Genomic DNA, 72,089 nt, shown 5'->3' on the forward strand with positions numbered 1-72,089 from the left:
GGGAAGATAGGACATTATGTCCAAGATTGTCCAAAGAGTGTGGCATGGGAAGGAACGAACACAACACCACAAGGACAGCAACAGCAATGACCATAGCAGCCCCAACAGTAGTCCCAGGCACAGGGATAGAAAAAGGTGATAGGCTGAGTTTACGCGACTTCTGTAGAATAGTTGCAAGAGGACATCGATGTCATAATGGACTCAAATCTGAATCATCTTATGTGAGACCCATTTTGGGTCTCGTTTGGATCTTGGCTCCAAACACAAGTGTCCATTATATATATATATATATAGGTTTTTGCATGCTTGAGAATCGATCCAATTCTGGATTTGTATGGTTTATCAATACAGATCTCATTTGGATCCAAATTTTGATTTGAAATTAGATTAATCTAATGGATCCAGTCTTATGTTTTAAAGGTTTTGAGCAGCACTGGTGTCTTTAGAGATCTAGCTTTGAGTTATTCTGAACCCGGACCAGATCCACTAAAAATGAATTTGAGTCCTTTTAATTAGGTTACATAGATTTGGATCATCTGCTGGATTCAAATATGCTTAAATAAGGAGATTCAATGGAGCCTTCATAAATCAAACGTATGACTGGAACTGTGTTTCAGGAGGGTCGAACCTTGTGGATTCTCTTTTGTGATCCAGATCCAAAAAAAGGTGTTTGTATAAGCTAACTACCTTTATAACATTCAAAAGTTCATTGATTATCCACGGTTGATACATCTTTCATAAAAATACCAAGAATAATCCCTTATTATTTTTTAAAATTCAAAAAAAATCATGAACTTTACATCTGGGGCCATTCATATTATATGATAGCCAAACCTGAGATCCAATTTTGAAAAATAGTGCACCCCATGCAACTCATCAATCACAAGGATAAGGCAGTTATCATTAACTATGATTTGATTAAGGGCCCTGCAATCGATGCAAAATCACCAAGATATGTCTTTCACCAATAGAACCGAAGAAGAGTACAAACTCTTGTTGGCTTAGATGATTTCATCATTGAGCACCTCCCTCCCCAAACGCTCGATCTCCAACTTCCAAACATGTGTGTTCGAAAAGAGAATCCACAAGGATCGTTAGTAGTAGTGGAATGACCTCCTTCACGTAGTGACAAATATTGCAAAAAAAATGTGAGATATTATCTTACTATTTTAAACTTTAAAATCTTACAAAAAAATTTGACAAAACTTAAATATCACATTTTTATCACGATATTTACTTTTTATTGCAAGATTTAAAAAAAAAAAGAGACCCTTACTTGCTTTATAATGCATTAAACAATATTATTTTTAAGTGAATAAATTCTCACTAAACTATCTTTTAATTCATCTCTCTCTCTCTCTCTCTCATAATAAAACTCCCTCATCCACCACAAACATAAAACAAATTTCTCTACAAGGCAGCTTTGGAAAGTGTTGACAATAGAAAATGGTCTCCTAAAATCTATCTTGAAAATTAAATGCTTTAAATGCATTGAGAATAAAAAAGGTTTCATAAAGTCCAATGTGTAAATTAAACACATATTTTTTGAAGTTTTAATCCCCTCAAAAAAAATTATTTTGAAGTTTTAATCCCCTCAAAAATATTTTGTCAGTTTAGCTCTCGGCGCGACGAAAATAGTATGATCATCAGACCATGTGGAGGAAGACCTTTCGGCTTCCCAAACATAGCCCGAACTCCTAGAGCAGGGATTCTACGTCCACTCAGGTTTTCTCAAGTGTTATGGATGTCCCAACCACTGTCATCATCACATACATCTGGGACACACGGAAAGCACGTACATGCCTACATTCAAGACAATTCCCTGGATCTCGATCTGGATTCCAGGGCAGCAGGCAGTGCACTTCAGTTGGTTGATCCTCCCAAGCACTTGCATCGTCTATGGTACTTCGATGCCTGCTAGGGAATGATACAAAATCTCCAGAACCTCCTCTAGAACATCCTCACCTGTGTTCACCAACTCGGCATCGCTGTCCTCATTGTCTTTGGGCTCATTGTCGTACAGATACAAGTTGAGGGTCTTGCACTTGTGGCCCTTCACCCATACGTCATCACAGTTGTAGCAGAGGCCCTTCCGACGACGTTCCTCCATCTACTCACATGTGTGCCACTTCACCTGCATTGTGGGGGGCGCTCTTCTAACTTATGCCCCGATAGAGGGTTTCAGTTCTTGGCATATTCTGCAGGCCACTCACGATGGGTCTCCCGCACAGGCCCCTACTAGGGTCTGATTTCCTTGGAACGTGTATCTCTGACTGGACGTCCACCTATCCTTGGCCCAATGCGAGCTCATCCAAGATAGCTTCTCCTCGACCACTCGTTCCAACTTTAAACCTTGAGTCAAGGAGGTGGGCCTCACGGCTTGAGTATCAATCTGAAGGTTCGGCTTGAGCCCTACTATGAACATACCAATCAATTATTCCTGGGACCACCTTATCACTAGGTTGCTTAGCCGCTCAAACACACCTTGGTACTCCATGATGTTGTCCTGTTAGTGAATCTTGGACAACGTAACATGGTGGTCGACGTAGGTAGAGGGGTCAAATTGTATCACCAAAGCTCAAGATAAGGACTCACAAGGAAGCATACCCATCAGGGTCTCTAGCCAATAGTAACAGTGGATGGCCTCATTCTCCAAGTGGATCGAGGCAAAGGCGACCAGATCTTACTTAGGCATTTTGGTAATTTTGAAGTATTGTTCAGCGCGAAATACTCAGTTAGTGGAGTCATCACCGGTGAACTTTGGGAAGTCCAATCAGGGCTTGCAGATATAGTAGGGTTCATGGGTGGATGTTGTCTATGAACCGCTTGCACCTGATCCCCGAGGACGTTCTGAGGGGCTACCCTGGGCTCCTCAGTTTTGCATGGAGTCATGGTTCGTAAGGACCTAATGGAATCGCTCATCCAGCTCCTCGTTCAATACGTATATGTGTTTGTTCATGACCTTAAGGTTCTGCGTCACTCTATTGATCCTTTATTCAAAGTGGTTGTCGCAAGCTTGAATCTCTGTGTAACTCGCCTATATGATCTTGAGCCCGTGTCATCCTTGGGGTATCCATGGGAGATATAAATTCAATAATGGGTATTGGGGACTAGGAACTAAACAAGAACTCCTAACGCATACATCCCACTAGGCGCAGGGCTTGTACACTCGAGATTGGATTATCAAGGATGCAAGTTGAGTTCAGCTACATGTTTGGATTGGTCAAACCCTCCCAAAAGCACTGACTAATCCACTGGTGATCTCAAGAATCTGGTCTTCGTACGGGTTACAAAAAATCAACCTCACGCCTAGTACGCTACCAAAAAAAGATTGACTAGTAGCAAAATAAAAATCCCAGGTGACACCTAAGGATTGGACAAAGCAAAAATCACAAGAAGAGGGTAGATTGCACCTGATTAAAGGAAGTGAACCCTTGCTGACATGAAAAAGAATCTGATCTACTTCTAGGAACACAGATATGGTCATTCTTGATACTGTAAAAAGCCTTGTTTTGATGCCAATTGTTAGAACCCGACCTCAGGGAGGTACAATTTCTGCAAATTTGGCTTCAGAAAGGTTCTAGAGCAGGGGAAGAAAACCGAGAAAGAGAGAAATTTGTTGTCGATCCGGTTAGACTTTATGTCAGATAGAATAAGCAGTAGGGCAAAGGGAGAATATTGATCCCTCTAAGCGGGCTGCTACTGAGAAAAAAATGTGAAAGAGGAGAGGGAGAAGTGTGTTCTCTTAGGGTTGAAAATCATGAAAAAGAATGAAGAATAGGGATTCACTCAATAAACTTCATTCATAATTCACCAAGAATAAAATATCACATTTAAAGAGTCTAACCAAGAATTCTAAAGAAAATAAGAGTCCCAAGTGACCAAGAAAGCAAGAACCCCAAATAGGAAGGGGTGTCCCCCAAGTCCTTCTCAAGCTGGGACACTTGGGTGATTTCTCAAGTAGGGACTCTTGGGCGAATCCAGATCTGGGTGGTAGAAATCAGGTGCTTTTTGAATGAATCAGGAGTGATCTATAACAATAGGTATGGTCAAATTGGTCAACTAAAGCTCACATCAATGACATTAAGCTAGATATGCCATGCTATGGAGCATAGCCAATATTTATATATATATATATATATATCAAATTGGTCAGCTAAAGCTCACATCAATGACATTAAACTGAGATGCCATGGAGCGTACCCAATATTTCTTACACACATGTTTTACATTATCGCCCAAAATTTAGGTGTGTTTGAAAATTTTTGCAAGGTAAGAAGCTCATTTCATTGTTGGTTTCCAAAACTCTTGAAGTAAAAATACCAAGAGGGTATCCGAGTAATAAAGTTGTGACAAATTGAACTTGATCTTTAATAAAAATAAGGTTCTCAACTGACAATTACATGTGATAACTTTTGGAAAATTACAAAACCATGCCTAATGTTTGATGTAATTAAAAAATCAACTTATCTTTTTATGAACAAAAAGCTGCCTGAGTTAGTAAAACAATTTTCAAGACAGCCTAGATTTACCGTAGTCAGTTACGTCCTGATGACCATATTAGCCTCTCTGTTTTTACCATTTAACCAAAAGTAAAAATGATGGTTTATTCAGTCAAAAAAACAAAGGCTTTTTTTTTTAAGAATGAGAAAAAAGTAGAAAGTAAAGAACGGAGCCATAGCCATAGAAATCACCACGCCTATTGCAGCGCCTGAAGCGCAGAGAGAGAGAGAGAGAGAGAACCAGTTGGACAACTGCAGCAACCAACAGGCGGAGAAGTGGGGTGAGGACGACCTCCGGCAATTTGCTCCGGCAGAACGAAATATGTCAAGAACCCTCAAAAGCCCTCATTTTCACTTTTGGTTAAACGGTAGAAAGAGAGAGGAGGGAAATATGGTTTGACCATGATAACCCCACATTAGTTGAAGAAGGAGGTGTGTGTTTGAGAATTATTTTGTAACCTAGGCGTGTTTTTTAACCTTTCAAAAGGTAGGCTGTTTTTTAAAATACAGTGTTTTTGTAAATTTTTCTAACTTTTAATTTCCCCATAGCGAACTTGAAAGAATTGTAATCAGCTGATCTGGTCTTTCTCTTGGGCGGTCATTAAACATTGGAAACAATGAGTTTTTTTTTTTTTTGGGCGGGGGGGGGGGACCTGGGATCATGGTGGAAACAGTAAGTTAGCAAGAATGCATATGGCTGCTCTGGAGAAAATTTGTATATTTACATATTTGGAGAATAGTCTCTGATCTCTCATATTTGTATCTCTTTAATCTGATATCAAAAACTTACGTTTTTATGATCGCTCTAACGCTAAGCTATAAGCTTATAAATTTCTTGTTTTAAGTTAAAACCGAAAACCCATTTAGGGTTTTTGTTTCTGAGTTCTGAAACAAAAACATGTTCTATATACTGAAACAACTAAACAGTCTAATCTTTAAAAGACATTTCTCCTCAACCACTCATACGATCTTGGTGATCTTGGTGGCATTGAAAAGCTAGTGCCCAATCTGTCTTTGACCATTTTATTATTTTCTAGATTTTTAACACAGGTGATTGAAAATAATATAGAATAATCGAGATTAGTGCAGTTGTGCCTATTCATCTCTTTTTATAGGAACGTTGTTAGGGTTGTATTACAATGTTCTTCGTCATTTTTCAATAAATCAGGTATTGTTGAAAAGATATTTTTGTCTAATTTTTAATTTTTTTATATTTTTTGGGTCAAAAATCAATGACAAAATCTATCAGTGATACAATAATATAGCATATATTTTGGAGGAATTTTGCATATATATATATATAAAGAGAATTTGTTCTTATGAAGGTTAAAATAAGTATTTTAACGCCAAACATTTATGATTTTAAACATCAGGCAAATTTTCAAAAATTATAAGATTTTTAAAAACATATTATTTTTGCCATACAGTAGTCATTTAGATGTGTGTGGCATGCTGAATTTGCTAAGAATCAACCATTGGATCATGTATTTTTATTGAAAAATATGGTTTTTAATGCTTGAATATTTATGAAGAATATAAGCCATTGATTTTAAAGCCTTAAAAAAATCTCATTTATGCATCAAAATCGGATGATTCAAGAGCGTGTTCTTACGAAACCAAGCATGTACATCACATCCATACCATTAGATTCAAGAGAAAAGAATAAAAAAATCATAAAAATTATGGTTTACACATTAGTTCTCATATTTTCAGTTTTCATATTTTAGTGACTATACACACACACGCGTGCGGTGGTACCATAACTTAGGGCATGGTACACTCCTAATTTACATAGATCTAAGCTCCGCGGAATCTAACCTTTGGATAATGATTAGCATGTCCTGTTTAATATTTTCATGTGTTTAAGTGACTTAAACAAGACTTCTTATACCATTTCTAAACCATCCTTATGTTCATGAATTGTGAGCCATTGAAATTCCACCATCTCAAAAATGAATCCGATGGTATATTAAACATGATAAAACCTTCTAAAGTATTAAATATACCATTTTAAATACATTTATACAGTTAGATTTACCGTTTGGTGGCTAGATCATACAAACAAGAGTGTGTACCACCACAAGGTATCGTGATACCAAACCACCATATATATCAACAACAACAACAACTACGCCTTCATCCCAAAACAATTGGGGTCAGCGATATGAACCAAAAAAGAAATTCATTTTGGGTCTTCCACATGAATCCTTTTCCTCCAAAACAACAACCACCATATATATATTCAACATTTTTTAAAACACAACTAAACTTTTTCATGCTTGATAAAAAAAACTGAGGGTTTACTTCCATCAAAGTTGATGTTAAATGTCCACTGTAGTTACCAAAAGTTGGTTTGTTTTTTATTTCTGCCAAAACTGTAGGTCTATTTTTGATAAATTCCTTAAACAAAAAGTTGTTGAAGGTAAATCATTAACTTCATCGTATTAACTCAACTTGGGCTAATAAAACCGAAGTTAAATTGATGGGTCTGTTTTTTCATAAATGGAACAAAAACTTGGGTGTGTCTTTAACAATATGAAAAACTTAGGTCTGTCTTTTATTATTGTCAAAACTTTAGGTGTGCTTTTGAAAATTTGCCTACAAATAGAACTCAACCAGTACCTGAGATTCAGTTGTGCATGGATAATATATACGCAAAGCTACCAGGTTGCAAACAACCCATGTGCAAACTGACCTTGCACAATCAAGAATATACAAACTGAACAAATGCAGCAAATTTTGAAAATAACAAAGAGCAAAATATGAAATTTTTTCTAACTTATGTAGACACAAACTAATATCAAACTTTATATTATAAAGAATGTTGGAACATACAGTAGATGAGATCTGATACAAAAAAGTGTGAAAAGGAAAACCTTACCGTACACACACGAGTCCGGATCAGGTGCAATCACATAGCACAAAAATCATGCATTAAGCAACTAATTGCCCTCCATCAGGCTTTGGACCCCACAACTGATAGGCCCTGTCCCCAAGATGGAGGGTGATCAGGTGCTTAATGCACAAATATTTGTGCAATCATATTGCACCTGACCTTTTCACCAGAGAGAGAGAGAGAGAGATGTCTCAACAAATGTTAGAGCTTATAAGCATTATTGCCTACTCCACTGGGTCTGGATTGAACTTGAGAGACTCCCTCCAAATTAGTTCCTTTATGTCTTCCTCAGTGAAGGATGGCTTTTCAAAATCAAAGTTGAAAGGTACAAGGCATGTAGGTTCATCATTGATATCATGAATCTTTGATATGTAAGGATGACACAACGCCTCATCAACTGTATTAAGTTAAACAAGCATGAAACTTCATGATAAGAATAGAATTCAGAAAAGATGGGACAAATGCTGGCTAACATTGGAAAAACTAAATTTACCCGTAATCCGCTTGCTTGGGTCGAATACAAGCATCTTTCCAAGCAAATCAACAGCTCCAGGTGCTATATTTGGGAATTTCTCAGAGAACTTTTGCTTTGGGTACTGTGGAAGCTGCCTAATGAACCTTCGAGCATTGTCATTGCGTAGAAACCCAAGACTTGAGTCATCAGGCGACCCTATCAGCTTTTGTTGGAAAGGAGGAAAAAAAAGAAAGAGCATAACTCATTAAACTAGTATTCTTGTCTGCTTATAACAATTTAAGACGAGTTGCTCTTAATCATTTATCTAATAAATGAAGCTAGAGCATTCTGCAAAGTTTTCATATATCGATGAGAAACAACCTCATCAGGATTGTTATTGAAGAAAAAAAGCATGTCAAAACAGTCCCTAATCCATACCTCAGTAATGAGTCTGAGCTGATGAACATAATCTTTGCCCGGGAAAAGAGGTGCCCTATTAGCAATCTCACCAAGTATGCAACCCACAGACCAGATATCAATTGCAGCAGTGTACTCTGAGCAGTTAAGCAGAAGTTCGGGTGCCCTATACCAACGTGTGACAACGTACTCTGTCATGAAATCAGCTTCAGATGTAGTCCGTGCCAGCCCAAAATCTCCAATCTTCAAGTCACAATTTGAATTAAGAAGCAAATTACTGGGTTTTAGATCACGATGGAGGACATTTGCTGAGTGCACATACTTCAATCCTCGTAACAATTGATATATAAAATACTGCAAACAGCATGTGACTCAGTTTCATGAACAGTTTCCAGTTAAAGAACAAATAGCAACAGAGAAAAAGAAAAGAAAAAAGTTTTAAGTGATGTCAACTTGCTTCTCTAAATACAAATAATTTCAGTCTAAATTATGTCAAGGGCAATAGAAATATTTCTGATAGCTTGAATTTTCTAGCAATTTAAAGGAAACGATGTTAAGACAGACCTCTTCTTAAAAAATTAAATCCAATTGTGATTCTTACTACATAAGTACACCCATCTGTATTCTATTATTGTCCCATCACTTTCTCATTTGAAAGTAAAACCAAATGATGTATGTCCGTGTAAACACCTCAATTTGGACAAGGTTATTATAAAGTTATGCTAGTTTAAACTTTGGGACTTCAAAACAGCATCCTCTAAACTTTTATTCAAAATATCAATTAAACTAGAGGATCTTAGCTTTCCAACAAGCTAAAAATCAAGTCAATACAATATAAAAATAGGAAGTTATGACGAAAACAATGTAACTTGTTCAATGACAATCATGTTTTCAAGTAGGACCCACTTTGAGTGCATTTTTTACCACCAAACGATTGAATTTGGTTTTGCACTTAAAAATAAATTAAATTTGATGATGTTAGCTTTCCAACGCATCAAACGGTGCCTCAATCTAACTATAATGAAATGAGGGATCACAAGTGATAACTCTAAATACACAATAACAAGCCACTAATAGGCAAGATACATAAAGTCACAAGGCCACTAATGGGCAAAATATATAGTCACAAGATGTCTAGGCACAATAGCACAAGAGAACAATAAATAATGTATTTTGGAGACCAAGAGACATTTATTAGTTTGCGAATACATATTAAAAGATCTCCATATAAATTTATCTACAACAAACAACAACAACAACTACGCCTTCATCCCAAAACAATTGGGGTCAGCGATATGAACCAAAAAATAAATTCATTTTGGGTCTTCCACATGAATCATTTTCCTCCAATCATTTTTATCCAATGCCATGTCCTCGGTGAGGTTCAAAGCATTCATATCCTTTCCTATCATCTCCATCCAAGTCTTCCTAGGCCTACCCCGACCTCTTTTAACTAATATATTTTCTCATTTCTCCAACCTTCTAACTGGAGCATCATTAGGCCTTCGCCGAATATGTCCAAACCACCGTAAACGATTCTCTCGCATCTTATTTTCAATGAGTGCAACACCTACCTTCTTACGTATCTCCTCGTTCCGAATCTTATCTTTTATTGTATTTCCACACATCCATCTAAGCATCCGCATCTCAGTTACACTCATTTTTTGAATATGATGTCTCTTGGCAGCCCAACATTCTGTACCATATAGTAAAGCGGGTCTAATAGTCGTCCTATAAAACTTTCCCTTCAATGGCATTCTACGATCGCACAGCACTCCAGTTGCACTTTTCCATTTCATCCACCCAACCTTTATCCTATGATTTACATCTCCATCAATTTCTCCATACTTTTGAATGATGGATCCCAAATATTTGAAATAATCATTCACCGGTATTTCTTGCTTACCAAGCTTCACTACACTCCCATCACTACTTCGTTGCTTACTAAACCGACATTCCATATATTCAGTCTTACTCTTACTCAACTTAAAACCTCTAGCTTCCAATGTCTGTCTCCATAATTCTAACTTAGCATTAACCCCAACTCTAGACTCATCAATCAAAACAATATCATCAGCAAACAACATACACCACGGTACATTTTCTTGAATTGATCTCGTAAGCTCATCCATCACTATCGCAAATAGGAAAGGGCTTAAAGCAGATCCTTGATGTAACCCAACCGTTATCGGAAAATTGGTTGTCACCCCTCCACAAGTGCGGACATTGGTTACTACTCCTTCATACATATCTTTAATTATACTAATGTACTTGAGAGAAACACCTTTCTTCATCATTGTCCACCATAGAACGTCCCTAGGTACTCTATCGTATGCCTTTTCTAAATCAATAAAAACCATATGCAAATCTTTGTTCCTCTCTATATATCTTTCAATAAGTTGTCTAAGAAGATGTATAGCTTCCATAGTTGATCTTCCAGACATAAAACCAAACTGATTCTCCGATATCATGACAACCTTCCTCAACCTAGACTCAATCACCCTCTCCCAAAGTTTCATAGTATGACTCATGAGTTTTATACCACGATAGTTTGTGCAATCTTGTATATCACCCTTATTCTTATATAAAGGCACCAAAGATTTATCTACGTGGTAAAAACATATGTAAAAAATCTAGACGATATTCTTATTAAGATTTCCTAGGAGAAAAAACTATGAATTTGTTAGTCCATAACTATGAATTTGTTATTCCATCAGAGATGGAGGTGCGCATATGTGTTGTGTGCATGCATGCAAGAGGGTGGTACAATCTAGTGAGAAATCACAGATGTGAACATGATTTGTTCAATCTAATGCCACAAGACATGTTGGAATGCATTGTTCTTAGCAACAAGGACACTTTGGATCTCTCACACATTATTCTTTCATGAAATGTGTGATTGCTTGCAATGTAGATTACACTTTTGTTGTCACAACACATCTTCGAGGATTTGAAGATGGAAACTCCTATGTCTTAAAGAAGAGACCTAAGCCAAACAAGCTCCATTGTTATCGTTGTCATTGCATGATATTCTGCCTCAGTTAAAGATAATGAGACCTTCTGTTGTTTCTTATACCTCTAAGAGATCAACGAATCTCCTAAAAAAAATACAAAAACCAGTAGTTGAGATTTTATAATTTGAGTTACCACCTTAATCAGCATCAGTATAAGCAGTTAGATCTAAAGATGATGAAGAGGATAAGAAATGTATCGCACAATCCTCATAATTGTTGTCATGTGCACTGTGGTAGGGGCATGTTGAAACTGACTTACTGCATGAACAACATGAGCGATATCAGGTCGGGTGATGGAGAGGTAAGTAAGAGATTCAATCAATTGACGATATGGAGTAGGATCTTCAAGCAATACACCATCTTCGAGTCTTAATTTTGCATTTATGACTTCTGGGGTCTCCACCTTCTTTTCAACTGAAACTCCCGACCTAATACATATGTCAGCAGTCAATTTCATTTGAGATAAAATATATCCTCCGGGAGAGTAGACAATCTCAATTCCTAAAAAGTATCTCAAAAAAACCAAGTCAGACATATCAAAACAACAACAACAACAACAACAACAACTACGCCTTCATCCCAAAACAATTGGGGTCAGCGATATGAACCAAAAAAGAAATTCATTTTGGGTCTTCCACATGAATCCTTTTCCTCCAATCATTTCTATCCAACGCCATGTCCTCGGTGAGGTTCAAAGCATTCATATCCTTTCCTATCATCTCCATCCAAGTCTTCCTAGGCCTACCCCGACCTCTTTTAACTAATATATTTTCCCATTTCTCCAACCTTCTAACTGGAGCATCATTAGGCCTTCGCCGAATATGTCCAAACCACCGTAAACGATTCTCTCGCATCTTATTTTCAATTGGTGCAACACCTACCTTCTTACGTATCTCTTCGTTCCGAATCTTATCTTTTATTGTATTTCCACACATCCATCTAAGCATCCGCATCTCAGCTACACTCATTTTTTGAATATGATGTCTCTTGGCAGCCCAACATTCCGTACCATATAGTAAAGCGGGTCTAATAGTCGTCCTATAAAACTTTCCCTTCAACCGCAATGGCATTCTACGATCGCACAGCACTCCAGTAGCACTTTTCCATTTCATCCACCCAACCTTTATCCTATGATTTACATCTCCATCAATTTCTCCATACTTTTGAATGATGGATCCCAAATATTTGAAATAATCATTCACCGGTATATCTTGCTCACCAAGCTTCACTACACTCCCATCACTACTTCGTTGCTTACTAAACCGACATTCCATATATTCAGTCTTACTCTTACTCAACTTAAAACCTCTAGCTTCCAATGTCTGTCTCCATAATTCTAACTTAGCATTAACCCCAGTTCTAGACTCATCAATCAAAACAATATCATCAGCAAACAACATACACCACGGTACATTTTCTTGGATTGATCTCGTAAGCTCATCCATCACTATCGCAAATAGGAAAGGGCTTAAAGCAGATCCTTGATGTAACCCAACCGTTATCGGAAAATTGGTTGTCACCCCTCCACAAGTGCGGACATTGGTTACTACTCCTTCATACATATCTTTAATTATACTAATGTACTTGAGAGAAACACCTTTCTTCATCATTGTCCACCAGAGAACGTCCCTAGGTACTCTATCGTATGCCTTCTCTAAATCAATAAAAACCATATGCAAATCTTTGTTCCTCTTTCTATATCTTTCAATAAGTTGTCTAAGAAGATGTATAGCTTCCATAGTTGATCTTCCAGGCATAAAACCAAATTGATTCTCCGATATCATGACAACCTTCCTCAACCTAGACTCAATCACCCTCTCCCAAAGTTTCATAGTATGACTCATGAGTTTTATACCACGATAGTTTGTGCAATCTTGTATATCACCCTTATTCTTATATAAAGGCACCAAAGTACTCTTCCTCCACTCATTAGGCATCTTATTTGTTCGCCAAATCAAGTTAAAAAGATTTGTCAACCATTCTAAACCTTTCTCTCCCAAGCATTTCCAAGCCTCGATAGGTATACCATCTGGGCCAACTGCCCTTCTTGATTTCATTTTCTTCAAAGCCTCTGCAATTTCTTTCTTTTGAATCTTGCGCATGAAGTCACGATTTATCTCATGAAAAGGAATGGAGAAGTCTCCAAGATCTTGAGCATGACTATCATTAAATAGCTTATCAAAATAATCTTTCCATCTTTCCTTAATCTCCTCATCTTTGACTAAAACCCTTTGCGTTTCATCTTTGATACATCTAACCATACCCAAATCCTTCGATTTCCTATCTCTCATCTTTGCAAGCCTATAAATATCCTTCTCGCCTTCTTTGGTATCCAACTTGTCATAAACCTCCTTATATACCTTAGCCCTCGCGTTTCGAACAACTTTTTTAGCTTCCTTCTTTGCTATCATATACTTCTCCAAATTCTCATTATCACGACTCTTACTTAGATTTCTATAACACTCTCTTTTAACCTTAATAGCTAATTTGACATCCTCGTTCCACCATGATGTATCCTTACCTAGTGGTGCACCGCCTTTAGACTCACCCAATACCTCCTTAGCTACTTTTCTCATACCACCCGCTATCTTATTCCACATTGATTCTGAATCCTCCTCGAGACACCAATCAACTTCCTTAACTACCTGCTCTACAAACATTCCTTGTTTAGCTCCTTTCAGTGCCCACCACTTAATTCTAGGATCTATCCTATGTCTATCCCTTTTGCGGCATTGTCTAATTCTAAGATCTAAAATTAAGACTCTATGTTGTGTAGCTACACTTTCTCCTGGTATAACCTTACAATCGATGCAACAACCCCTATCTCTCTTTCTAAGTAGGAAAAAATCTATTTGACTCGTATCAGACATATCAAAAGTTTTCTTTAAATTGATTTAATTTTAATAACACCTTCTTTGTCATTTCATGCGATGATCATATCATCAACATATAGAAGAATCACAATTATAGTACCTATTTTCTGTATAACAAGAGATAAATCCTAAATTAATCAAAACATTACTAAATTTATCATACCAAGCCTTAAAAGCTTGTTTAAGACCATACAATGCCTTTTTAAGTTTTAAATTTTTTTTATTTAAATTAACCCCTAGAGGGGGTTCCATGTAAACTTCCTCACCGAGTTCTTCATTTAAAAAGGCATTTTGAACATTTAATTGAAAAATTGACCATTTTTTAATAGAGGCAATGGCAATGAGAGTTCGAACACTAATCATTCTTGCGACGGGAGCAAACATTTTCTCATAATCTATTCCATATTCTTGGGCATACACTTTGGCGACTAACCTTACTTTATATTTTTCTAATGATCTGTCACTTTTAGTTTTGACTTTAAACACTCATCTACATCCTATAGGTTTCTTACCTACAAAAGGATCAACTATTTCCCATGTGTTGCTTTTCTAAAAGCATTAAGTTATATTTTCATTGCTTAATTCTAATGAGAGTATTGTTTGGCATCATTATAATGAGATGGTTCGTAATAAGAGTGGAGAGTTATTAAACATGCACTAAACCTTGTAGAAAGTGAGTCATATGATACAAATCTACTTTTAACACTAGAGATTTGATTTGATCTCCTAAGTTGGGATTCTTCTAAGGGTATGTTTTGAGAGAACTTGTCAAGGGCACATGGGTGATTACCTTCCCTCTGTCTAACATACACATGCATATCAATTGATACATTTTCATTCAAACTTTCATGTCGATAACTAACTTCGAATGATCAATACTAAAGTTATTGTCAAAAGAATCAAACACCTTAATAGAGTTTGACTCGTCACGTCTTAGCAATAGATCAAATAGAAATGAGTAATCAATTTCTTCTTTAGGTCCTTTGCTATCGAACTCATTTTCATTTTCAAAAAAGGTGACATCTTTTAAAACATATAGCTTGTTATTTATTGGATCAAAACATCGGTACCCTTTTTTATTTTCACCATAACCCAAGAAAACACATTCAATGGCTTTTGGAGATAGTTTATCATTTTTACGAGTAAGCACATAAGACTTACAACCAAAGATTCTTAGTCTTTTAAAATCGGGTCATTTTAAAAAGTTTTTTCAAATGGAGAAACATTTTATAACGAAGACGAAGGAGTTCTATTTATTTAGACATTAAAACAACTTCGACCCAATTTTTTTTTGGAATGTCCCTTGAAATTAAGAATTTCATTTTTTTTAGGCTTACGCTTTACGCCTAGCCTCAGATTTTGGTGGAGCGCCTCGCTACGCCTCAACGCTTTTCACAACACAGGTGAAAATGAAATTCTTTGAAAAAGGGAAGCTGTTTTGAAATTTCCAAAAATTAGTTTTTGAGCCTCTTCAAATGGGACGTGTTCTCCATGGAAGGGCTTTTGTCCATGGCTGCTGGAAAAATTCTCCATTTTGTTCTTGCACATAATCTTCTTCTTTGTCGGAATCCGGCTACCTTCTCCCTTCTATCTTTCCATCTTTCTCTATCCTATCATTTTTATTCTCTCTATATTTCTTGTTTCATTTTTCTTCATAGATTGCTGATGTGTTTTTGCAGAGATTTAACAGGATAACAGCGTGATTCGTGCTTGAGTAATCAAGCACTATCGAAGATCCAGTCAGCCTTCTTGCATCTAACGGCCGGATTTTCTTCTTACGGGTATTTTGGCCCATCTTTCCTCTACCCAGCCACCGTGAACCCTGCTGAATTTTTGCAGACTTGGGAGCAGCCATTGAAGGACGTCTTTGGGAGGTTCCAAAGGCCATGGTCCGCTCTTCTTGCACCTTCACTCGTCGGGCTTCCGAAAGGTAAGCCTTCTTGCATCTCTTTCGTAATTTAGGATCGAAAATTGCAAAAATTGTGTAATGTGCTCTTTACTTATTTTTTTGTTTGTCGAAACCTGTCAATTCGTTACAGATCTGAGTACAATATGCCATGGAAGATATTTCAATGTTTAAAATCTGATTTATGTTAAGTGGCTACAAAATATTGGACTTGATTGAAATTCGCACGATTTTCTGAAGAAATCGATAAAACTAGTTTTTGAAATTCCGGCATGCACTATGGAGATTCTAGCACGAGACATGAATTCTGGTCCGTTCAATCTAATTTAAATAGTGGCCAAATGTGTAAAAGTGTTTTTAGGCATTGACCTTTTGACCATGGGCATTTTTGTCAATTGCATTTAGTATGTCATTTTTAGAAAATGTTGACTAAGTGTTGAATTTCAAAATACATTTTTTTTTGGTATAGTTAGCCTTCAAGGAGGTCGACCACCTTGAAGAGTGCTGACTAGGGTTAGCTTTAGGTTATTTTAGTCAAAGTTTGAAAAAGAAAACAAAAATTTTGTTTTGTCCATATCTAGTAAGGGCGTGAGTAGATGCCAAATTTTTAGTGGATTTGAAAGTCAATTACGTGAGTTTTTTTTGTCTTTAAGTAAGGATGTGTATTGGCCCTAACTGTTAGGTAGGTAATTAAATTAGAATGGCATTAGTAAATTAGATTGACCTAGCATTAATATAGAAAGCAAAATAGTGAATTGATTTCCTTATTTTTAGGGATTGTTGGAATTCAAAATCCTTAATTGTAGGTTCATGTTTTATTGACTTTACTTTGTAACTGTCATCTAGGTAACTAATCTAGATTTACCTTAGGCAGCATATCTTAAGTTTAGGCTGAATTAAAAAGGTTGGAATTAGTGAGTCAAGGGTTACCTAATTCATAGAACGTCAAGATTTGGTATTTCAAAAGGTAAATTTGAATTAGTTATTGCTTTTCCTAATGGTAGCTAACCACTTACGTGAGGTATGTTTTATTTGAATTAATTAGGTTGACATAGATTGTAAAAACGTGTGGGCCCCATATTGGGTGTCGACCCTCTCTCCTTCTCTATCTTATCTCTTCCACAAGCCACAACTCTTTGCTTTATACCCAGTCGTTTCTCTCTTTTAGGTGTCATTTGGTTAGCCCCCACTTTAGTTAATTAGGTAATATGTCATTAACTCTAGGATAAATGTTGATTATTAGACTTAATTAGATTAGGTAATTAAAGTTGATTTTACTCTTTCTTGTTAACTTTGTTATTGATTCAATTACTGTCTTAATTTTAATCATAGTAATAATTGTGGACCCTACTAGAGGCGTGCTCCAGTTTATAAGTTTGACTTAGGCAGTCAAATTCTATGCATTTTGCTCTCATTGACTATCATTTTAATTAATTCAATTTAGGGATAGGTAGTAGTTTGCATTTAACGATTTGTCTTAAGTTCTTTATTTTTCTGTGATTTTCTGATATGCACGTGATTAACATGGGTGTGTCATAGTTTAGCAGCAGCTTAGGTTAACTTAAAAATCAGATTTAGATTTTTCATGAATGCATAGTATATAGCATAGTTCGTTTAATTCTTTGATAGTCATTTTCAATAGTTAATTGTTGTCTTGTTTATGTTATTTGATTAAGGTTCAGATATTTGTGTTTTTTTTTTTGGTGTGGCTGCAGGGTCCCACAATCTTCAAATCAAAGTTTAGTATATAGATGTGCAGGCATAGCCCTTAGAAGATCACTTAATATTGCCAAATGTTCCTGTAGTGTAATGTTCAATCACAGTATGTTTGATTATTAATAAAGTGTGATTGTATTACGGGTATTGAAGTATTCCCGTTCCCTGTGGATCGGCCCGACTCACTACAACAGTGAAAGTCGGTTTTTATATTTTGATGGACGATTTTCACTCGCTTTGATAAAAAATATTTTTATAAAATTCCAAACAATCAAAGTACCATCAGTCATCAGTCAAAGGACTGTTGGGGCAGTCCAACTAGCTGTTAGACTACTCCCAACGGTCATAAATATGACCGTTGAAGGGAGTCCAACAGGACCGCCTCCCATGACTCTTCTTTTATATCGCTTCCTCTCTTTTGTGCTTATAAATAGAGGATTTTCTTTTTGTAAAAGGAATGCTCTTCTAAAGCATTCTAACTCACTTTGTGAGTATATTATTAATAAAATGTTAGTTGTTTTATTCTTGCTTTTGTGCTTTAATGCAAGGTATTGCCCTTAGTGGCTGTTTGTATTACTTATGTTGGCACCTTGTATCATCCCATGGTGGACTTGTGCATGTACAGGTGTTTGTGCTATTGTAAGCCCTATGTGGCTCTTGCTTTTGTTTTTCTGCATATTTCATGACAAAGTTAAGAGCACAACCACATGACCTCAAAGGCCTAGAAACAAGTATAAAAAATATAAATATATTTGAACTTGAAATGCTTGACATAAGCATATTTTTACAAGAGTGAGAGGCCATTTATAAAGGTATATGGGCTCGAAGAGTTGTTGGGAGCACCCCAACGGTTACAAAAAGAGTTGTTGGGGAGCTTGTTAAGATTGCGCACACACACACACACACACACACACACACACATATATATATATTTCCAGTTATATAGGTATATAACCTATAGGGGCATTTTAGTCATTTCACTGATGTAATAAACTGTTTTATTAAAATAGTTAGTTTTGTTATTTCCTTTTTATAATATTGAGGGAACCCTAGGGGCTCTATGGTCAAAATGACCATAGAGCCCCCAACGGTCATAACTTCCTCATTTTTGTGTATAAATATAGGGGTTGTTCCTCTTTGTATTCTATGTTTTTTTGAAGCACTTTATCAATGAGATTGTCTACATTTTTTACTTCTTGTGTATCTTTTATATCTTATTGATCTTTGTATTATCCCATAGTAGACTTGTGCGTGTGCACTTGTATATTTGTAATCTTGTAAAGCCTTTAAGTGGTTAGGGTTTTCGTGCTTCCGCATATTTCCTTACATGGTATCAAAGCCATAGTGTTTTTGGACAAAAGAGATTGTGTTTGTGACAACACTCTTTCTTTTTCATTTCTTTCATCTTTTGTTCATGAGATGAAAACCAAGATTGGTCTCTCATTCAAGCTCAATGGTAAAAATTACATGATGTGGGCACCCGCAATGAAAAACAATCTCAAAGGGAAAAGCTTTAGGGTTATGTGATGAGTATGGGTACTATTCCCGAACCCCAACTCAAGCTCACAAAGATAGAAGGAGGTCAAGAGAAAACCCTAGAGAGAGATGCTCGCACCAAGGCTATCGAAGATCATCATAAACAAGTGAAAGATTTTGAGTGTAACCATGCAAAAATTCTTGCATGGTTCATAAACAACGTGGAACTCAAGGTATGTGCTAACATTGCAAAATTTCGCAAAGCCAATGAGGCTTGGTTTTTTATGAAGGGTATGTATACCCAAAAAGATCTTGCAAGAGCATATTTCTTGTAAGAAAATGTGAGGACCACCAAACAAGGAGAAATGACTATCCAAGATTATTATAGTGCTTTGAATTTCCTATGGGATGAATTAGCACTCCTAAAGCCTAAAGGGGTTGCCATTGAAGACGTGAAACTTAGGCAAAAACAAATGGAACAAGAAAGATTTTTTCAATTTCTATTTGGGCTTCGTCCCGAATTTGAGCAAGTTAGGTCTTTTCTCCTACATAGATCTACTCCTCTTCCTTTAGAAGATGCTATTGCCGAAATTATCTAAGAAGAAACTCGTCTTGGTATGAGTAAGAGTTTTGACGAAGTCTTGGCCGTATCTAAACCTGGCAACCATGTCAAAACATATAAGCCTCCACACTTTGGGAGGCAAAGTAACTATAGTAATAATAATAACTATAGTGAAGGAAGAAAATTGATTATTTGTCATCATTGTAATGAGTCGGGTCACATTAAACTTGCTTACACAAAGTTAAATGAAACTTTCAAGCATAAGGTTGCTTCCATTGTAGAATTACCTCCCAAGAAAGAAGAGGGAAAGAGCGAAGATCTTAAAGACATACTTGGACAAATTTCCATGGCACTTCAACAAATTCTCAAGGCAACTTCTTCTACATCGGGTGCCGCCATTGCCTAGGCATCTTCACTCAGTACGTATTCTTGGATTCTAGATTCAGAAGTATCTTTCCATATGACTCTCCATGAAAATGTCTTAACCGATGTATGCATCAATTCAAATGTATTTGTGTTTCTATGGCCGATGAAACTTTTTAAAAATTAAGAGTATAGGAACATTGGATTCTAAAAATTCTCAAAAAAAAATTGTTCCAAAAGTTAGTCATTCCCAAACTAAATTTAAACATTTTTTTTTGTTTCTTAAATTACCGACCATGGATGTGAAATATTTTTCTCATCTAATGATTGCTTTGTGCAGGATCTCCGATCTGGGAAGCGAATTGGGCAAGGCCATAAGAAGAGGGATTTTTACTTTATAAATTATTTGTCTCTTCCTTTAAACTCTTTTTGTCCTTATGTAAAACTTGGCATAAAAAACTTGGACATCCAAGCTACTCTAAAATGTATTTTTTTCCTTTTGAGAATAAATTTTGTAATAAAAAGATATGACTTGCAAAGATTGTATTATTGGGAAAATGAAATCTATTCCATTTTCAAATAGAACCTTTGTCTCAACAAGACCTTTTGAATTGGTGCACTTTGATGTATGAGGTCTATCTCCAGTTATGTCTAAGGGTGGTTACTCATATTATATGACTTTTATTGATGATTTTACTAGGTATGTATGAATCTACTTTCTTAATCTTAAGTCGGAAGTTTTATCTTTCTTTAAAGATTTTATATGAAAGTTAAAAATCAATTTCAAAGCAATATATCTATTCTTAGATTGGATTCGGGTGGAGAATATATATCTAATGATTTTCAAAAGTATCTAAAGCTAAATGGAATTTGCCATCAAAGGTCTTTCCGTAAGACACCACAACAAAATGAGTTAGTGGAAAGAAAACATAAGCATATAGTAGAAACTGCTAGAACATTACTTATTTATAAAAATATTCCCAAAATTTTGTGGACAGAAGTCGTTTTAACCTCTAATTATTTAATAAATCAAATGCCATCATCCACCTTGAAAAATATCTCTTCTTATAAAAAACTTCTGAAAATAACACCCGACTTCAATCATTTGCGAATTTTTTGTTATAAATGCTTTGTGCTTTTACACAAAATCGATAAGTTATCTTCAAAAGCAATTGAATGTGTTTTCATTGGATATGGTGAAAATAAAAAAGGATATAGATGCTTTGATTTTAAAAATAACAAACTTTATGTCTCCAAAGATGTGACATTCTTAGAAAATGAAAATGGTTTTGAAGAATATGATAAGGAGGAAATCGACTATATGTTTTTGTATGATCTCTTCCCAAGAGAAGATATTCATTCTAATGATGATTCTTTGAATCATTATGAAGTTATACATGATATACATCATGAATATTCTAATATTGGAACATCGCCAAGTAGTGATAACATCATTGATAATTCTTCTAAAAATATTCAAGTTTATACCCAGCATGAGCAAAATAATCCTATTAGTACCTTAGAAAAAAAAATTAATACAATGAATCTATAGAAGAAACTCCTCTTAAAAGATCTAGTAGAGAATTTATTCCACCAAATAGGTTTGTGTCTTATGAAACATTATCTCCTAATTATAGGACTTGCTTAATAACTTTATATTCATACCATGAGCCTTCACACTATAACGAAGCTAAAAATGTTCCTCATTGGATTGAAGCCATGAACATAGAACTAGATGCTCTTAGGAAAGCAAAAATGTGAGAGGTAGTTAAGAAACCTCTCAACAAGAGATGCTGATGGGTTTTTAAAGTTAAAACCAAGAGTGATGGAACTTTAGAAAGATATAAAGCAAGGTTAGTAGCTAAAGGATACTCACAAGAATATGGAATTGACTATGAAGAGACCTTGCACCCGTAGCTAGAATGACTATTGTTAGGACCCTAATAGTTGTTGCGTCAACTAAAAAATGACTTATATATCAATTAGATATTAAAAATGATTTTCTTAATGGAAAACTAAATGAAGAAGTTTACATGGATCCTCCGTCGGGATTTGAGGTTGAAAAAGAAAAATCTCTTACACTTTTAAAAGCTTTGCATGGTCTTAAACAGGTTCCCAAGGCCTGGTATGATAGGTTCAGTAATATCATGACTAATTTGGGTTTTCTCATGGTATACTGACACTGTTCTCTTTGTGAAAAATACAGGTACTAGCATTGTTATTCTTCTACTTTACGTAGATGATATGATTATAATAGAGAATGACAAAAATGGAATTAGTAATGTTAAAAATGTATTAAAAGATAATTTTGATATGTCTGATTTAGGATTCTTAAGATATTTTTTAGGAATCGAAGTTGCATACTCTCCCAGAGGGTACATACTTTCTCAAATGAAACTTGTTGCAGATATATGTGTTAAATCTGGCATTTCAGATGATAAGAAAGTAGAAACTCCTAAAGTGGTGAATGCTAAATTAAAACTTGAAGATGAGACTCTTCTCAAATATCCCACACCTTACAAAAAACTAATTGGGTCTCACTTATCTATCAATTACCAGACCAGATATCGCTTATGCCATTCACTTTGCTAGTCAGTTTCAACATGCTCCTACAACTGTACACATGGGTGTTATATTAAGAATCGTCAAATATATCAAGAATACCATAACTACAGGGCTCTTTTTATCCCCATCCTCATCTTTAAATTTATTTGCTTATACTGATGTTGATTGGGGAGGAAATCCCAATGATAAAATCTCAATCACTGGTTTCTGTGTTTTTTTAGGAGATTCTCTGATTGCATGGCGATGCAAGAAGTAGCAGAAGGTCTTGTTATCTTCCACTGAAGCATAATACAAAGCAATGTTGTGAAAAGCATTGAGGTGTAGCGAGGCGCTCCACCAAAAACTGAGGTGAGGCGTAAGCCTCGAGGCGTAAAGCGTAAGCCTCAATTTTTTTTTTTAAACTTTAAAAAAATTATAAAATATATATATATATAAATACAAATAAATAAAGAAATACTTTATTGATGAAATAACAATCAATAAGAAATAGAAAATCTCAAATAAGTACTAAAAATATGAGATTAACATATAAAAGTAACTAAAAAACTGATTACATAACTGAAAAATATACGAAATTAACCAAAAAAAGTTAAAATATACTAAGGAACTGATTACATAACAGAAATAACTGGAAAATATATGAGATTAACCTACAAAAGTTAAAATATATGAGATTATTCTAAAAAATATGAGATTAACATATAAAAGTAACTAAAAAAATGATTACATAACTGGAAAATATACGAGATTAACCAACAAAAGATAGAATATACTAAGAAACCGATTACATAACTGGAAAATATATGAGATTAACCTACAAAAGTTAAAATATATGAGATTATTCTAAAAAATATGAGATTAACATATAAAAGTAACTAAAAAACTGATTACATAACTGAAAAATATATGAGATTAACCCCAAAAAGTTAAAATATACTAAGAAACTGATTACATAACTGAAATAACTGAAAAATATATGAGATTAACCTACAAAAGTTAAAATATATGAGATTATTCTAAAAAATGTGAGATTAACATATAAAAGTAACTAAAAACTGATTACATAACTGGAAAATATATGAGATTAACCAACAAAAGTTAAAATATACTAAGAAACTGTTTACATAACTGGAAAATATATGAGATTAACCTACAAAAGTTAAAATATATGAGATTATTCTAAAAAATATGAGATTAACATATAAAAGTAACTAAAAAACCGATTACATAGCTGAAAAATATATGAGATTAACCAACAAAAGTTAAAATATATTAAGAAACTAATTACATGACTGAAATAACTGAAAAATATACGAGATTAACCAACAAAAGTTAAAATATAGTAATATATTAAGAAATTTATTACATAACTGAAATAACTGGAAAATATATGAGATTAACCTACAAAAACTTTGCTGATTATGTCTCAGAAATCTTGTTGGAAAGTAAAAAATATATATTTGCGCCTCAGGCTTGCACCTTGAGGCACAGAGGGTCGCGCCTCAAGGCGAGGCGTGCCTTTTGCGCCTCAAGGCACGTTTTTGATAACTATGATACAGAGTTATGACAACTACAACTATGAAACTTGTATGGTTAAGAAATCTTCTCAGGGATATGAGTGTTGACATCTTCGAAAGATGTATTGCGATAATAAAAGCGCAATTTACATTGCCAGCAACTACACATTTCATGAGCGCACCAAGCATATCGAGATGAACTGGCATTAAGTTCGTGATGAATTCTTGAGAGGAACTATTGAGTTGCCTTTTGTCACTTCAGAATTTCAACTTGTGGACATCTTCACTAAGCCTCTTGTTGCCGCACGTTTCTTTTTTCTTCTCAACAAACTTTCGGTGTTTTACACTGTAAGCTTGAGGGGGGTGTTAAGATTGTATATACACATATTATATATATATATGTGTGTGTGTGTGTGTTTATTTCTAGTTATATAGGCATATGCCCTATAGGGGCATTTTAGTCATTTTACTCATGTAATAAACTGTTTTATTAAAATAGTTATTTTTGTTATTTCCTTTTTTTATTTTTTATTTTTGTAATATTGAGGGACCCCTAGGGGCTCTATGGTCAAAATGGCCATAGAGTCGTTGGCGGCTCCCAACGGTCGGAGCTCCCAAGGGTCCCCTACTTCCCCCTTTTTGTGTATAAATATAGGGGTTGTTTCCCCTTATATTCTATGCTTCTTTGAAGCACTTTATCAATAAAGATTGTCTACATTTAGTCATTTCACTCATGTAATAAACTGTTTTATTAAAACAGTTATTTTTGTTATTTCCTTTTTTATTTTTTATTTTTCCTTTTTGTAATATTGAGGGACCCCTAGGGGCTCTATAATCAAAATGACCATAGAGTCGTTGGGGGCAGCCCCCAACGGTTATAAATATGACCGTTGGGAGCACCCAAGGGTCCCCTACTTCCCCCTTTTTTGTGTATAAATACTGGAGTCGTTCCCCCTTGTATTTGATGCTTCTTTAAAGCACTTTATCAATAAGATTGTCTACATTTTTTACTTCTTGTGTATCTTTTATATCTTATTGATCTTTGTATTGTCCCATAGTGGACTTGTGCATGTGCACTTGTATGTTTGTAGTGGTTAGTGTTTTCGTGCTTCCGCATATTTCCTTACAGAGCTCACAACTCTATTCCAAAGGACTAAAATCCCTTGGCAATAGGCCAATATTGCAAATAAAAAATACAAAAATGAAGACAGTTGTGCCCCTACTAGGCACATCCTATTACACAGTGTGAAAAGACAGTTGTGCCCCTACTGGGCACAGCACAGTGTAAAAAGATAGAAATACCCCTACTGGGTATTTCCTATTACAAACATATATATACATATAATCTTAACAAATATGTTGTTAGTTATGACAAGACCATTTTATCCATTTATGTAATTTAGGTTTTTATACAAAGCTGATAATCCAAAGTCGCTTCCATAAGCATCAGATGCAAAGTCATTTAAATTGAATATCTAAAGCATTTGGTTATATTTGAAGTACTTCCAGTTCCATGTTATTGAGGTTGAAAGCAGCAACAGCTAAATAGATGCATTATCAAAGTTTTCAGTTCCTCATATCTTTAAACAAGAAATAGTTGAAAGCAGAAGTAGCAAACCTGGCAGTGATCATCGGTTAAAGGTTGGTCAGAATGAATTATCTGATTAAGATCAGTGTCCATCAACTCATATACAATATATACATCGTTGAAGTTTTCTTTCTGTGGTGGACGTACGATATCTTTGATGGCAATTATCTGGCAAGAGGAAAAGTTAAGTTAATGAAGTTAATCGAAAATAAAATTATTTAATAATCAATATAAAGTAGGTCAACAAGCTAAATGGCAGCAGCAAACTCAATGTTGTCAGTATCGGTATCGGCCGTGAATCGTTGGGCCAGCGATTCAGCTGTATCGGCTGATACCAATACTCAACTGAATCGTTCTGTTACTTCTGTATCGGCCCAAAAATAATAATAAATTATAACGTGTCAATCATAATGTGATATGTGTTAGAACCATTAAAATAGATTTAAATAATATTAAAAAGGATTTTTTTGTATTTTTTTACAATTATTAAAAAATAACCGATTCAGGCCTGCAGCATATCGAATTTCTGCCGATACTATGTGTACTGATAACATTGAGCAAACCACAAGTAGTACATTAGATCTTATACATCAATATCTACATTGACCACAATGTGATACCACATTTTTTAGTTTAGGAAACATTTTTCCTTATATAAATGGCAGCACAATTCCTGATTGACTTCCTGAACATTAGCCCAATGAAATATGATTCTGAAAGCATGTTCTAAATGGCAGGAGCAAACTACATATACGTACATTAAATCTTAAACATCAAAATCTATTTCAACCACTGAGAAAGAATGTCATCCCACATTTTATTATGTTAGGAACATTTTCCTTCCACAATAACAACACAACATCCTAAACATTAGCCCAACAAAATATGATTCTGAAACCATATTCAAATCTTGATCCACTATCACATTGATATTATTTTACTTAATATTTATATAAAGGAAGATGCCAGAGAAATTTCCACATGCTTAGACATTGCTAAGATTTTATGTGATGATAGATCAAGTAGAGCATTACACAAAACACAACTGATTGTTTGCATGCAATGCATCTCTAGACTTTAAAAGCTTGGATCATACCAAAACTAGCAAATCAATGGAAGCACTCTAATTTTAATATGAATGTCTGAAATAAAGATAACTCCTAAAAGTTCTGATCTTATCAAAAGAGAAGAACAAGTTATGCTTATCAACATAACACAACTATTCCCAATCATTGCACAAGATGCTGAACTGAATATGGCATAAGAAACCTTTATTGCAGAGCAAATAGTACAAAAATGTCAAGCTGACAAGAAATGCTTAACGAAACTTACATTTTCATGATTCATGTGACAGAGGAGCTTCATTTCTCGAAGAGTCCGTTTAGCATCAATTCTGTTGTCGAAAGCATTGCCAATCTTTTTAATAGCCACCTCCTCCTTCTTCTCTGAATCAACAGCAGCACTGGAGAACCAACGGATCAGTGCATCATAATAGGGTTCACAGTCAGACAGGAAAAAGCAATACAGAATCCTTATCCAGTTAGCAGATGCAAAACTGTACATAAATCTTAACCCACATATTAATTAGATAATACCTGCTTTACCAAATCCGACTAATTGGATTCAGATTCAGTCAGATATCCAACCCAAACCTGATTCATTGACATCCCCAAACATAGGCAGTTTGGGTCGACAATGAAAGACAGTCTGTTCCAAGGTGTTGAACACATGCAGAAACATGATTTACTATGGAATTCTGAAAATAACATTATCATTGGGTATGGCAGGATGTCATGTATAATTTATTTTTTCCCTTTTTTGTTACTATTGAGCAAGTACATAGAAAAATGTACCAGAAAAAAGGAAGAAGGAAGAAGGAAGAAGAATGAAGGAAAGGAAAGGAAAAGAAGAAGAAGAAGAAGCAGTAGCAGAACAAGAGGGAGAAGTGTCAGGTCACATAAAAGCTGATTAACATAGAAAATGATGACATATAGTTAGGCTGGAAAACAAGTGAAAGAAACCGAACATGAGATGTTCAAACTCCCGTGGCAAGTTGAGCCAAGCTTGGTGCAAGATCCACTCAAGCTAAAAGAGCTGAGTTCAAGCTGGCTTATTTACAAATGAAATGCAATGTTTTAAAGTTGGAATTAAAAGGATTTAAACCCTAAACCTACTGGCCAAGCTCAAGCTGACTTGTTTACAGAAAACACACATTTCTTTAATGCTGGAAGTAATAGAAATTGAAGTTGAAACCTACTGTTTGCAAGCCAAACATGTCCCCTATTTATTTTGCACTACATTATATGATATAAAATATATCTAGAAGTTATTACTACTTAAAAATCCTGTGCGAGTTGAGCCGAGACAAACACCTGTTGTTGGTGTTCAGCCTGCCAAGCTTATTTTACAAGTTCAAATGGCTCATCTCGTTTCACAGCCTTACATATAAGCCACAATAGTATTCAAATGATGAAATTATCACAGCAATGCTTGTGCAAAAGGACTATGACATCTCAAATTAAAGGACCATATAGCCTCATACAATAACCCTACATGAAGGACATTAGTTAATTACAAAAACAAAATGCAATATCAACTTAATAAGTGCGTTCACTTCTCCCAAATTTAAGTGAAGTCTTCATCCCAACTTGTGTTAATATATATATATATATATATATATATATATATATTATTTATTTTGCTGTGTACAGTTTTGTAATAGGTAATGCCATCAGGGGCATTTTTGTCTTTTTCTTTCTTGTAATAGGTGTTGTCCTCTAGGGACATCTTTGAAAATTGAAAGCATTCAAACTTTAGATTCTAAAAATTCTTGTCCCAAAAGTTATGGTAGTTCCAAAATTGAATTTAAACATTTTTTCAGTTTCTCAAATTTTTTATCATGGATGTGAAATCTCCTTCTCATCTAAGGTTTGCTCAGTGCAGGATCTCCGGTCCGGCAAGCAGATTGGCCAAGGCCATAGGAAAGGAGATCTCTACTTCATGGATTCTTTAAATCTTTCTTCAAAATCTTTTTGTAATTATGTCCAAGATAAAGACATTGAAACTTGGAATAAAAGACTTGGACATCCAAGCTATTCAAAGATGTATCTCTTCCCTTTTGTGGAAATTTTTTGTAATGAGAACGATATCACTTGCAAAGATTGTATTTTTGGTAAAATGAAATATATTTTGTTTCCAAGTAGAACCTGTATTTCCAAAAAACCTTTTGAGTTAGTACATACGGATGTATGGGGACCTTCTTCGGTCATATCAAAATGGGGTTATTCATAGTATGTTACATTTATTGATGACTTTACTAGATATGTATGAATCTACTTCCTCAAATTTAAATCAGGTGTTTTTTCTTTCTTTAAAAAAAAATCATATGATTTTCAAAAATCAATTTCAAAGCAACATTTATATACTTAAATCTGACTTGGGTAAAGAATATTTGTCTAATGATTTTTAAAATTATTTAAAATAAAATAGAATTTATCATCAAAAGTCATGACTTAGAAGCTCCCAACAAAATGGGTTAGTGAAAAGAAAATATAGGCATATTATGAAAACTGCAAGGACCCTTCTTATTTCTAAAGATATTCCAAAAAGTTTATGGGTCGAGCTCGTTCTAACATCAAAGGCTATAGAAGCTTTGATTTCAAAAATAATAAACTATATGTTTTTAAGGATGTGACTTTCTTAGAAAATGAAAATGGTTTCGATAAAGATAATAAAAAAGATGAAGTAGATTACACTTTTTTATTTGATCTCTTACCAAGAGAAGTTAATTTTAATTGTGATAATTCTTTGAATGATAACGAAGAAGTCTTAGTTGATGATGATCATGAACATTCTAATGATGAGAATGTTGGCTCATCTTTAAGTAATGATGATATAGTTAATAAACATATACAAATGTATTCTCGGTGTGAGCAACCACATCCTCCAAGTGCTTTAGAAAAATACTCACATAACCCTTCTATAGAAGAAACCGCTTTCAAAAGATCCAATCATGTCTCTATTCCACCAAGTAGGTTTGTGTCTTATGATACATTGACACCAAATTATAGAGTCTGTTTAATAGCACCACACTCATAGTATGAGCCAATACATTACAATGGAGCCAAAAACATTTCTTACTAGGTTGAAGCTATGAATATAAAATTAGATGCACTTAAGAAAGTCAAAACCTGGGAAGTAGTTAAATTACCTTTAGGAAAGAAAGCAATAGGTTGTAGATGGTTATTTAAGGTCAAAACCAAGAGTGATGAAATCCTAGAAAGATATAAAGTTAAATTAGTGGCAAAAGGATATTCTCAAGAATACAGAATTGACTATGAGGAAACCTTTGTACCTGTAGCTAGGATGACTAGTGTTAGGACCCTTGTAGCAGTTGTATCTATTCAAAAATGGCTTATATATCAACTGGATGTAACGAATGTGTTTCTTAATGCAGAACTAAATGAGGTACTTTATATGGATCTTCAGTCAGGATTTGATATCGAAAAGGGTAAAACTCTTAGACTAAAGAAAGCTCTATATGGTCTTAAACATGCTCCTAAGGTCGAGTATGATAGATTTAGTGATGTTATGACTCATCTGGGTTTTCATTCTTACTATACTAACAATGCTCTCTTTGTCAAAAGTACAGGTTCTAATATTGTTATTATTCTATTATACGTACATGACATTATAATAACCGAAAATGACAAACAGGGAGTACTGGCATTAAAATGTTTTAAAAAAAAATTGATATAAGTTTTTAAGATATTTCTTAAGTATTAAAGTTGCTTACTCTCCTCGAGGCTATATTCTTTCTCAAATTAAGCTTGTCGCAGATATTTATGTTAAATCTAGCATATCAAATGATAAGAAAGTTGACTCATGAAGTGATCAATGCAATGTTAAGGCTTGAAGATGTGGTTCTTCTTAAAGATTTCACATCTTTCAAACAACTAATTGGGTCACTCACTTGTCTATCACCATATCAAACATTACTCATGTTGTTCACTCTGTCAATTAGTTTCAGCATGCTTCAACTATAGTGCATATAAGTATAGTATTAAGAATTGTCAGATATATAAAGAACTCAATAACCAAAGGGTTTTTCTTATCCCCATCTTCATCCTTGGATTTACTTGCTTATATTGATACAGATTGAAGAGGAAACCCCAATGATAGAGTCTCAACTACTGATTTTTGTGTTTTTTAGAAGATTCACTAATTTATTGGAGATGCAAGAAGCAACAAAAAGTATCATTATCTTTAATTGAAGTTGAATATTGTAAGATGACTACAAAAACAATGGATCTTGTATGGCTAAGGAACCTTCTCATAGACATGAGAGCAGTTGTCTTAAAACCTTCGAAGATGTGTTGCGATAATAAGAGTGTAATCTACATCCATTAGCGAATAAAGCACATTAAGATGGATTGTCATTATATACGTGATGAATATCTGAGAGAAAATTTTGAATTGGCGTATGTCATATCGGAGTACTAGCTTGCAAATTACTTCACTAAAGCTCTTCCTGCACCTCGATTAATTTTTCTTCTTAACAAACTTTTGGTAACTTCACTGTAAGTTTGAGGGGGGGTGTTGAAATATATATATATATATTATTTATTTTGTTGTATAGAGTTTTGTAATAGGTAATGGCCATCAGGGGCATTTTTGTCTTTTTATTTCTTGTAATAGGTGTTGCCCTCTAGGGACAGTTTTGTAATTTTTTTTTTATTCTTTATTCTTTATTCTTTATTCTTTATTCTTTATTCTTTATTCTTTATTCTTTATTCTTTATTCTTTATTCTTTATTCTTTATTCTTTATTCTTTATTCTTTATTTTTTGTTTTTTGTTTTTTATTTTTGTTTTTTGAGTAGGAGCGCTATGATCATTTTGACCATAGAGTCTTTGGAGCCCCAACGATCATATTTATGACCGTTGGAGGGCTTCCAACGACTCTATTAGGAGCCCCTCCTCTCTCTTGTGTTGGCTATTTAAAGGGACCTCTTGTCCCTATTTTTTAATGCTTTTTCTTAAGCATTATTATCAATAAAGATAATATTTTTATGCTCTTGTGTACCTTTTTTGGCTCTTTGAAGTCCTTGTATGCACTTTGTGCTTGTGTAGTGCCTTAGTGCCTTTGTATTGTCCCTTAGTGGACTTGTATTTGTGCTTGTGCACTTTGTATTTGTATTTCCGCGTACTTCATTACAACTTGGTGGTGCTTGCAACCTCCCTGGATCCTTCATGGCCTTAGATGATATCTTCTAATTGATTTTAAGGCTTGAGATAAGATTGGACTATTATAAACTTTTTAAGAAGGAAACTGCACTAAATTTTCTATACATATTGTGCTTCAAGGATATGGAATAATTGATGCAATGGGATATCCTTATTGCAGACCCCAAACAAGTTTGCATGGCTTGCATATGAGAGGCACAAGAAGAGGATGCATACTGCCTGTACTCACCAATGGGGATGCAAATTGGTCAGATTGTGGGAATTACCAAATCTCAATAATAAGATATTCCTTCATCAAAACCAGTTACAGATTGAAGTAGATATGAAATGATTCTAACTGAATTCAGATCCTAACTGCCACCACTAACATGGTTCACCTATAGTTACAGAGCATATAATAGGTGAAAGCATGCTTCTCCAGAAGCTTGCTTCAAAAGTGTGAGATATCTCGCTTCCGAAATGTGAAGGAAATCTCTCTCCCCCCTACACTTCTCTCATGTTACTTATCACGATTTTCATGTTCTCCAAAAGTGGCAACCATGAATTTTAGATTTTGAAAAGAAAACCTTTTACACTAAAAAATCATGATACTCAAGAATGAACGTTTTATTTTAGTTTTTTAAAATAAATATTATAATATGTTAAAAAAGGTAAATAATAAGCTTTAATTAAAAAGAGTTAAAACTATTATTGGAAAATTAGTTTACAGCTTTACATTTTTTTCCCTTCTCTTCTTTGATGATTCAATAGTTTTTTAGTCCATTCTGTAGTATACAAAGCTATGTCACATGGGTGCGGGTGCGGGCGCGGGTGCGGGGATTCGGCACTTCCAAAAAACCCGGGTGCGGGGGTGCGGCAGGGGCAAAAATGTAATATATATATATATATATATAAAGGGGAAAGAGAAAATCCTTTACGCAAAAAAGGATTTGAAAAGCTCCTGCCAGGAGCTGTCAGCTGCTGACAGCTCCTGCCAGGAGCTGTCAGCTGCTGACAGCTCCTGCCAGGACTGACAGGAGCTGCCAGCTGCTGCCAGGACGGACAGGAGCTGCCTTTTCAAATCCGATTTTCTCTGCTGACAGCTCCTGTCAGCAGCTGACAGGAGCTGTCAGCAGATTTTTTTTTTTTAAAAAAAATCGCAGGAGCTGTCAGGAGCTGCCTTTTCAAATCCGATTTTCTCTGCTGACAGCTCCTGTCAGCAGCTGACAGGAGCTGTCAGCAGATTTTTTTTAAAAAAAAATTCGCAGCCCATCAACAGCTGTCAGCTGATTTTTTTTAAAAAAAAATTCGCAGCCCATTTTAGAGGGCAAATTTTAAAAAAAAAAATCCAAAAAAAAGGACCTAAATGATCCTGGGTGCGGTCAACGCACCCAGGATCGGGTTGACCGCACCCGGTGCCGCACCCACACCCGCACCCGCGTCGAGTCGCGTCGACGCGGGTGCGGCACCCTGCTAGCCGAATCCCTGTGACATAGATACAAAGTCAACTTCAATAATGCTGATGGTATACTTAGTATGGTGTAGCAATGCACTTTTCATGAAAAAAAAAAGAAACATAACATCAAGTGGCTTGTTTGTCATTTCTAAGAGCAGGCTCCAACTGAATTGGCTTGCATGGAAATGTAATGTTACAAGCTACTGTCAAAATATGAACAAACAAGTATAAGCAACATGCAGAATGCTATGATGATTTTCATCATTGTCACTGCTTGCCTTTAGAGATCAATGGATTCATCATGATGTCATATAGAATATGGAGACTACTGGAGCTGACTGTTTTATATGTGGAAAATGGTTTTTTTCATTGTGAAGAAGAAGAAGCAGAACTCACGTCGACATGATAGCTCAATACCAAGATTGAATAAAGAGGAATTCAACATGCAGTCATTCAGGTTACTTTCCTAAAAGCAAAATATAATGACACCGGCATAGTTGGTTGATTTCTCCATGAAATATGGATATTATCACTTAGGGCACATTTGGAAGTGGGAAAGTAATAGGAAAAGTTAAGGTAAAAAAGAAAAATTGTAAATTTTTCTATCCGTCACAAACAAGAGAAAATTTTTTAAAGGAAAAAGCTTCTAAAACTCTGGTTTTTTTATAAGAAATTTTTCTTCAACTAGGGGGGTAGAAGAATTTTTCATATCAAAATCTTTATGGGTTAGGGCAAAGCCCGTAATAAAACAAGGAGTCTTCACACACCTCACTCAAGAGGCATAAATCACACCCACAAATTGTTCAAAACACAAAAATCACTAAGGGCTTATGAAGAACGCAATCACAAAATGCACATACACAAGTCCGCTATGGGACAATCCAAAAAGCACTAAGGCTTACACAAGCACATGACTTAAAAATAATGAATTTATTTATCAAGGAGCTTCAAAGAAGCTTACGAATACAAGGGGCCTTAAGCCCTTATTTATAGACAATAAGAGGCCAAGAGGGAGCCTCCAAATAAACGTTGGGAGTACACACAACGACTATAAGAAGGTAGTTTACAAGAATTCCCTTACATAATGAGATAAAACCCAAAAATTAAAAGAATAAAGAAAAGCCTATTTTCTAACGTACAAAATGACCAAAATGCTCTTGGTGGGCAACCTAAATTACATTATTAATTATAGTTATATATATATATATATATATCTTAAATATATATATAACTATCCCTGAAATTATACATATAACTTAACACCCCTGCTCAAACTTACGACGATGTAACCGTAAGTTTGCAAATACAAAAGAACCCATGTCTTTAAAAGTCTTCATAATCTCCATCATGTTTCTTTATTAGTTCCGTCTATTGAAGGATGTATATAGTCTTCAACATTTTTGTTCAATCATTCGCTCAAAAATGACTCTTCAATACTCGAGAACCTCTAAATAGATCAGCAAGCCAAATATCCCAACTATACAAAAGAACATATATATCACAAAAACAAAGAACATTTTAAAATATTATTTGTTCAAAATATATTGATAATATGGAAGGAAGCATGCTCATAAATCATTTATCACTTTAAACATTCATAAAAACATTTATGAAAATATGCACAATACCCCAATACTTAGAATGAAGAAAGTAAAACCTACTAGAAAAACTTTACAGTCATGCATAAGATATGAAAAACTCAAGAAATAGCCAACAAATAAAAAAGTTAACATTAGGATAATCAACACATATATTTATCAAGAAAAAGCACATTAATGCATACAAGACATGAAATAGGATTTGTTGAGTAATATTAATACCATGAATAAATGACTCACAAAAAAGTGTTTAAATCATAAAATCTCATAAAGAAGAGTATTTGACTCATAAATAGATTTTCTTTTGAGAACAAGTCATTTTTACACGACAGAAGATATAAGAAATAGTTCAAATCATTCAATAAAGGTTAAGATAAGACAAATATGACAAACATGGATCAATCAAACATTATGTTTTAGAAGCAGTATTAATCATGCATATATAAATAAATCATGCAATAGTTTAGAGGTAACGAAAGAATCACTTAAGGACCAATAAAAACTTTTCTAAGAGAAAATAACTTATAAGAGATTTAAAATTCCATAAATCTCACGAAATAATATCTTGAAAAATAGTAAAATATATGCAAAACACACAAGGCAGCCTATCATGAAACAAATTTAAAGTGTCCTTAAGCATACAATTAAATCATATTCGATGCAAAATGCATGAAAATATTTCAATAATCATTTTCTATATAAGGATAAATGAGTAGTAAAAATTCAGAAATTTTATGGAGAGATTTAAAAAATCTCATATAACACAATGAATGATGTTTGTAAATCTCAACAATAGTTTGACCATCACAAGCAATCACCTCAATAGACCTTCAATCCTCAAAATCAAGTGTATCAGCGACTAGAACAAGAGCATAATCATAAAGCCACTAAAGGGGCCAAAGACACACAAAGGTGTGCATAAACATATCTGGTCTACATATAATGACACTCAAAACAAGTATATCAGCGACTAGAACAAGAAAAAATCACAATGCCAACAATGGACTACAATCACACAAAAAGGTGTGGATAAACATCTCTTGTCTACATACAATAACACTCAAAAAACAAGTGTATCAGCGACTAGATCAAGAGTATAATCATAATACCAACAATGGGCTAAAAACACACACGAAGGTGTGAAGAAAACGCTGCAACCGTCCTCCACCATCGACCACCACTTTTGTTTTTAGGTCTCTCTCTCTCTCTCTCTCTCTCTCTCTCTCTCTCTCTCTCTCTCTCTCTCTTGGGTCTGGTTGTTCCACCTCTATTTTTTGTTTCTCTCCAAAAGAGAGTGAAAAAAGAGGGAAATCTCTTAATGATTTTGGGTATGCTTGGATTGGGGTACGATCACATCACCCTACTTCATTGAGAATCAACATGGTTTCTCTCTAAAGCTAGCCTTCTTCGTTGACTTTGCATCTCTTGGGGAAGTGTTTGCTTAGCACAAACCATCACCTCCCTATATGTATATGCACCTAAACATGCCTCGCGTCCAGTAATCAAGGAACCAAGCATTTCCCCTCCCAAACACTACTACACACATCCACCACCCCGCTAAACCATCTATACCCACCCCCCACCTAAATATCCTCCACTTACACCACCTTACCACCATGGCTATATATCACCACCATGGGACTTCTCTAGAACATACATAAAATACTACCTAGATGTTCACAGTCTTATATTTATGGTAACAAGCAAGGTTGTCCCGGTACAATATGGTATGATACACATTGTAACTATGAAGGAAAACGATACGATTCGCACTCATATCGCGATACGAGTGTGCATCATACCTATATCGTACGATACAGGCTCGGTGTACATAAAAAGGGCCAAAAAGTAATTTCTCGAGGGCCGACTCTCTCATTTTTATAGAGGTCATTGGAGAGGTATCCACGCACCCTAAGACTCGTGAGAGCGATTTGGGGGTCGATCCATGTGCAAGAGAAAGGGATTTTGTGATTTCATCAACAGTGCATTTCCACCATTTTTTCACTCAATGAAGTGGGTTAAGGTTGAAAAAAAACTTTTTTCCTTTTTATTAAGCTTTTTTGGGGGAAGATGGCATCAAATGATTCAACATGGCAATGGGACACCCGAATAATGAGTGAAAACCTGTTGAAAATTGAGTACATCTATTGTCATATTGTTATTTCGGGTGGTATCTCTCGATTGAAGCATTATTTAGCTGAAACGCATCTCAAATGTTGTGGTCTGCATGTCAAGTAAATTACCAGATACCGTGAAATGGCAATGTCAGCAATTACTTAATGGTTTGAGAGAAAAAAGACAAGAGAAAGATATGAGTGGGGTGGAAATGAGGTATGTGAAGCCCTGAGAGGACGAAGATGAGCTCCCTACTTCTGATCCTACAACCCCACCTTTGCCTTAGCGTAGCATCATAAGTAAGAAGTTCTGCAACGAAAGGAAAAAGTGTGGTTGATGCTAGTAGTAGTGTTGTGGGCACAAAAAAAAGAGAAAGAGGAGTAGGAGGGAGTGCTTCGAGAGGAAGTACAGCTAGAGGCTCTATTATGAGCTTTTTTCATCCTAAGACTACCCCTGGGGCGCAACCCGACATTCATACTGCTATGACTCCTCAGTATTTAGTTGAGCAGGCGAATGTCGCAGTTGGGAGATGGCTTTATGATGTATGCATTCATTTAAATGCGACAAATTCATTTCATTTTCAGGTTATGGCAGATGTCATAACCAGTATCGGGTCTGGATACAAGATACCTTCATATCATGCTTTAAGATAAAAGATTTTAGATGTTAATGTGAATAAAGTGAAGGCTTATTGTGATGAGATGCGGTCATGGAGAGAGACTGGGTGTAGCATCATGGCAGATGGGTGAACAGACAGAAAGACGAGAAGCTTGATAAATTTTATTTTCTATTGCCCCAAAGGAAACATGTTTTTTAAATCAATTGATTTGTCTGATATGCCCAATACAGCAGATGTATTGCTGATGGTTTTTTATCAGGTTATAGAAGAGGTTCAGCCTCAAAACATTATACAGTTTATTCCTGATAATGCAGCAAATTATAGGGCAGGAAATAAAGAATTGGCAGAAAATTTTGTCATTCTTTTGGATCCCATGTGCTGCCCATTGCATAGACCTCATGCTTAAGGACATCGGCAGCATGAATGAGGTACATCAGACAGTTGAATGCGGCCAAAAAATTACTAAATTTATTTACAATCATGCATGGGTTTTAAGCCTAATAAGAAAGCCCAGAGAAATTGTAGATATTGCATTCAGAAGTGAATCATGGGATTTATGCACGAAGTTGTTGAGAATAACTATACATTTGGTGAAGGTGCTTCGATTAGTTGACAGTGAAGACAGACCATATATGGGTTATCTCTATGAGGCCATGGATAAGGCAAAAGAGGTCATTAGAGATAATTTGAAGGGAAAGAAAAAATTCTACATACCTATATGGAACATCATTGATCATAGGTGGACTGGACAACTTCATCAACCCCTTTATGTTACAGCATATTATTTAAATTCTATATTTAGATACTCTCTTACATTTAAAATGGATAGGAAAGTCAACAAGAGACTTTTGGATTGCATCAAAAGGTTAAACACTAATTAAAGCATTCAAGATCAAATTTATAAGGAAATGAAAACTTATAATAATGCATTGTATGATATGGGGAGACCTAGAGCAGTACAAAACTATGTCACGATGCGTCCAGGTAATTTATTGTCGATTTCAATTTTAATATCATATAGTTATTTAGTTATGATGTTTTGTATGATTGTATATTTGTTTGTTATATTGATTTTTCATTTTCTTGATTTTTTTCATAATGTGGTGGGCTAGGTTTGAAAGTAATGTTCCAAATTTAAGAGCTTTTGTCATTCGCATTCTTAGCCAAACATACAGTGTAAGTGGATGAGAGAGAAATGGGAGTGTCTTTGAGCAAATCCATACCAAAAGAAGAAATATATTAAAGCACATAAAGGCTCAATGATCTCATCTACGTTCGCTACAACTTACAACTGAGATAGAGGTATATAAAATTATACAACAACAACAACAACTACGCCTTCATCCCAAAACAATTGGGGTCAGCGATATGAACCAAAAAAGAAATTCATTTTGGGTCTTCCACATGAATCCTTTTCCTCCAATCATTTCTATCCAACGCCATGTCCTCGGTGAGGTTCAAAGCATTCATATCCTTTCCTATCATCTCCATCCAAGTCTTTCTAGGCCTACCGGTATATAAAATTATAAAATTTATTTTTCATTTTCATTCAAAACCAACTAATTTTAATTTTTTCATGTCATCTTTTTAGGCAAATCGAAAAGTTATCGGTAAGGAGGCACAAAAGATAAATTTGATCCTATTAGTTTGAAACATTTTGATGAATTGGATGCATGGGTTGAAGAAGAAGCAAAGACTCTTTTGAATGAGGAGGACATTTTGTGGATTACCATGGAAGGAGCACAATAAGTAGATTATAAAGACTCCACGTATCTTAGAGACGATTTGGATGTCGAAAGAAGACAAGAAGAAGAAGAAGAAGAAGATAATGATGATGATTATGATTATTGAGGTTTTATATAATATATTTTAAAAAAACTTGGTTATTTAACACTTAATTGTTCATAAACTTGGTTATTTTGTTTTTGTTTATGTAATATGAAAGTATGAGTCTTGTATCATGTTTTTAATTGCAAGACATTTAATATTTTGCATTGTTCTTGTGAGGTATGCATGCAATAATATATATGATTGTATATTAGTTGATGTTTGATGATGTCTTATGCAAGGTTGTAAGTATCGTATCGTTACCCGTATCGGTTGGGCCCAAGGTAACATCGTATTGTATCGTAAACATATAAATGTTTAATAAAAAAATTCAAAAAAATAAAAAAAATAAAAAAATAGCAAAAATTCTAAAAAAATCATATCACATGAAACAATGAAGAATTGCACAAAATACAACCATAAAATCACATATGATTTGTGTCTCTAAGAGCCGCATAAGACATCATCAAAGATCAACTAATATAGAATCATAGATAATATTGCATGCATATCTCACAAGAACAATGCAAAATATTAAATATCTTGCAAATAAGAACATGCCACAAAAGTCACACTTTCATACTATATAAACAAAAATATTATAGCAATAGTTGCACTCGATTTTCAATCGGTTTCCACTCATGACTTGAGTGCCCCATTGCCATGTCGGATCATCTTATGCCATCCTTGTTGGAGGAGTGCAGAGTTTGATTTCTACCTTGATATAAATCTTTAATTTATCGCAAAACCCAAAAGTGTCATATTGTATTGTACGATACGATACTTGCAACACTGGTCTAATATGGCTCATAGCGACATAAATGCTGCATATGTGGTTTTATGGTTATATTTTGTGTAATTCATTATTGTTTCATGTGATATGATTTTTTAAAAACTTTTGCTAAATTTTACTGATTTTTCTTGATGTTTTTGTTTTTTTTTAATTATTAAAAATTATGATACGTTTATGATAGGATACGGTGTAACTATGGGCCCGACTGATAGGGTTACGATACGATACAGACAGCCTTGGTAACAAGTGGTTCTTGCTGCTGATTTGATCTGCTTTTTGGCTGTTGGACTGCCTTTGAGTTAGATAATTCAAAATTGGGACGGCACATGATCATTTCTACATAAAATAGTCCTATATTTGGCTAACAAGCTGATATTCTCCAGCTTATTTTTCTTATTACACACAAACAAGCAAAAAAAAATCTCGTACTTTTTCAGCCCGTTTTTCTCATGCTACAATCAAGAGAAAAAAATTATTTTGGAAAACTTATCATATCAAAACTTCTCATAGGCAAAAAAAAATCCTATGAGATTTTTTCTTGCTTCCAAACATACGTGCTCTTAGGACACGTTTGGAAGCGAGAAAATTTCTCATAAGAAAAGAAAAGTTTTGATATGATAAGTTTTCCAAAAGAAAACTTTTCGCTTGCTTGTGTATCATGAGAAAAACAGGCTGGAAACGAAAGAGAAAATTTCTCACTTGTTTGTTTGTGCATGGAAAATTTTTCCTCCTAGATAATCAACGGTAGTTCTCCTTGCTAACCCACTAAACCTGTTTATTGGTCCTGTTTAATGGGCCCAGCTCAACCCACTGAGAATCTGGCCCGATAAGATCTGGGCCTAGCCTGAGCCCAATAACAGTTGGGTCGAGCTTTCTGTGAATTTGAATACAAGAGTACAAATTTCAATCCCAATCAACTTGTCAAAAATATTCCACCATCAGACCCTCCAATCACATACTGAGCAATTCAACAAACAAGTATAAGAAACACAACCAACTGCTCATATTCACCCATCAAATTCACTGCCTAAAGTTTGTTACACAGATCTTGAATTCACTCTGGTTAAGTACCAAACATGTAAGTTGGACCAAGCCTTCAAGTTGAAGTAATTCTTTGCAGCCTTCTACCTAGACTGGCCAAGAATAGAACCAAATTGTAATACTTGAAGGCTTCATCAGTATACCCAGGTTACAGAAAAAAGTCACAAATTACATGCAAAACTCAGGCAACTTAGCCATTAGTCAAATGAATCTCATCTGTTAAAATATTGCAGAAGAACCAGTCGAATCAACCCACATGCCACCCTTCATAATTCTTGAGATAGTCAAACATGGTAGCACATATGATGGAAATGAGTGCATCAGATCACTACCACCCAAAGGTTTTACACATCTTGAGATGGACAATTTATTGACTGCAAGGTTCACTAACTGCTGTAAACAGCAATGCTGCATCTGCAGACCAATGACATGCAATCTACCAATGCAAAAATCAAATAATGAAAGTTACAAAATAAAGAGAACCAAAAGTTTCTTTTATATTAAAAAACCTGAAGAATATTGTTTCTACATCAAGGTTATTATACAGGGTGACGTCAATGGAGATCTCAACAAAGCTTGAACAAAACTCAACAAAAATACCAAAATACCACTCAAAAGTGGAATACACAGCCTTCTAGACCAAAATCAACAAGAATGCATCAAAATGGAGTGCTTAAATACCACCCATAAACTCAAAATAGGTTTTGTGATTCAGAACATTGTTCCCCACCTTTTACATAAAACCAAAAGAACCTGCAGAGAGAGCCAAGATAGGCTTTGCCAATCGGTTTGCCCCTCCGCTTTGGTTACTTGGTTAGCCCTCGAGGAAGAAAACGTCAACCATGGAGGTGTTGACGATGGAATGAAATACCATATAGAGAGAAAGAGAGAGGGTTACCTTAAGCTTCAAGCGAACGAGCACCTAGCAAGCAGGAGAAAGTGGAGGGGGCGTCTCTCCCTGGTACGCAGCAAACGAAAGAGAAGGAGCGAGAAACCTAAGCCCAGAAAGTTTTTGATAGGAATGATTCCTCCACCTTTAGAGGAGTCTTTCCTATAAAAACACTGTACCTTTTTTCATTTTTGCTAGTTTGGAAAGGTACGGTTTTCCGACCTCGGTTCACTTTTTTCGACCCTTTCAAAAATTTCTCTGAAAGTTTTTCTAAAAAAGAGTACACTTTTTTATATGAAACATTACTCAGGGGAAAGGTGGAGGAATGTTTCCTCCCAAAAAAATAGTGACGTCCACTCTCCACCACCCATCTCACCACCACCACCACCCGCAGTCTCACCATCATCACAACCATCCATCTCACTATCACTATCACCACCACCAACCTCAACAGCCTCAATCCTCAACCCAGCCGCCAGCGGGTGTACGCGTTCACGCAGTGCGATCCGATTCTCATCTGATCCCACGACTTCCAGAACCTCAGGTCCCGATCCTCTGCAGAAGCACCGCCCTCAAAACCCTAGAATCGTCGAGGACGACAAGCACGGCCTCCCGCCGGCTGCACCGGAGGGAGAAGTTGGGGAGCTTCACGATGTGCTTGAGCTTCCCCTACGACTTTAGGTCCAGAATTTTCATGTAAGGAATCCGGTCGCAGATGGTCGGGAGGTCCGGAGACCACGACTTCATCTCCTCCGGCGACATCCATGGCAGCTCCGATCTCTTCGCCCATTTCTTCTCGGAGACCTTCGCAACGACGTCGCCTCTGACCAATGGGAAAATTTTCTCTTCCTATGAGATTTTTTCTTGCTTCAAAACGTGCCCTTAGTTTTCAAATGAGAAAAATCATCTTTCCGCTTCCTTCCAGGACTCAGTAATTCAATGAAATTAGCCATGTTCTAACTCATGGCACCTACTAATATATTAGATACTTTGTCAATACACTTAACACTAAATTTCTGTATATTAATAGATGCTGGCATTCTCGATGACCTAAATAATCCTATTCTTATTTTCTTTCACTTTTCTTTAACATTGCATAATGCACTTAGGAAATTATAAGACCCCAAAAGGTCCAAAAATAAACAAAGAATTACATAAATCTTTATATTTCACTATATTTCTACAAAACCCACAATCTAAAAGAAACATAGACCAATTGTTCCAATGCAAAACACTAAAAGATTAGAATCTGAACTAATTCAAGCAACCCAAAGGAACCCAACACAGAGAAAAAAAATAAGAAACAAGAAAGATGATTACCAAACGATGCCATAGGCGCCTCTACCGATAGGCCGCAGTGGAGGGACGTACTTTCTTGACACTTCAAACAGATTCCCGTAGAGATTGTAGCGAATATAGCGCCCACCATGAGTGAGAACTCCCTTGATTTGACCATCACCCGAACTGCCAGCACCACTACCACTTGAATCTCCAGCCATCTACGAGAATGAAGCAAAATCTCCAACAAAGATCGGCAGAGAAGCCCAAATGGACAAGGCGGTCAATGCCCAAAGTAGCAGCTCTCTCTCTCTCTCTCTCTCTCTCTCTCTCTCTCTCTCTCTCTCTCTACCCAGAGCACAATTGATTTCTCTCAAATATATATTAGCATTGAAAACTTTTGTTGGTTTTATCACATGAAATAGGAAACAGTCAAGTTCAAACTTCCGTCCCTCCTTCCACTTTAAGTCTTAACCCTGTCTCTATCTCATATAATCGACATGTCAGCATTTGATTCCGACTCATGGATAGATTTTTATAAGGTTTGAAAAATCAAGGGCTTAAAAAAGTCCTAAATACTATTTTTTTCATCCAAAAATACATGTTCCAAGTATCAATTTTTAGTAAGTCAATCGTGTTGAACTCATTTATGGGTCATATTTTAAAAAAATTTACTGGAAATCCATTGACATGTTTGATTTCAGCACCTTGCCCATTTTATAAGTTTTTATTTTCTTATATATATAAAGAGAGATAAATGGGTAGTGCTAAACCAAATATGCTCAATGAAACGTTCTAAATGGGTTTTTATGCTCTTCTGGTGTTCTTTTTGCATTTCTCACCCCATAAATGTGTTGGGCTTGGTCGTTTTATGAGAAATTCACACCTGATCCATGTATTATCATGAAAAAAAAATGATATTAGGAGCCTTAAAAAATTACAAAGATTTTGGATGGTTAATTTTTTAAACATTATAAAAACCCACCCATGTGTGGGAATTGAACACTTCAAGTGTTGATCTGGATAAAATCAAGTACATATATCACATTTGTGTGGTCAAATTTTAAAAATAAAACTAAAAAAACTATAAAACTCATTTAGCACAATTCATTTTATTATATTTAATTTAGCACCTACCATTACTCATATAAATATGTATATATATAGAGAGAGAGAAATACCTTCCACCTAAATAAAACATGTTAAATGGGTTTTTTTTTGTTCTTTCTATGTTTTTTTGCAGTTTTAACCTCATAAATGTGTTGGGCATGGTTGATTTACTAGAAAGCCATGCTTGGATTATGTGTTTTCGATGAAAAATGATATTTAGAGCCTCAAAAGTTTACAAAGATTTTGGATCGTTGATTTTTTAAACATTATAAAAATCCACCCGTGTTGGAATTGAACTCTTCAAGAGCCTATCCCTCTAAAATCAAGTACATAAATCACATCTGTACGGTCATAATTTAAAAATAAAATGAAAAAAGACTAAACAATTTATTTAGCATATTTCATTTAGCACATACCCATTACTCTATATATATATATATATTGAGAGAGAGAGAGAGAATAAGGTGTAATAGTGGATGACATATATAAGTCGTCCGCTGTTAATGGGCATGTGTTCATCGCTGATCGAGCACACGATCAGCAGGTTGTGCGCATTATACATAAAAACAAACTTTAGCAGCTGTCATTTTTCCCACCTAGGCATTTAGCGATCAAAGACTGCCACTAAATAAAACATAATCCGGCATCCAACGTTAGCTCGACAAAAGGGCTCCCTGTTATGCCTTTTCGTTCGTATATATATACAATTATTCGTGGACTCAAGGATGCGTGATTTGGATTGGACTTGAATTTTGAATTTTAATTTTTTTTTCAAAATTGGACATGAGGATACATCTGTTTTTAATTTTTAATCAATAAATAATATTTCTTAGTACCTTAACATTAGAAATAGACTTTTTATTGAAATAAAATTAAAATACAATAAAATGTTATTTTAAAAATACTAAAATAATGACATATGTGTCAGGGGTGTCCAAGCATGTCCACTAGTGTCACTAGGAGCAGCCAAAATGGCATGTCCTTGTGATATATATATATATATATATATATATATATATATATATATATATATATATATATATATATATATGTGTGTGTGTGTGTGTGATAGAGTGCAATCAATCGAACAAGTGTTTTGTCTAATCAATAGCACACTCTAAAAGTGAGCAAAATGACCCTTTAGCGATAGTCATGACTGTTGCTAAAGGCTGTTTTAGTGAAGGCTCTCAGTGTGTGAAGGGCGTCCATTGTTACACCCTTCTCTCTATATACACACACACACTAAAAAAGAGTCATTAAAATATGAGAACTGAAAATATGAAAAATACCATGTGAACTAGGCCATTTCCGATGCTTTTTTTGTAAATCCAATTATGTAGATGTATTCGGCATAGTGAAATTGCTAGGAATCAACAGTTGGATTATTTATTTTTGATAAAAAAAAATATGATTTTTTGATGCTTTAATATTTATGCAGATTATGAGCAGATCATTTTTAAATCCTTAAAAGATCTTGTTCATGTATCATAATTGGATGATTCAAGAGCTGGTCCTTATAAAATCATGTATATAGTTCACATCCATATGATTAGATTTAAGAGAGAAAAAATCATTAAAAATCATGGTTTACACGTTAGTTTTCATATTCTAGTCACTCAAATAAAAAATATTGGCTACACTAAGGTAGGTTTGGTTGTGTTTTTGAGAAGTGAAAATACAGTTACAAATAGGTTTGTATTTCAAATCTCTCTTATGAGAAAGTGAATCTTCTAAATTTCACTTTTTGATTATGTGCCAACTCACTTTCACTTTTATGAGGCTTACCATGTTTAGCTATTTTTGCGGTATTGTTCAAATGAGATTCACTTTCTCAAGTGTATTAAGAAATAAGTGAATCTCATGGTTCCTATATATTGTGCACCGATAAAATTTGAACTCTTAAAAAATCTGATGGATCAAACGAATATAAAACATGTTTTTAACTAAATAAATTGTATATATACATTTTATTAGGGTTTCATTAAAAAAAACTTTTAATCGTAAATGTGATAGAGCAGGTAGTTTGTACTAGAGGATACAGTACAGTCGAGGGTAGCTAATATTTTCCCTATGTTCATTGAAAACTTGTCGGTTATCTGATGTTTCCCTGAAAAAAATACTTTTGTTGGTTGTATGATTGTCTCACAAGAAACAGGAAACGGTCGAATTCAAACTTGAGCCTCTTCAAATGATTCCCGCTTTAGCCCTTTTGGTTTTAAAGTTCTACGCATGACTACAAAACCCCCAACTCGGTTGTCTTTTGCTTTTGCTTTTATATCTTGCCTTCACCAGCTCATAATGATCATACATTAGTTTTCTTCTTAACAAAGATTTTATTTTGAGTAATTTATGAAAAGCTGCTCAATTAGCAGCCATTTACAAAAAGTTTACCATTTTGATACTTGCGTTTAGCAGCCTGCTTTCATAATTTAAGTTTCATAAACAAGACTAGTGTTAAAATCATTCAGTTGCATTTTTTAGTCAAATAATGTTTAAGTTTGCTGCAATCTGTTGAATTTACAACAGACTTAGCAAAGTCTTTTTTTAATCTAACATTAGAGGTGTGTCTACATGTTTTTTTAGTAAGAACCAGCTTTTGAATCATCAGAATTCAAGTTGTATACAAGTTTTTCTGTTGGTACAAAAATCAATAACTATAACACTTCTTTTCTTACTAAAAAAACATATTTTCCTCACAAAACATGATACAAGAGTCAATTCCTGCTAAATTAACCATGCTGAACGCATCTTCAAGGTTGGATTTAGTCAAAACAACTTGCATCAATTGTTTGTATCAAATATATATCTGTCAAAGTGACTAAACTGCTTGCTTTCATTATTGTTTTGTTTGGCAAAAGACCAAAAAATAACAAAAGATAAGTTGTTCTGTAAAATAAGATAAATGTCATTTTGTACCTTAGGCGCGAGTATTTGAGATACATTCTTGTAAAGTAGAGGGGAATGTAATTACACAAACATTGGTCGGCTTTTTGTAAACAGCTGGTAAGTTTTCTGTAAATTGCTCTTTATTGTTATTTTTTTAAGGGAACAACTTCCCATTTGCGATTAAAAACTATTAAATAAAAATTGGGGGATAACTTTGTTAGGATTCGAGCCACTATCTGCCCATTATAAATTTTTTCATTCATATGAAATTCATTCAAGGATTTTGAAAACCTCCCCAATGGATAACCCTCCCAAACCTACCAAATGGATGTTTTATTGAATATTTGGCATTTTTTTTTTCAAATTTCCGACTTATGCTTGCTTTTATAGGAATCAGTTCTTGGAGCATTTGAATCCAAGGCATGAATACTCTTTTATAAGTTTCAAAAATCAACGGCACAATTTTCATAAATTTTTGAGGCTCAAAACACCATTTTTTTCATCCAAAATTCATGATCCAAGTGTTGATTTCTAGTAAATAAATCGATCACGCTGAACACATCTGTATGATCATAATTTTGGAAAAACACAAAAAAAATCTATTTAGTAGGTGTTTAACCGTTTTCATTGGAGAGGTTTTCATTCACCATTCACTCAATATTTTATTTCATTCTTTCATTCAAAAAAAAAAATAAAAGATAACCGTCCTGCAATTAAAGCCCTACTGAAGACACAAGGTATACATGTTCACTTTGGTCCAACCTCCGAAAGGGGGACTCACGTATTCGCATAAGATCAGCCTAGCTTGAAAATAGCGTTTGGCTGGACCTTATCGTTCCCTTATTATTTCCACTCTTTTAAGGTCTTTTCTAAGTCAAGCACACTAACTAAAGGTAATATAAAGATGGTGATCAAGAAGGACAGATCTAACAAATCAATGTCCAAGCCTTTCACTAATTAAGTCAAACAGTCTCCAAAAGATTCTCGTGACTGAACCAATGGACTTTCTGTTGGAAAATGAAGGTTGGATCTGAGTCCTGACTGTCTTTGCCGACTCCAACATGGCATGATCCACCCCGAACCCTCTCCTGCCTATTGAAAGCCCAAGAACTGTCGCAAAGATACGGGTAAGATCCGGGATGTGACTTGAGTTTGACAGGCGAGTCATAAAAAAAATTGAAGAGTAGGATGTGCCGGTGGTTTTTTAATTTTTAATCATTTTTTTTATATTTTAACATATAAAATATAACGTTATTAAAAACTTGTAAAAATAATACAATAACATTAAAATAATATCTATATGTGTCAGAGTTAAGTTGTCATCGTGTCACTGTGACATAGGCAACTGTTTGACCTGAACGATTGTAACCATTACCTAACCACAGATTGCCTATAAACAAAAACCCAACTGTTTGGTTAGGAATCATAGTTAACAATATTTGAAAATAACAAAAGCTACTCGGTACTGAACACATAATTAAAAAGGAATAGCATCTAAAAGACAAATGAGAAAAAATGGTATAAAGAAAACGAACCACAAGAAAATTGACAAATATTGCGTAATGTAGGCGGTTGAAAATACCGCCTTGTCTACATGTCATAATCTTATAAACAAAGAGTCAATTCCACTAAGCAAAACATCTAAATCACGTCTCAAAGGTTACTTTTATGAAAAATAACAAAAATATAAAAAAACAGAAAAAACTGATTAATATTAATCCATATATATATATATATATATATGGGGTAAGGGCCCCTAGCTGGAACTCATAGGAGGCTGTTTTGACCAAATCTGAAAACATAGATGTGTTTATCATGAACAAAATGGTAGGAATAGACCCTTGGATGGCATTTTTTTATGTGGAAAATGCAAATCTTTTAAGGGTTGAAAAGTTCAGTATGTTACTATCTTATAGGCCATTGACTTTTAAACTCTGACATAAGCATTGGAAAAACATGATCCAAAAGCATGCTTTTATTAAACCAAATATGTGAATCGCATCTAGAGGGTTAGATGTGCAAAAAATTAAATAAAATAAAAAAATAAAAATTTTCATTAGAAGGTTCCTTACCCACAAGGGTAATAAGCAATATATATATATATATATATATATATATATATATATATATATATATATATATATATATATATATATGTGTGTGTGTGTGTTTGTGTTAATATTTGGTGGTATTGGAAGCACACTCTTGAGCTGAAAATCATAGGTTCAAGTTTCATCGACTCAATATGACCATACACATGTGTTCAACATGCTTTTAGCGCATTGTGGGCCATTGATTTTTAAAGGCCTTGAAAAACATGCTTACATGTCACAATCATATGATTCAAAACTTTCTTTCTACTAAACAACCTTTGTATATCACATTTGCAAGGTCAGATCTAAAAAAAAAAAGTCCAAAAAATATAAAACGAAAGTGATTTATACTTAACCGTTTTGTGCCTTTAATAACACCAAATATTAACCTATATATATATATATATATATATATATATATAATAAATTTAACATTAAACCAATTGAATTTGACATTAACAATAATTAATTGATTGAAATGATCAAAATACCTTTATAAATAAAGATATTTTTCAAAATACATTATCACTTTTTAGGGCTAAAAAAACTTCTACTTTTTATACTAAAATTTATAAAGTACACTATTTTTTAAAGAATGACGTTTGACTTTTTGTGTCCATCCAAATTAAAAGATTTACTTTGCAAAAAAATGTGATCATGTATTTAGAAAAATACATTGCTTCTAAGGCAATTTATTGATTCAATTATTTGATTGTTGCTATTGTCAAATAGTACTAGTTTAGTGTTATATATATATATATATATATATATATATATATATATATATATATATATATATATATATATATATATATATATATATATGAGTAATGCATAGGTGCTAAATGAGATATGTTAACTGATACGTGCTAAATGAGTTATTTTTATCTTTTTTTTTTATTTTAAAATTCTGGCCACACAGGTGTGATCTATGTACTTGATTTAAAATGGATCAGCTCTTGAAGTGTTTGATTCCGACACATGGGTGAGGTTTTATATGGTTCGAAAAATCAACGGTCAAAATCTTTGTAAATTTTTGAGGCTCCAAGTATTATTTTTTCATCAGTACACATGATCCAGGTGTGAATTCCTCATAAATTGACCATGCACAACACATTTGTGGGGTAAAAACTGCAAAAAAATATCGAAAGAGCAAAAAAACTCATTTAGCACATATCATTTTAGCATATTTCATTTAGCACCTACCAATCTCTCTCTCTCTCTCTCTCTCTCTCTCTCTCTCTCTCTCTATATATATATATATATATATATATATATATATATATATATATATATATATATATATATATATACAACCGATTTCATGATATTTTCTTGAGTTTTTTGTGGATGAAGCCCTATTGTTATAACCTATAAAAATTAATTGTACTGTACGACAAATATGATGCATTTTTAAAAATGCTTTATAATTTTTGCTATTCTCTCAATGTCAAAAATTGCAAATATCTAGTTTTAAAAAGACCTTTAAACCTTTAAACGTGTGAATTCTTAAATATATGCAATCTTTTTATTAAATATATGACTTTTCTTGCAGAACAATATTTATTCTCAAATTTTATATCTGTCTAATTCGACGTCAAAAGCTTGTATTTTTATAGTTGTTGAAAAGCTGAGACATAGACCTATAACTTTTCTGATTAGAGTTAGAGCCTAAACCCATCTAGAGTTTTTATTTTTGAACTCCAAAACTAAAATAAAAGCATGTTCTGCAGACTGAAACAATTGAATAGTTTATCTTTCAGAGAATGTTTTTCTTCAACTACTAATCATATCAAGGTGATCTTAATGGTGTTGTAAAGCTAACATCCATATCTTTGTCTTATTTTTAATTTTTATTAATTTTTAGCATATGTGATTGAAAAATATCATAGAACAAACAAAAAAGTGCAGCCACGCCTGTTCTAATATGCAAAACATGCTTCTATTCTAGTTTTGAAATGTAGAAACGCGAATTCTAGAGGAGATTTCAGTTTTGATTAAAAAAAAAATTTATAAGCCTATGTCTCAGTTTTTCGACTATAAAAATATAAGTTTTTGACTTTGGATAAAAAAAATACAAATATGAGAATAAAGATTGTTATGCAAAAAACAATCACATATTTGAAAAAAAATCACATATATTTAAGAAATCACACGTGAGAAAGGTAAAAGGTCTTTTTAAAACTAAATATTTGTGATTTTGAACATAAAGAGAATGACGAAAATTATGAGACATTTCAAAAAATGCATCATATTTGCTATCCAGTACGATAATTTTCCATATAGCCTATATGGTTTGTTTGATCAAAAACATGTTTCACATTGTCTCCTCTCATTTTATAAGGAGATTTTTTAAACACTTCAAAATTCACCAGTCCCTAATGTGTAAAAATTTTATGATTGAGAAAATCATGTTTTTATGTCAAAAGTATTCAATCGAAAATGTGTTACCTTGTAAATGGTGAACACATCTTAATTTGAGGTCAAATTGTATGAAATAAAACTTTATAGCGAGATAATACACACAAGCATATATATAAAGAGAGAGAGAGAGAGAGAGAGAGAGAGAGAGAGAGAGAGAGAGAGAGAGAGAGAGAATGGCATAACCTTGAACTGGTAAAGCATCGAACACCATCAGATGCGTGGGTGTGTGCAGTGTCCATTTTGGACCCTTTGGCAGCTAAAGAGTATTTAAACTTTAGCGGTGACTGCTGCTAAAGGTGTTTTTTAGCGCACAAGCTAATATATATATATATATATATATATATATATATATATATATATATATATATATAAAATTGATTTTACCTACCATTGAGTTGAAATCTCATGATGTTTTGACTCTATCTTACTTGATAGGAATAAACTCTTAGATAATTTTTTCTCAACAAAACATGTATTTATGAGTCAAGAAAAGCTGATAAATTTATAGCCATTGATTTTTAAATCGCTAAATAACCTATATCAAGCAATGTTGTCAGTATCGTCTCGAGCCCTGAATTGATTTCCAAATGATTCAGGTGAATCAGGTGATACCAATTCGAAGATGAATCGATCTGTATCACCTAATTTTTAACCCGAGAACGACACATAAAAAAACTAAAATAATATTTAAAAACATTAAAAAATATTTTTATTTATTTGACAATTAGCTGATTTAAGCCTGTTCTGTATCAAATTTCTGCTGATATGATCAGTAGCGAGCAATTCACCCCCGATAGTGACAACATTGGTATAGAGGTTTCAAAATACATTAATTGGAGTGTGAACCGGGTATTTTTCATTTTTTTTTTCCTGAATCTGACCCTGCAGGTGCATCTAGATTCTAGCATGATCCATTTGCTAAAAATCGCCTTTCAGATTGTGTATTTTCTATGAAAAGTAGGTGTGCTTGAATATTTACCTGAATTTTGAGCTGTTGATTTTCAAGCCTTAAAAGATGTGGCTTATGTGTTGCAATCAGTCGATCCGAGAACCGGTCCCTTATGTACATCACATCATGTATGGTGAGATTTAAGAAAAACATAAAACCAACAATATATATATATCTTAATTCCACATGTGCATGTACACTGACTTGGTTAAAAAGCAACATTTTGGAGATAAGAAGGCATGTGACATCTTTATTAAGCTTATAAGTGGTGATTGGGACGGAAAAGAAGAGTTGGTGGTACTTTACCAAGGGAAGCAGATCAGGTCATGCTGAACATGAGAGTTTTTGCTCATGCTGACATCGTGGCCATCCGATTTGCATTTTGAAAAAGTCAACAAAACCACATGGCATTCATCCAAAATGGAAACAGACGGCCACGATGTTGGCATGAGCAAAAATGCTCATGTTCAGCATGACCTGATCTGCTTCAGGGCAATCATCAGTGCTCTCAACCACTTTGCTTTTTGAGAGCAGTGGTGTCGCCAAAACACTGCACTAATGTCAATGTGATTCAGAATCATATTCTGTCTCAACCAAACATGAAAAGTTAACCAGTGATGAACTGAATCTCATTTGTCACTTTCTAATTTGTCTCAGACTCGTGACTCTGAAAGGAGCAACCAAACGTGCCCTATAAGAATGGAGTTGGGAGCTCAAATACCATGTTTCAAGACCATTCACAAGAGGATGAGATGTCTTTGGCAACTCCATCCTCAATGTATATCACATTTTGGCAAAGTTCCCATTTGGAAACGGCATGAAAATGGTGTTTCCATCTCAATGCAACGCTCCCGACAAAGCCTAAAATGCATTCACCTTGTGAGGTGAGGAGCAAAGCTTTTGCATCGCCTTTTAGAGAGACAAAATTCATAAAATGGGTATGTTCGTGGTGAGTTGTGAACCAAAAGCAGGAGAGAGAGAGAGAGAGAGAGAGAGAGAGAGAGAGAGAACATTCATCATTCAACATTACCAAAATACATTCAACAAAATATTGGATGGGAGAGACAAAAGAGAAACATAAGAGCAAAACAACCACAATCTAGATGGTGATTGTGCATAGATCAGAGTACAAGTCGATCAGCCCCTCTCCCCTACTATGTAACTTAAGAGCCAGATACACATCAGACATGACCCGTTGCCGAAGCCTTCCTAAATCGAATTTGATGCCCCTGAAAAAGATGTCGTTTCTTTCGGTCCATATGACCCACCATGCTGAAAGCAACCAAACCCGCCACAATAATCTCCATTTTTTTTTGTGTCGTACAATCCTGGGACCAAGCAAGAGGTCCCGAATAACGGAGCACGGACGAGTTTGAACAGGTGGCACACCCCAAGTTTGAAAAAATAAGTCTAGAACAACCGGGCAGAGCCAAAATAGGTGAGTCGTGTCCTCTACAGCCTTCTTGCAAAGAACGCACATGCTTGGAAATTGAATCCCCCGTTTCCTGACATTAATTTGGGTTTGAACACGATCCAGAGCCACAAGCCACGCCAAAGCTTTTGCCCTTGGAGCTGGCCCCTTACCCCACATACAATCACTGGGAAACCAGTCCATCCCGGACGGCAACAAGGAATGGTAAACTTGCTTAATGGAGAACCTATCTCCGCTCGCCATGGCCCAGTGAAGCCACGGCAGGCCATGGACCGGCCTAAGATCTCTGCCACTGAAGGATCGAAGTGTCTTCCGCCACTCCAACCAGAGGGACGAGTGACACACTGAGCTGGGTGTGGAAAGAAGGGATTCATGTAGACTACCATATTTTTGCCTAACAAACGTAGCCCAAGAAGATTGAGATGTGGAAGCTTCCCAAGTCCACTTCAAGACTAAAACGATGTTCCTCTTTCTCAGAGCTGGAATCTCCAAGTCGCCTCGCTGCCTCAGGAGAACGATCTGTTGCCAAGAAACAAGCGGGTGCTTTTTGTTCGACACATTCCCAGACCAAAGGAAGTGCGAAAGCAAACGGTTAATCGTCTGCTCTACTATCGTCGGTATAATAGACATGCTCATTCGAAACTCTGGTAATCTTGCTAAAACATGGCGAATGAGCATCACTCGTCCCGCAAAAGATAAATATCGAGCCTTCCAAGCCTGCAATCTCCCTTGCACCCGCTCTATGGTAGACATCCAAGTAGAAGTTTTTGCTGGCTGCAGAGAGTGCAACGATAGACCCAAAAAATTGACAGGAAGGTCGGATATTGGGCAGTTGAAGATCCTTGCAGCAACCGATTGGAGAAGAGGATCAGCATTGAGTAAGACCAGAGCGCACTTACTCTCGTTCAGACGAAGGCCTGAAATTGCAGCGAAGACTTTAATAATGAAGCACAACCTGGACATTTGATTAACATTCACATGTCCAAATATTAAAGTATCGTCTGCATATTGAATTGTGTGACCAACAAAATCAGGAATGCCCAAGGATTCCAAAAAGCCTGTTTCTTCTGCCCTTTTCATGAGAATAGGTAAACCATCTACCGCGATATTAAAAAGGATAGGTGTTAGAGGACAACCCTGTCGTACACCTCTAGCCAACTTGAATTCTTCTCCTCTCATTCCATTGATGCAAACTGATGATACGGATTTTGTGACCAACTCCTTAACCCATGCTATAAACCGGCTGCCAAACCCTATATTTGTTAGAGATTCAATCAAAAAATCCCATGCCAGACTGTCATAAGCCTTGTGAAAATCCAATTTTAGCATGAAGTGCGGTGATCCAGTCGACTGCAAAGAATGAAGAAGCTCAGTTGCACAAATAAAAGATCCTTGCAAACTTCGACCTGGGATAAAAGCACCCTGGTTCGGAGAAACAAGTTGGTCAATGACAACGCACAATCGATTAGCCAACACCTTAGATATAATGCGATACAGAGCACCCATCACCGAAATCGGCCTGAAGTTGGATATGTCTGACGCCCCTTGCCTCTTAGGAATCAAAGAGATGACTGCCACATGATATGGTTTAGGCAACCTCGCATTACGATAGACAGGTCAGTTTTAACACTTGACCAAAATGCTTTAAAGAAGTCGATGTGAAAACCATCAAGGCCTGGTGCCTTCCATCCCAATAGTTTGCTAATAGCATTCGAAATCTCCACTTCAGTGAATCTAACCTGCAAAGAAACAGATTGGTTTGCCGCCAACCGCTTATAGCCCATATCGCCGATGACACCCCCGACGCCTAAGTCGGCCGAATACAACTTGGAGAAATAAGAAGTAATAGCTGGCAGGCAATTGTGCGGACCAAACTGACATCCATCGATCTCGATCGAGAGTATCCGGTTCTTACTGTATTTATTTGATGCGTTCATATGAAAAAAACGTGTATTATCATCGCCATTAGCCAACCATGCAACTCTAGCCCTCAATTTCCATCTAAGCTCATCTCGTGCTCTCCATTCTACAACGAGAGCAGAGAGTACGACGATACGCTCCTGCAATTGAAGCACTTGACCCTCCGGTACACCAACAAGATCGACCTGACGTTGGGCCAAATCGGAGAGCTCGGCTTCCCACTGGCCGATGAACCTAAACTTGTTCAGGTTATTAAAACTTAGTCATTCCTTAATACGTTTCCGAAGACGAAGAAGCTTAGCATGGATGCGGATGGCCACCCAAGATCCCGTAGCAGGTTGAGCCCACGATTGATCTACCAACTGCTGAAAGTCTGGCACCCGAAGCCACCATTCCTCAAAGAAGAACCTACGACACGCCTTGAAGCCTGCACCCTACGAAACAGTCATTTGTCCATGATCGGACATGGTCCGTGGCAGCAGACAAGCAGTGACATCCGGAACTGTGTGAAATAGTTCTGGGGAGAGAAAAACACGATCAAGTATCCACAAGCAAGGGCGAGACCTCATATTTGACCACGAGAATTGCTCCCCCACATGAGGTACTGAGTAAAGTTGGTTCCGCTGAACAAACTCCTGAAACCCCCTAATGGAGGGGTTGAAAAGAACCGGTAAACTAGAATCCTGCGTGGACAACAGGCAATTGAAATCCCCTCCTAAACACTGAAGAGCTCCAAATGTAACCAAAACTCGATCCAAATCAGCCCAAAACATTGGTCGCGAAGTAGACACGACAGGACCATACACAAAGGTGAGAACAACATCTTGCAACGACGGCAACAAGTTTGCAGAAAGGGAGATTGAATAAAGACCAATATCTACTATCGCCACCTTAAGAGAAGCTTTCCAAAGAACCAGGATTCCCCCAGCAAACCCAACGGACGGCTTAAAAGCATATGCCGCACCTCTCCATAAGAAAGATACCACTGATAATGGAATATCCTCCATTTTGGTTTCACAAATTGCAACGACATTCGGACTTTCATACCTAATCCAATTAGCTAAAAACAACCGCTTACGGAGGCAATTCATGCCTCTAATATTCCAAATACACATCTTCATGATAAATAATCAGACAACACCCTAGTACGCCTTTGCCTGACTGAGCGTCGAACTGAGCTGGAGCCATCTGCCTGAATCTGGGCTTGCGAATGTGCCAATGATTTAGCTCTACGAAGACTATTTGTGACCCTGACCGCCGATCGTGCTCGAGGAACAATCTGTTGTTGGATGGTTCGATAAGTTGATTGCCTACATCCACGGAAGAGTAAGGAGCTTATTCTACATTATTAAAGTACTTACAGAAAATATGGGTTTTGCTGGTGCACCCAGGCGATAGCACCACAGTAAAAGAGTTTTTGCTAGCGCAGAAATGAACTGCGACCCAATAAAAGAGTTCTTGCTGGTGCAGGAACTTTGTGCTAGAAAAAAATCGGTTTCGTTGGCACAGTTCCAACTTGCGCCACCAAAAAAATTACCTTTCCTGACCAAAACTGATTTGCGCCAGTAAAAGTTTTATTTTCATAAGACTTTTTGCGAGCTCCCTTTTTCTTTTTGTTCCGTCCCGAAAACCCTCCTCCCTTTTCGTTATCCCTCCACCCTCATCTCTGTCTCTCTCCTATGGCACAGTTGCAGTCTCTCTCCCCTCCTTCCTCCTTCTTCTTCATGTTCCCCAACCGCTAGGGCTTCTCCATCCCCTTTCCCTCTCTCGCTGGTCCATACAGATAGATTTAGTTTTTTTTCTTGCCATTTTCGGACTCAGACGGAGGGATGGACGTGAATCTGAATGCTCCTCACTCGATGGACACGACGATCACCGGAGTCACCTACAATGGAGGCGTTGTTCTCGGGGCCGATTTTTATGCTTCCATTTCTTTTCCATATTTTTTTCTCATAGTTTCTTGATTTCTAGGGCTTCTCCTTCGATCCAGTTCCCGCTACTCCGCATCTTCCGTCAGAACCTGATTGGTGGAGTTTGTCTTTTTTATTGATAGAGTGTGTATATTGAGATTGGTCATCACTAGTTTGATATGCATGAACAATCTGATCAAACAAAAACCTAATGTCATGACTTGGTTCTTGTTGTTACTAGGATTGTTTCTGATTCCTGAATTTTTTCCGAAACTTAAGTTAGGTTTGATTTGCTGGGACGCATGTGATTACGGATCAAATTTGATTTGGAGTTATAGGAATGAGAATCACATGAGGTTCCTTGTGATTCCGATTCTCATTTAAATGAGAATCCTACTCTCATTTGTATAGGCAAACGAGAGTCCATTTCTCGAACGCATTGTTTAGCCGATGCGAGATCCATACTCATTTGCGTGAGAGTCCAAATCTCATGAGACAGCCAAACATGCCTTTAATCTCATTATGATGTTGATAAAATTGAATTGTTAGTGTTTATGTTTACTCGTATCTTCTCCTGATTATTTGACATTGTTAATTTATGTGTAAATTGCTATGCTAAACACAACATTGTCTATTCGAGTTTCTGAATGATGTTCATGGCCCTAGGGATGTATATTGCAAACAGGGCGTCTGACAAGATAGTTTTTTGAGCATCTTATAGAATTGTCAATTGTCATGATTATCCCACTAAAGTTTTTCTTGATGACCTTCCATATTCAGTGTGATGTTGCGCTCTCTGTATTTTCCTTTGCATATTGATAGAAAAAAGGTGTAGATTCATCAATGTCTTTCACATTTTGCATGGGTTAGCAAGTACTAAATCTAACCTTAAACGCTTCAAAGAATTGAAAACTGATATACCCTCTAATAAGTTTTTTTTTAATAACCATCCAATAAGCTTCTAGAGACTTAAGATACATAGAATCCTTTCTCACTTTAGGTATGCAGCAATCACTTTTCTTGATCCAATCATGTTGTCATCCTTATCTAGACGTGAGCTGGTGACTCTCTTCTGAGTTTCCCTTGTATGATGAATCTTCTAGATCATTAGCCCTCATTTGAATAGAACCGGATCTGTTGGGTCTGGAGCTGTTGGAGTCGATAATAAGTTGAATAGAGTTGTGGGTCCACTGTCATGAACCACCCAGAAACAGTTATGCACAGAGACAATTATCAGACAGGTGTCACTTGGTCGGGTTCAACACATGTTTTGCACTTGGTGGCAAGAGAGGGATAGAAAGAGCTTTTTATAGTGAAGGGAGTTTTTTTTTGAATTTATAACCCGAACAAACTGCACCTGGCACGAAGACCTGGTCGAGCCAACCATACCTATGGTCATCATGCCCGCCGCATAAAACTCTGAGTCTAGGATCCTGCCCCCGGGGACTTGATGCATGGGTTGAAATAAATAAAAACATATTTTTACCCGCAACCATGTGGATTTGGGATTGATTGACAAAGGAAGTGCCCATGTCAAGAGGAAAGTAGGTAACAACATAGAGAAAATGTGAGGTTGACTTTTGATTATCGCTTCAGGGATAAAGGTGTGCTGCATTCTTGTACGGGCAATCAACTTAGCAAAACCCTATTTTTTTGGTCCAATCTGATCATGTAGATGCGATCTACATCTAGGTTTTTGTGAAGATCAACATTTGGATAATCAGGTTTTGATGTGTGCATAGTGGGATTCTTTGATGATATAAGAATCAGCAATAAACACTTCACATTTTCTTCACTCATGAAAACCCTTTTTTTATTAGAAAAATGCTGACAAGGATCAATTCTTATAAAATCAAGCATATAAAATACATTTATGATATCAAATTAACTCTAAATGACTTGCACCATGAGATCTCAACTAGATTTTACATGCAAATGATTGCAACAAATTTATATCCTTTCAGAACTCCATGTAATGAAACTGTGGATCAATTGACAAAGGCAACTTCTGAGGGATGTGATCCTTGTCTATTGACAAATTCCTGAGTAGTGTGTTCTCATTGATGACATACATGGGTTTCACTTTTAGATTTTATAAGACCCACAAATTTTTTGAAATTTCAACCAAAATAAAGAGATTTTCTGTGTAACAAATTCAAGTCATGAAAATATTGATAAATTAGGTGACTTAATATTTATCCCAGCTAATTAAGATTTATTTGCATTTGTTGAATTAAACATTAAAGCATTAATTATTAAGAATAAATAATTAATGTTTATTTGGTAATTAATCAATAGTTAATTATAAACTATGCATAATGAATATTGAGTAAATAATTACACTTGAATTATTCATTAAATTATGAATTTAAAATAACAAAATAATGTTAAAGTATTATAAAGGAATGGATATTCTTTTAGAGTTTGGATCTAGCTTGGATTTAGATTGAATCTAATTGGGGTCAGATCCAAAGTAGAAATTTTATAATTTAAGGTTTATAAAAATAATATAAGAACCAATATAAAAAATTTTGTAACGTCTTTAAAAAATTCAACCTTTTAAAAACTTTCCCAAACCCTAAATTTTAAAAAAAAATTAAAATTTTATTTATATGAATAATTCACATTATTCTCAAAAGTAATATGTCAACAAATTCATCTATAGTCACATTCCAACCATTTCAAATACTAGATGGCCCACCTGAATATAAGCGCGATTATATATTAGCCTCTCAATATCAAATCCAATACAAAATCATTCATAGACACAACTTGATTGAGACTATTATTCTAAAAGCTTCTCACATGTGAAAAAGGAAATGCCGAAGACAAAACGTATCAAGATTTAAGATAATTGAGGAGTTACATAAATATTTAAAGTTCTAAACCATATGCAAGAACACAACAGGAATGAAATGACATAATTTAAAAATGCTCTTATTCCAAAATATTACATTTTTTTAAATGTAAGGATTCATGCAAAAAATAAAATTTATACAAGTTTTTAACCATCTCAAACTTTTGTCTGATCCCTTCAAGAATCATAGTAGGTAAGAGTGAAGCCTTCAACCATGCAGTAATCTGCGCTTCGCTTCAATCCTCCATGAGGTTATCTGTAAATATTGTAGTGCATCAACCACATGCCCGTAGAAAACCAAAATCAAACTTGAAGAATGTAATTCAAGTTGAAATGATGCAATCAAGTGTAATTCCGATCATTTTAGAAATGAGAGTCAAGGGATTTCACATCATAATAAGAACATAATATTCAATTACATAAAACATCATTCATTTTATAGCATTCAATTGCATAACTATTCATATATATGATAATCATTTGCATAAATATATAAAACTAACAATTCATAGCATACTCCAAAGTGAGGTAAAAATGCAATCTATAATGTAATGCCATCATTCACTTTCTTTATGATCAAAAGAAATATGCTCTTGTCCAACTTATGACTAAGGCATGCTTTATTTCAATTATAATTTCACATGTCATTTATCAGAACATTTATGCATTTTGCATTCAAATATAATAATATAACAGGTCCTATCTCGACTCTTTTTGTGTACCTCACACACACAAGCACCTTACGTGCATCAACCAAACCCTTGGCTTGTAACAAGTTAAATCACATGACCAATCATAAATATATTTTTTTATTCACATGTAACAATTTATATGCAATAATTATGCAAAACCTTATAAGTCTCTATATGTTCACAATATATGATTATGCATATGAAAATAGTTATCCTAAAAAACTAATTAATTATTTCTCTTGCTTATTTAAACCTATCTGATATAAAAGAGGGTATAAACATTCATAAACAACCATAGAAGAATTCATTATTCTATATATTTTTTATTGCTCTCTTACTATGTCACACGGACTCGGCTCCAAGGTCGCCGCACCCGCGTCGACACGCACCGACACGGGTGCGACTCGGACTCGGTCAACCCGACCCTGGGTGTGGTCAACGCACCCAGGGTCATTTTGGTCCATTTTTTGGAAAATTTTTTATTTTTGAATTTTTTTTTTAAAAATTTTCTGGGCTACAGCTGTAAGGAAAAAAACCCATCACAACTAAAAAACCTGTACACTTTCAAGTTTTAAGTACAGAATGGGCACAACTCAAGTTTTTGTGGTTTTTTCCTGTACGAAGAAAGTGAATTATTACAGTGTATGAAGAAAGTGCCCAAAAGTGAATTATTCTTGTATGAAGAAAGTGTACAGAATGCCTTCACAACTCATCACCTGTCCCCTAATGGGCACAACTTTGACCGAGTCTTATATATATATATATATATATATATTTTAAATTTTTTTTTAATATATATATAGCCGAGTCCCCGTGTCCAAAATTTTTGAAATTGCGCCGCACCCGTGTCGCACCCGCACCCGCACCTGCACCCATGTGACATAGCTCTCTTATAACTTGATTGGTTTTTTTTTTTAGCCATTCAACTTTGCAATGCAGCGGTTAGGAGAACAGACCCATGGTCCCAGGTCTTGGCTTATGCCAAACTAAAATCGCCGATGAAAAAAATCAGGCATGCATACCTAATTCTAATTTTAAAAAAATATATCAATCATTTAAAGGTAAAGACATGATATATTATTCATCAATCCTCAAGTGATAAACAAGAGAACAACATCCTATGAGTCATTCATTTCAAGCATTCGAATATAAAGCATTTAAAAGTATTTCATCACTTAATATTTTATTCAACCTTAACTCATATAATAAAGCATAATCTATATGCATTCAAGTCATACAAGTCATCACATAAATAAATATATGTATGTAAGACATTCAAGTCATTGCATCATTTTCCTATGCATTCATAATTCTTAATCATATTTGACTATTCTAGCGTGAAACACATGCACATACTTTTTAAGTAATTTAGTTAGATATTAATGATACATATGTATGATATATTCAGTTAGACAATTATAATGCAATCATTTGTAATAAAACTATGTAGGCATGATGTATCATTCACCTAATAAGTCAAAATTAGTCATTTATAGGCATGATGTGTCATTCACTTATACACTAACATAAGCGTCACAATCATAACCTCATATCAAGATCTAAAATCAATAAGAATCTGATTCTCATATCTGAATTCTGTATATAATCATGCTACAACAGAAAAGCCAAATCTATAGATTCATAATTGGCTATCTCAATCAACTTAAAAAATCTTCATAATTCATCATAACATTTTATTTAATCATATAAATATTTACAAGATCCATGCCAAATCACCTGGTCTTAGAAATGTACAACCTCACAAGGAGTTATCGCCCTATACAAATGGTCTGCCTAGTATTGGACAATATACTTCCTCATAGGAATATACCATCTTTGCGAGCTACCACTCTTGGACAATGCACTTTCTTACAGAAACTTACCGCTATAGCTGGATTACCTGATCTGGTCATGCATACCTTCACAGAGAATCCTTTGAAAACAGTTCCTCAATAGATACCATATCTAGTGAAAACTATTATGATACATGCATCAATACAATTGACCACTCTCGGGATTGATAGACACCAATACGAGCACAACATATATATAATAAATATACATCATATAATATATCACTTCATATGATACTTAAATCATAAAATCATATATTTAACCAATAAGGTTCCATGAACCATAGTTTACTATTGAGCTTAAACATTTATCGCATAAATTCATAATTTTATATCATATGACATTTAAAATTATATCATATAGAAGCATATTATCTTACGCATCATATCATTACCATAAGGAACATTGCATTTCGTAAATTGAATTTCGAAGCATGCGTAAACAAAACATGAGTTCTATGCATGCATACGTGAACATGCATATTTTATAATACGAAGCAACTAAACCTCAACATAACTCTTATTTAGTTTGAGTTATGCACACAATATTCAAATCATATATGTATTGTTTCACCACATGAATCAATATACAAAGCAGGCATTTCATGCATAATGTATCTCATGCATAATATGATACATTCATTCTAGGCATGTTTTCATGATACAATTCTTATATACATGGCAGACTAAATAAAAAAAATAACATCATGCAAGCATTTTATGCAGTCAATTCAAAAACGATAATACATTCAACCATTTATTTCACAACAATGCCAAACATCTACCTATAGCAAACACACTTCAATATCCCAATAACTACAACCATAACCAACATAGTCTTCGAACTGCAATTATCAATAGTCCTAGGTATCCACAACTAAGTGAGTGTGTAAGTAGGTGAGTGCTGCATTCAAGAAAGTAATTAACCTATGATGCGCTTGCACCACTTACTTACCACGAGTATTTACCTGATTTGCATGCTTTTATATTTGTATTTTTTTTCTTTTTGCATGGCATTTTTAATCGCATGTGATACTTAGCATTAAGCATCACACAATTTGCTTAGCTACACACCTGCAATGCACAATTATATAGACAATACAATATATTTCTAACATTTTCTAGTAATGTGGTTGTGCTACGAACTTAGTGTACATATTAATTAACTTTTAGATTTTATCATAAAACATGAATACCATTTCAAAATTTTAGTCTAGGAATCCTACCTTTTCGATGCAATGAAAAGTAAAACAAAACTTGCGATCCTGAAAGTCTACTGCAACTGCCACATGAATAATCTAGGCGTCCCTCTCACAATGAGAGAGTGTTACAATGCTGCACAAACAACAAAAAACTTATAGAAATCCGCTCTCTTATGTGAGCGACAAAAATAAAAAATGTAAATCGGTACCTCGATTGGCAAAAATAGAAAAACAATACCCTGACAAGTCTAAATCAGATTGGATAGCCGTGTGGTGAAACTCCATGAGTTGCACACCGCCCAATGCATCACTCCAGTGATGACATAAATATCAAAGTACTCTATGTCGAGGAAAAAATTTTGTATCTTCTTGCAAAACGAAACCAAAACATGGAACATACATAGAAAAGAATACAAGCACACACAGAGGACACCTGCTGTCATGGTTGACAGTGGTGTTGACAATAACCTGACATGATTCTCAATGCTGAGAATTGGGCAAGTAAAATGAGGCAATGATGGTAATAAAGATCGGCTAGAATAATACATAAACAATACATAATCTATGGTTGAAAATTAAAAGAAGGCACATAGGTGTCATTTTAAGCAAAAGAATTCAGCCCTAAACTATTTTAACTTGTCACTTAAATCTGATTTATGGCCCAATCATAATGTGAATCACCTTGTTTGATCAATCACAAGAAAACCCCAATTTTAGGAACGTCAAGAAAAATATAAAGAGCCAAGTGCGTTGGTCACGCAGCCGGTGTGACCTAGGCAACACCGAGCATAGATAGAATGAAAAAGAAAACAAATACTACACGATAGAAAAGTGTGGGTGTCCCTATCTCAGCAAATTCCAGTGCCCACATAGCACAAGACATAATGTCGAGGCATAAAAAAATTGTAGCAGCTATAAGGCATGCTTGCGGTTACGGATGGAATGCAACAATAAGATGGATTTCGTAAGTTGATTGCAGAGAACCACCTTGGTTCTAAAAAATCGAAGGAAAAAAGGGGCTCCGTTTCCCCAATGCGCAGACCCCACTCATAAAACATAGAGAGAGAGGGAGAGTCAGATGTTTCAATGACGATGGTAACAACAGAATATGGGAAACATGATACAAAACAAAAACCAACATGATAGAAGAAAGAAAAAAGAAAAAGCAAAGAGAATACCCTTTCTGCGTTGATGAATCATGCAAAAGTGGTGGAGCAATGGACGATCGATGGTGGTTGGGGCTCACGACGGTGTGGCAGCAGTGTCAGGGTCGCAACAATGGTTTATTTCTGGTGAATGGGAGGAGGATGGCGATGATAACATTGGGGTTTCTGGTCGACACCTGAACGGGGGAAAGAAAAAGAAAAAGGGGAGGGGAAGAAAGGAAAAAGAGGAAGAAGGAGGAGAAGCAAAGGGGTTTAGGTTTTATGAGATGCGTGAATGGTGTTGGGTTCAGATCGAACTCGGTTTGGGTTCAGTTCGGTCCAAAACCAAAAATTTAAACAAAACAACAATAAGATAAATAAAAAAAATGATAATGATAGAAATAAAATCATTTAAACCTAACTTGAATAGTTAATATAATTTGTTTTTAACTACAATATCAAAATCCATGATTTTGGTTAGCGTGAACTCTTCATTTTATCGTGCAAACCTACAAAACCTTATATTTAGTTCGATCCAATTGGATCCAACTCGTATAGAGTTCGGATCCATCCTAAAATCCCTTATTTTATTTTTGCAAGAGTTCCTTACTTTTTATTCACATTAAAATATTTCCAAAATAAAGTTTATGACTAAAATGCCCTTTTTACGAACTTATTCTGAGAACCATTAAAATATGTCCCGTTATGTTTGAAACACCTAAAAAATGCTTAAATGAGTTTGTGATTTATTAAAATTATTAAATTGAATATTTTAATAATATTTTATTTACCTAAATTATTGAAATAACCATATTATCCTTCTTTGTCAAAAATATAAAATTTTGCGTATAAAACACACACAATACACAATAAAAGATAAAAAAACATATTTTTAACTTAAAATAAAGCAATTCCTTTATTTATTTTATCTTTAAAATTTACAAGTTTTACAATTTCATAATTTGAAGTTCGTAAAAGTAATATCAAGAAAAATTAAAACTTGTAAATAATAAATTATACCAAAAAGGTAACTAGAAGTTAGAACTAGTTGGAATGAAACCAACTAGAAGCCAACTAGGGGGGGGGGACAATTTTAGCCTAGTCCCTACCTTGGTGAACGTGTAGAGTGAGAGCTAATGAGATTCCACATGAATCCCAATCAAAGATCTCTATAATTCATAGGAAAAACAAATATGAAAAGGACTAGAAATGATAGCTTTTTGTAGCTTACCAAATTTGTGAAAGTCTTCACATGACTAGAAGAAGTCAATGGTCAAGCTTGAGAACTTTTAAAAAAAAAAGGAGTTAGACCCATCTCAACCCTCTATCTTCCTATAGTAATGCATGAATATGCATTTATTTTATTACATAAATCATTCATTTAAGTGTATTTTATTGGTTTACATTTTATGCTTATAATGTTTTAGGGTTAAAGAAGACACAGTTCGAATCATGCAGAACTTAGAGTTAAAACGAGGAAGTTATGGCAGTTTTACAATTCTTGATCGGATCCCAAGGTAATTCAGACCATGATCCAATCCAAAATACCTGAATTGGATCTTGGATCAAATTCTAAAGTGTTCAACAAACATTTTGAACCAAATCCATTTCGAAGTTTTAGAAAAACTCATTTTGGAAATGGCACCTAGCAATTATTTTTATTTTAATCCTTATTTTGGAAATTTGTAAAATATAGGACCTCAATATAATTTTCATAAAACTTCTATAAATAATCAAATTAGGGTTGGCATGAAAGGGTCTTCAGCCCATTTCATGCCAACCTCACTTCTCTCTCTCTTTCCCTTCTTTGAATTCCAAGTTTTTTCTCTTTTGTTTGTTTCTTTTCCTCTTTTTTCTCTCTTTTCTTTCTTTCTTCTTCTTCTTCTTCTTTTCCCTCTTCTTTTTCCAATTCAACAATGGAGGCATGCTTGAAGCCCAATCCAGAGTGAAGTTGCATATCTTTTTGGTTGAAGATCAATCAGATTCTCAAGAAATTTGTGAATCTTCTTTTACCACTCTCTCTTTGATCCATGTAAGGAATTGCATGGATTTGTATTTGTAGTTTCTTTTGATGTTTTGATTTCTTTTAGTTAATCTCATAATTCTATAATTTTCATTGTATTAGATATTTTAGAATTAAATTAGTAAATAATTAGATCCCATTTCCATGAATTTCTAAGTGTTTATTCTTTGATCTAATGCAATAGATCAAAGTGTGAAATTCAAGAATTCTGAAATTTCGTTTTTCCTTATTTTTTATAGTTTTTTGTTTTTAGTATATCTGGAGATTTCAGAATCCAAATTATGATCCGTAAATTGGATCTGATTCTTGCTTGAGTCTAGTTATTCTCTCCAAAAATTCAGCACGATCGGAGTCCGATTGATGGGTCATTATAAGTTTTTTTCAGTTGTATATTTTGGCATCTCTATTTTCTACAACTTTTATTTCCTGCATTTTTTCTAGTTTTTGTTTTTGTTATATTTTGAGTTTTCAGAATCCAATTCCAAATCCAAATCCATAAAATGGATTGGATTTATGAATGAATCTAATTTCAGTTGTAAAATTTTTATTCATTTTCAATTTGTTTTGCTAGACTAAATCTGTTAAATTCTAAAATCTATCAAAAGTTTTGACAACAATTTTCAGAGTTTTGAAGTTGATGTTCATTTGTTAATAAATTAAGTTCTACTTTGAATTTTTAAATTCTATAAATAGGATTCTTTTCCTTCATGTTTTGAGAACTTATTTGGAAAATTTGAGAAGGATTGAAATCCAATTGCTATCTAATTGTGTCGAATTACAGAAACATGTTCTGACAAAAAATTTTGTAATAGCTAGTGGCAGAATTATAATTTTAGGTAGAAGTCCAAATTAGTGTATATTTTATATTTTATGTATTTTTGTATTGTTTTTGCAAGAGATGACACCATTTGCTGATTCTATATTATTGAAATGAAGTAGATTTGATGTTGAAGTGAAGAAGCAAAGGCAAAAAAACTTTATTTTTAGTTTTTTTAGCATTTTCAATTCCTAGTTAATTAGGGCCTTTTTGGCTACATTTTAGCTTTGTAATTAATTTCAATTTCAGCATTATTTGGGGTCTGTAATAATCTTTTAATTCTTATTTTATAATTACTTTTAATTAGTTTAATATTTTCTTTCTAAGGCAATAAATAAATTCGCTTTGAATGAAATACGAAGTTTTATCAACCTTAGTTAGGTAAAAAACCCAAATCTCGGATGTTTGTTTACACTGGTCTCGCGTTAGGTGTATGCAAGGGCATAGGTCCAAAGATCCTAAGCTTGTATTGCCATTCAAGGACCTCAAATCTTTAGTCAGGAAATCCAATCGATCTATCCTCATGGAGGAAGATCAAAGGCTTACTTGTCTACTTCGAAAATATTTTATTCCCAATGTCTATACCCCTGCTTCTTGCATCACAAGACTGAATGTGGGAGCAAACCAATTTGAGATTAAGGCCAGTGTGATATAGATGCTACTTTCATTCTATGGCCTTATTAACAAGGACCCATATTGTCACTTCGATGAATTTTTAGAGATCTACTCTACTGCGCGGATCTACAACTTCAGGGATGATGCTTTTAGATTAACTTTGTTTCCTTTCTCCCTAAAAGACAAAGCAAAACATTGGCTTAAGTCTTTAGATACAGTTCACATTGCTATATGGGAACAATTACAAAAAGAATTTCTAAAAAAATACTTTTCCATTAGCAAGATGAATCAGTATTGAAAAGCCTTAACAAGCTTTTTACAAATAGAGGAAGCGCAGTTCCATGAGACTTGGGATAGGTTGAACGACCTACTCAGAAAGTGTCCCCACCACCAAGTTCCAAAATGGAAACTTGTGTAATATTTTTATGATGATCTTACTGAAAAGAATCGTCAAATGGTGGATGCTGCTTGCGGGGGCACATTCATGCTAAAAAATAAAGACGAAGCTTGGTCCCTATTTGAAACATTAAATGATAATTCTATGCACCATGCTTCACCTTCAAGATTTGATATGACTACTTCTGATCACAGTGGCCTGAAGAAAGGATGGATTTATGAAGTTGAGTCCAACCAAAACCTTTATGTCAAAGTGGATCAATTGACCAAAAGAATAGATCAATTATTAGTCAACTCAACTTCATTGAATCAAGCCAGTCAAATGTGCGAGCTATGTTCTAGCTCGACACACTATGTTTCTGATTGTCCTGCAACACCACTCTATCTTGAATTTGTTTAGGAAAAGGTGAATGTTGCTCAAGATTTTGCCAATCCTACACATGACCCATATGCACCCACTTATAACAAAGGTTGGCGAAACCACTCCAACTTCTCATGGAGAAATCCACAAGTCTCATCCACTTCCCACTCACAGGTCAGACCAGGTAACTTTCAGCAAAGTTACCAAAGATTCATTTTCCAACAGCCTCCTCACCTGAGCCTACTTTCTTCCCAAGAACCCATAGCGAGTCAATCTTTTGAGAAAAATCTCCTCAGGCCTTTTCTGATATAAAGGCCAACCTTTGCTTCCATATACTGTCAATAGCAAAATAAAAAACTCAAATAGGACAGTTGGCTAAGGCCTTGAGTAGGCGCAACGAAAGAAGACTGCCAAATCAACCTGTGAGTAACCCAAGGGGTAAAGAACTAATGCATAATGACCTGCACATGACAGAGACTCATCAAGAGCTGGCCAACATTTTCATGACCCTTCGAAGCAGAAAGAAATTTCACCCACCTCAGAAGATGACTGAAGAACATAACACCCATAGAACAATCAACTTCTTCTTCTAGGCCCAAGGAAAGTGGCTAGGGCCCACGACTTGAGCCTTCTCCTTCATACATTCCTAAAACCCCATTTTTTGAGGCCTTAAATAAACCAAGTGTTTTTAGCAAGCAGGATGCCAAAATGCAAGAAATGCTTGACATCTTCAAGCATGTTCATATAAACCTTCCCTTGCTTGATGTCATCCAACATGTGCCAACATATGTAAAGTTTCTTAAAGAACTTTGTATGTAGAACAAAAAATCTAGATCTTTGCCTAAGAAATTTTTTCTAACTGAACAAGTGAGCTCAGTGCTTTTGCACCAAGTACCACCTAAACTTAAAGATCCTAGGGCACCGATCATTTCATGTATTATTGAGAACACGAATATCGAGCGTGCTTTGCTCAATCTTGGAGCTAGTTTGAACATTTTGCCAGGTTTCTTATATGACATGTTTGGGATTGAGGATTTAAAACCCACTATGACCATTCTTCAGTTGTTCGATAGGCCCACCAAGCTTCCTCGTGGAATCTTGGAAGATGTTTTAGTAAAGGTCGATGATTTTTATTTTCTTGTAGATTTTTTTGTTCTAGATATGGAGGCACCAACATCACTCATCAAACCCCTATCATTCTGGGCAGACCATTCTTGGCCACTGCCAATGCATGTATAAACTATAGAACAAGGGACATGGATCTTTTCGTTGGCAATAAGAAAATCAGAATAAATATCTCTGATATTGTCATGGGAAATTCAAAAAATGCTGAATGCTTTTCTGATAAGCATTCTGATCCACAGTTGGATAAGGGCATATTGAAATACTCAGTTTGTAGCTCTATAGCACATCCACACACACTTCACACTAAATTACAATTAAGTGTGGATGCTAATAATGTTTCAAATCAGAAAAAGAGCTATTACAAAGTGACAAATGGTCGAGTTGGAGATAATATGGTTGAAAGGGCAAAAGATGAAACAATCTATTTGAGACATCCAAACTGAGCATGACCATCCATCCATTGATCTCATGGATGATGGAGGAAACCCAGAGATCCGTTTGGCTGAAGATGTAAAATTTAGTGCTTGGTGGGAGGCAACCCACACTAGTGTTGTAAATTAGTAATTTTGTTGTTTTATTGCTTTATTTCTT

At 35.0% G+C, this 72,089-nt stretch overlaps 1 protein-coding gene across 2 annotated transcripts; it reads right to left on the reverse strand.

The window, feature by feature from the left end:
* Positions 1 to 7,297: 7,297 nt before the first annotated feature.
* On the reverse strand, positions 7,298 to 43,999 carry LOC149835844 (mitogen-activated protein kinase homolog MMK2-like). Of its 2 annotated transcripts, none has more exons than XM_090008787.1 (6): positions 43,731 to 43,999; positions 27,182 to 27,311; positions 25,880 to 26,017; positions 8,291 to 8,512; positions 7,892 to 8,075; positions 7,298 to 7,795 (listed from the first exon to the last, which is right to left on the reverse strand). In XM_090008787.1, the coding sequence occupies exons 1-6, from the start codon at positions 43,907 to 43,909 to the stop codon at positions 7,623 to 7,625; spliced, it is 1,026 nt and encodes a 341-aa protein (XP_089864913.1). In that variant the 5' UTR covers positions 43,910 to 43,999; the 3' UTR covers positions 7,298 to 7,622. The 2 variants fall into 2 exon arrangements, with proteins under 2 accessions (XP_089864913.1, XP_089864912.1); XM_090008786.1 differs by having other exon boundaries at positions 8,291 to 8,623.
* Positions 44,000 to 72,089: the final 28,090 nt, after the last annotated feature.

The sequence above is a fragment of the Nuphar pumila genome, chromosome 6, assembly GCF_984573655.1.
Source record: "Nuphar pumila chromosome 6, dmNupPumi1.hap1.1, whole genome shotgun sequence".
Classification (NCBI taxonomy): Eukaryota; Viridiplantae; Streptophyta; class Magnoliopsida; order Nymphaeales; family Nymphaeaceae; genus Nuphar; species Nuphar pumila.

What these genes read in the sequence shown, in the direction of transcription:
- LOC149835844 (XM_090008786.1), bottom strand. Translation starts at nt 43,909, where the DNA reads ATGGCTGGAGATTCAAGTGGTAGTGGTGCTGGCAGTTCGGGTGATGGT. An exon ending in TAACCGATGATCACTGCCAG is followed by an intron (nt 8,624 to 25,879) that starts GTTTGCTACTTC and finishes TGCTGTTTGCAG; the next exon opens with TATTTTATATATCAATTGTT. An exon ending in AGCTCAGACTCATTACTGAG is followed by an intron (nt 8,076 to 8,290) that starts GTATGGATTAGG and finishes TTCCAACAAAAG; the next exon opens with CTGATAGGGTCGCCTGATGA.